The sequence below is a fragment of the Gymnoscopelus braueri genome (assembly GCF_963280865.1).
Source record: "Gymnoscopelus braueri genome assembly, chromosome: 20".
NCBI classification, from domain to species: Eukaryota; Metazoa; Chordata; class Actinopteri; order Myctophiformes; family Myctophidae; genus Gymnoscopelus; species Gymnoscopelus braueri.
The window spans coordinates 43854956-43927044 of NC_137622.1; the positions used below are offsets into that span (position 1 = coordinate 43854956).

Sequence of the window (72089 nt, forward strand, 5' to 3'; positions counted from 1 at the left end):
TCAGCCACCGCCTCCTGCACCTGCCTCACTGGATGGATGGACCCACGCGCGCGCGCGCACGCACACGCACGCACGCACACACACACACACACACACACACACACACACACACACACACACACACACACACACACACACACACACACACACACACACACACACACACACACACACACACACACACACACACACACACACACATGTTATGTGAATATACTTTTATTGCTCCTAGTATTGATGATTTCTTGCATATTATTGTATGTCTTTATTATGTCTTGATGAATTGAATACACAGGACCACAATGGAAACAAACTCCCAGGGCTTTTTATGTTATCCTTTTAGCATTATTGTAGAACTGTAACTGTAGTAACTTTTTGCAAACTGTTAATAAAGTGTTCAATCAATCAAGACATTGTTAGTGCGATATCATGATGGCAATATCGTTTGATCATATTGATTGATTGATTGATTGATTGATCTCCACTTACCTTTGAGAGGAATCAGTAGATCATTCCTTTTTATCTTCTTCAGAACATTAGCCACGATTTGAATCGCAATACTGGGATAGGTCTGTGTGATCAGCTCTGTGGTTGTAATCCTGTCAGCGTTCTGTAGACAACTCTTTGAGAGCGCCTTGAGACCTTCAAGGTTAGCAGGCTGCCGCAGTTGATACTGGAAGGTTTTCAACTCTTGGTCTTCAAGCTCTTGCAGAATTTCAAAGATGCTATTATCAAGTGTCTCCATGTTTGATTCCTGGTATCATTTGGGATGGTGTTAGTCACAAATCATAGTTCAGGTGGTGTAGTTCTACAATGAGTCCACTAGATGGTGCACAGTAACTACATTAAAAGAATAAGAAAGCTATAAATAGGGTTTTGATATAAATTGGTGTTTGTTTTGTTCATTCAACCCATTAAGACCTGAGGCTGATTCTACAAATGTTGCTATATCAGTGGTTCTCAAACGTTTTCATCTCATGACTCATCCAAGATGTCAGACAGATGTGACACATCAAGCATGACTCACCAATGGAAGGTTTAGTAACAATCAGTTGTTTGCTTCTGTTTCTATCAGGACATCACTGAAAACAAAGAAATATAAATGTTAGACATGACCTCACAATTCATTTAATGAACGTATAATCTGCTAGTACGATCCTAAGACATCAAATCTAAATATTGTGTGTATGTTACAGTACATGCAGGACATCAGTCAGATGCGAGTCGACGCTGCTGATGCATTTGTACACTCTCAGAGTTATGCCGGTCCTTAAATGATAAAATGATAGAACCACTGATATTGTAATTGTATAGCAGACGTGAAGAATATACAAGCTCTGACAGTGTGATAAAACAGTTCCGGAAACGGTTCCAAAATGTGATGGAACCGATTCTGGTTCCTCAATGTTGGATCGGGTTCCTCCGGTTCTGGATCCAACGCTAACAGCAGGTACCATCCATGAGATTGGTGAAAAAAATAATGTAATAAGGTAAAAGTCCACATTGTCCACAAGGAAAATAAAATTCAAAGAAAAGCTCATGGACCCCATGAGCTTTGGGCCCCTGGGTCTGGGCCCAGTGGGCCTGGGTCTGGGCGTAAGGTACTTTGTTTGCTATTCTAAATGTGAATATTTAGGTTACTATCATGTGTTTTCTTTATATGTTGATTGATGTATTGATTTTGTTCCAGTAGTGCGTTGCTGTTTGTCGGCCATGGATTCATTCTCGTTCCCTTTGGTTTATGTGCAGCCAGCGAGGTGTGTTATTGTTCCTTTTATGCCTTCATTACCTTCATGTTGTAGAATGTTTATGCTTGATGTTATTATTTATGTGCGTGTAAATTTATGTCCGTAGCTAACTATAATATTTAAATATAAAATAATAATAATGAATATGTAACCGTTTATAAGTTGTATCTATCTCATAAGGAGAAAAACACAGCAACAACAAAGAAGAAAACATAAATACAACTTTGTTGCTTTCCAGGCCTCTCCCTATACACAAAAATAGATACAAATATTGTGACTAAATAATAGCCGTACTACATTGAACCTATTTCTTTGTTCCGCTTTTTTCCATCTCCTGAAAAGTATTGGTACAGACTGAAGATTATGTAACGTAGTTTAAGTTGACGTTACCTGTCACCAGTGTTGCATTGGTGATTTTATCTTTGGTGGTATGCTATTTTAATGACGTTACGTGTACGTCGCTTAATAACTTCACTACACATTAAGTTAATTCACGCTGACACCCGGCATTTTTGTAAAGTTTGTTGAGGTGTGAACTTAAGGGCTGTTTTTTAATCTGTGCATGTGCGTGCACGTGCTCCTGAAAAATCTTTGGCCGGACGCTATGTAACCGCTAGTCCACATCAACATAATATGTTATGTAGACATAAATACACATCCATGATTTTACACAACAAACAGTGATAATGAGACAGAATGAACCACCATCTTGTCTTGTCCTGCTCCTCCGTGCAGAGTTTACTTTAAACATTGCTGTTTTGCTGAAAGTTGAAGTTTACTTTCCATTTCATCCTTGGATTTATATATTACTTCTGTTACAACCTCACAAACCAGGCTTTCCACACAGCGGAGGTTTTCATTACAAACTGACCAGTGTGATCCGGTCTAGAGCTCGCCTTCCGTTTGCACACACACCCACACACCCACACACACCCACACATACACGCACCGTTTCCATATCCACTCTAGAGACCCAGACCAGATCAGCAACATGTAAAATGAACTGATCCCAGTCTAATCAGGTAGCCTAGTAATGCATTTTTAAATGTAAGTTATGTTTTTGACAAACAGAGATTGAAGGGAATGTGATGTTTTTGAAAAGGTTGTGTCAAAGAAAAGTTATAGACTATTCTGATAGTGATCATTTCTATAGACATTTCCAATTTTAGTGTTCCAGCTCCAATTCTGTCTGATCATTTTAATGTTGGCCTATAAATAGTTTTTTGTTTGTTTAATCACTTTCTATTTCAATTATTTATCATGTATCTTGTATGAGTTCTCTCTCCTGATTGAATCAAATCTGTATTACAACCTGAACATGCATTTAATGTTTACTAAAGAGCTGGAGAGACAAGGAGACTCCTGTTACTGAATTAAACACTATATAACAAAGACAGAATGTAGAGTTATTTACCACATATTTAACAAATAAATATCACTTAACCGAACTCTAAATGATCACAGTAATGGAATGTTTAATGTAAAACAATGTAGAAGATAGTTTTATATTCTTACTTAGTGGAAAATACTGCATGGCTCTGCACCTCCTCAGACGCAACATCCTGAGAGAGAGGGAGAGAGAGAGAGAGAGAGAGAGAGAGAGAGAGAGAGAGAGAGATGCAATATGAAAACATTAGCGAACCTTGAGAAACATGAAAACATTACATAGCATTAACCACATGAACCCCAGCATGCCTATTCTGGGGGGAACATTGCCTAACCTATTAATCCTGATGAAATATTGTATATTTTAGCCACACTGTACTGTCTATTTGAGTTCTGTCTCACCAGAGACAATGCAGAAGAAGCACGGTTTATACCTTGTCGCACAACGGTGTCGCGGGGCTAACATAGGCGTTATAAAAGACCACAACGCGGCATGGATGCAACACGTTGTGAGCTTGTAGATCGGCTGTTAGCTGCACTACACCGTGGTAGGACGAAGCATTATAACGCAACAGTTGATCCATGGCGTTAGCTTAGCTTCTTCTTTTAAGAACAGTAGAGCACCGTCATGCATGAGTGTAAACCAGGCTGCGTTCTGGATCAGGATGCCACGCACAATAACATGAAACCATGTCTTGAAATAGATATGTACACTTGTAGAGTTGCAGATCAATCATGGATAATGTTGAAATGTTTTGGATAATATTGGTAAGTGACACCTAGTCTGACTGCATCACAATATTTGTCTGTATCAAGGGGCATCCTTATATCTCTATGGGAGCATCACGTCAAGTGTATCAGTAGTTTATAGGTTAAATTAAGTTTGCACCACGTAGCTGTAGCCTATTAAACTTGGATCGGTCAGCATGCCATTAGCAAATACTCTCGAATTACTTTGTTTGGGAGTAAGGAAAACTAACTGAACAACTTACTTGAACAAACTCACGTGAGGGAACGAAGGATTGACAAGCCGAGCATAGACACAAGAGTCAGTGGCTGTAGTTATATGGACATATTTATTAACTCATTCCGAACAGAGATTCATACCCAACTGTTTACATGGAACCTGAATAAAAGTATTCCTCGTTTGCATGACCCAAACTAAAGCATTCATTCAGAATATAACTTTTGACATGCACAAAGTGGTTCCCGCCTACGCCCGGGCATGGACCAGGGGCCGCCCCGCTCCACTACCCGGGCGGAGCTTCCCCTGGTGGGCATGGGGAGGAGGCAATAGCCCCCTTGTGCCTCCGCAGCGGAGGTTTTCCGGTCGTAGGCAGGCCGGGAAGCAACGCACCGACTCCTGCCAGGCAGCGTTGTATGCGGTGCGAGCCCGCGTTCCTTTGTTATCGCCGTTTTAATGCGAAAGTAGCAGATCTACAAGTTCAGACCAGTTGATTTTTTTGTATTGTACCAGACACGGTCAAACTTAGGCTAGCCTACTACTTGTCACATTTCTCATGTAAGCTACCTTAATTTTATTTAAAAAACGTTTCATCTGACTGAATAGATTCTTTTGATTATATTAAGTTCCCGTTTCATGTCAAGGACAGGTAAAGATTGTTCCTCCATCACAGGCTCAGATCCTCGGAGCGTCCGTTCTCCTGGATAAGTCTGGGCTTAACCATTACATTATATAAGCTTATTATTAAATTACGCTATTAATCAAACATTTTATCCCGCAGGAGCGAGTGCTTCTCAGCACCAACCGTGGCCGACACATACAGAGACTTAAATAGACTTATGCAGTCTTTGAATTAAAGTTAAAAAGAATTTAAAAAAAAGAGATTTGATAGGTCATTTTCAGCCAATTCTGACAGCACTACTAAGCGCGGACATGTGCAAAAGAATGCATGTATTCCAAACAGAGGGAAGCGTTCGGAATAAAGTGTTTATATGGTAAATTCCGATTGGTATATTGTCGTATATATTGTCGTATATACCGATTCAAACGGTATATACCACCTCTCCTAACCCGGATGAAAATTAATTCGGGTCGGACTGGAATGGAATATTCTATTCCAATTGAGGTTTACATGAGAATTTTTATTCTGAATGAATTCATTCGTTCATTCATTCCGAATAGAAGTGGAATATACCTGTCCATGTAACCGCACTGTGTGACAGCTCATCTGTGGCTATATGGAATAATATATATAAAAATATATACAAATACAGTAGAAAGGTAGCCAGGTACGGAGTAATTATTATTATTATTATCAAGACGGCCTTCAGTGTTATTTTTACAATCATAACACAATTAACACAATGTTTCAGTGCATTTATAGACCATCAATCTTATGATTATAATCATATTAACTCTCTCCATCATAGAACGCATGATGAGCACAATAGGTTAAATGACCAAACACAAACGCACATTACAAAAAATAACCCAGGCTCAATATGAACCGTGTGTGTGTGTGTGTGTGTGTGTGTGTGTGTGTGTGTGTGTGTGTGTGTGTGTGTGTGTGTGTGTGTGTGTGTGTGTGTGTGTGTGTGTGTGTGTGTGTGTGTGTGTGTGTGTGAGTGAGTGAGTGAGTGAGAGAATACATTATAAATGGTTCAATGACAGATTCAGATGATCAGAGTATCTTCTATAAAAAATATAAAACAGAGTTGCATGGATTGTATTCAGAACTCACTAAATCAAAATGTAAATTCCACGTCAATGGGCAGCAAACCTCATCAAATGAGACAACCTTTAAAAGAGAGAGGGGAGAGAAAGTGATCATGATAACAGAGTTAAAGTTAGGGTAAGTAATAATTTTTGGTTAAAACAAAGTTTTATATTGTTTTATATTGTGATAGTAATCATTACTATAGAGCAGGGGTGGGCAACTTTGTAGATGGTGAGGACCACTAAATTTCCACACTCCGCATTGTTTATCGGCACTCTCGCCAGTAGTACCCCATTACTCAAAAAGCCCATAATAGTCACATATGTGATAAATAAGGGATATTAACAATTATTATTCGTTGTAACTTTGTTTTTATTCAACTTACCAAAGCTGTACTGCTAAACAAAACTTCACATTCCTGAGTATGCCTTTCAGAGTATTGCTGTAACCACAAAAATGAACACTAGAATTATAATTAATAAGGCTTCTATTAAAATAAACGAGAGCGCGCTGTTGTAATTAAAATGATTCATGGAAAGTTGCATGTTTGGAACAGCTGAAGGCAATAGTTCACCATTTCAGATATGTTTAGATTACTTTGTTTTTCTTTGTGATATTTTTTTTTTTTTTTGGCCTGGGGCCACATTGAGTGACGGTGCGGCACCGATTACTATCACAATATAGAGCTATTTAACACTGTTACTGAACATATCTATAGTATAGAGTGTTTCAGTAACAGTGTTAAATAGCTCTATACTGTGATAGTAATCATTACTATAGAGTGTTTGTTCAGTAACAGTGTTAAATAGCTCTATATTGTGATAGTAATCATTACTATTGAGTGTTTGTTCAGTAACAGTGTTAAATAGCTCTATATTGTGATATTAATCATTAGTATAGAGTGTTTGTTCAGTAACAGTGTTAAATAGCTCTATATTGCGATAGTAATCATTACTATAGAGTGTTTGTTCAGTAAAAGTGTTAAATAGCTCTATATTGTGATAGTAATAATTACTATGGAGTGTTTGTTCAGTAACAGGAGTCTCCATGTCTATCCAGCTTTAATAAAGAGTGGATTGCCAATTTCAGCCAATCAGGACAGTATATACGAGTACCTACAGTATATATTCTAGCGTCTATTTTATAGTGTTCCAGTTTCAATTGTGTCTGCTCATTTCTTTGTGACATCACTTCCAATTTCACTTCTTTATCCTGTATGAGTTCTCTCTACTGATTGGATCAAATCTGTATCCCAACCAGAAAATTTATGTTATGTTTAGTAAAGAGCTAGAGAGACATGGAGACTCCTGTTACTGATTAATTAAACACTATATAACAATGATTAATGACAGAATGTAGAGCTATTTACCTATTATTTAACAAAAAAATATCACTTACCCTACCTGTAAATGATCACAGTAATGGAATGTTTAATGTAGAACAATGTGGAAGATTAGTGGAAAATACTGCATGGCTCTGAAACCCCTCAATAGCAACATCCTGAGAGAGAGAGAAAGAGGGAAAGAGAGAAAGAAAGAAAAGGAAAGAGAAAGAGAGAGAGAGAAAACATTAGCACACCTTGACAAACATGAAAACATCATTACATCATTATGAATAGCATTAACCACATGAACCCCAGCATGCCTATTCTGAGGGGAACATTCACCAAAAATAGCCGATCTACAAGCTCACATCGCGTCATTGTGCGTTTTGAACACAGAATGGCCCGAAAATGATTATTATTCTTAAAACAATATTTTGTACCATTTCTGTCATGGCTGTGCCTCTATTGTAGAGCTACATTATTATGGCAAAACATATCATTACTATGCAAGGGATAATAGACCCCTTATCAGACAATGTCACACTGATAAGAACCAGTATGCGCACGCAAGCCGGCCCCAAGTGAACCCCACCTCTCATAAGATGCAATGTTAAATTGGTCACTGCATCACGTGTAAACATGAATCCCATCAAACTTTCAGATAATGTTTTTCTCCCCGTATGGAGGAAGAATACTAAGGATCTTCACTGTGAGTTCTCGCTCTTGAAATATATAATCCTTGGTTTCTGTTAGCAATTCAAAATAGCAATTCAAAGCAGTTGTCCCCCAAACCCCCATGAGAACGGGGGTCGCACTCTATGATCACGATACCAGAGCCTGCTTGGCTCACGCAGCTGCCCAATCAAGCCCATCAAGCCTAATTTACTAATAGGTTAACCTACTAATGTTACACCCTCTGACATGTGGATTTTAGTTTGGTTAATTCAAGATGACAACAGCAATGCTTCCTTCCTTCCTACTTGTCTTGAGTTGAGATACGGTGCCGTAGTGTGTGTGTGTGTGTGTGGGGGGGGGGGGGGGATATCAGCTGGGCTCAACTGAGAGAGAAGCAGCTGATGTGTACTTCTCTATCCAACAGTGTTTTACCGATCGGAGTACCAAGAGGTGCAACAAGCATAGTCAAAGAGGGCATCCTTGTTGACAAAAGAGGAAACTCTGCCCATAAATCTGGTTCTCTGGTTAACTCTTTTGATCACCTTACATAACCTCAAGTTACAATGGGAAGGGGGCGTGTCTGAATATCAAAGATCTAAATACTGAATCAAGCAGCAAACTGTCTGAGGTGAAACACAAAAGCCTGAGTACACGTTAAAATTTCCCCAAACATATTTGAAAGTGAAATATCCCTTTAAGTGCATGTGAATTACATCAATAACTAGAAAAAGTGCTCCTCGGAGCACAGGTCTCCGCCAGGTCAGGTACGTTATTGTGGCCTCCTGGTGGCGCTATAATAGGCCAATGTGAAAAGGGTGCCATTTATTCTTAGGTCTTTCACGGCAATCAGACACTGCATTCATGATTTGAGGCATTTTGTTCCAAAAATGTGTTTTGCTAAATTAGACCTGCTGGTGGCGCTATAACAGGCCAATGTGAAAAGGGTGGCATTTCTTCCTCGGCCTAGTGGGAATGTGCGTGTGAAAATTCACGGAAATCGCAAGCTGCGTGCATAGTTTGAGGCTTTTTGTTCAAAACGGACCAATCCTGCAAACTTTGGAAGCCAACCATAGGCAATGAGGATGGAATATGGGAAATCGGACAGATTTGTGTTGATCAAATGACTATAGAGATACTGTGTACCGATTTGCATGACGTTTGGATAAAATCTGTAGGAGTAATGTAAAAAAAAAAGGGTTTTGCACAAATCGGCCTCCTGGTGGCGCTATAACAGGCCCATGTGAAAAAATTGGGGCAGAGGTTCTGAATTGGCATCCAGGGAGTGTGTGTGCACAGTTTCGGAGCGACCGGGCCAACGGTGCCGGAGATTAGCTGCTAACACACAGACAGGACGGACGGACGGACAGACAGGGGCGAAAACATACTCTCTCGCCATGCCTTTCGGCCTGGCGGAGACAATTATGAATGACAAATTAATATGGTAGAAGGGTGCAATTTGTGACAATACAGCACAGAGATATTTTGTTTTTTTGTAGCACTCGTTCAATTTCTACAGCACTAATCACGATTTTAACCTCTCTGTCAATTGGTCTATTACCAAAAATGATACATTTAGTGGGTCAACGCAGGACACATCCGTCCCATTGGTTGGTGCCGGTCACTGCCGGGTCACATGGTTCACCATGTTGAACCCGATGTGACCCGGCAGTGACCGGCACCAACCAATGGGACGGATGCGTCATGCATTGAGTCCAGTTTTCTATCAGCGATCCAGAACTCCAAATGCAGGGAAATGCAAGGCAGACCATTCAGAACGGGCAGAAACACATCAGTATAAGTAGTCATATTAATCTGGCCATGACAGGCTAAGACTAAAGAGACACACACTCCTATTTCATTTTCAATGAATGTAAACATCTTTATTTTAAAAGTTGATTGATGAATGGCCTGAATGCTTTACACATTTTACCCATATGAGGAGCTTGAGCGTCTAATAAAGAAAAGTAGCAATAAATAAAGTATCCCAAATAAATGGGAAGCAGTTTTTATCAGTCCTAGTTTCACATCCTATACCTATGTACTGATGTAATTCACATTTTAACCATGCACTTAAACCCTCTATTCAGACAAAAAAGACAATTTTTTCCATCAATACAAAATCTCTTTCTCAAAAATAGCCTATCTACAAGCTCACAACACGTCACGTTGCGACGCTTGTAGATCAGCTATGTTTGGCAAATGTTACAGAAGCGTAGCCAGCGCTGGACAACGCGGGCAGCTGTCCAGCTGAGCCCTTACACACCGCTGGAAGACAGACCCAAACATACTAATAATAATAAAATAATAATAACCAAACGTCTGTCTCTGCTTAATGATAGATGGACATCTATCTATCTATCAAACTTAATAATAACCCAACGTCTCTGCTTAACGATAGATGGACATCTATCTATCTATCAAACGTAATAATAACCCAACGTCTCTTCTTAACGATAGATGGACATCTATCTATCTATCAAACTTAATAATAACCCAACGTCTCTGCTTAACGATAGATGGACGGGCACTCAGGCAGCAAGTCACCTTCCCCCCAACAACTCCTCCAAACAAACCATTCAAATCCATTCATAAATAAATAAATAAATAAATAAATAAATAAATGAATGAATGAATGAATGAATGAATTAATTAATTAATTAATTAATTAATAGATAGATTTGCGCAACACAGAGCAAAATGATTGATAGTAAGAAACCAAATGTACCCTTACTGTTACATAGCCTACATATCTGTAACTCTGAGTGTACAAATGGAACCAAATGGAGCCATTGGGTCCTGTTTTATAAAAGGTAAATCTACCCAGCAACACATCATTAACATTTACCAGCTGTAACATTTAAGTAATGAACACAAGCAAGCGTGCGTGCGTGCGTGCGAGTGTCCGTGCGTGCAGTGCACTGTCTCACACTCATTCCTTAAGAACACTGCTATCAATGAGGACATCATCAAATTCACAATAAAAGACAGACTACAAGTCCTTCCCACCAGACTCACTCTCTCCATCTGGTTCCTCAGTACTCAGGTTCCTCATTGCTTACACCAAACCACAGAACAGATCAGATCACTGAAACACTGTCACACATCTTGAATGGCTGCTATGCATACAAAGGGATGAACATACTGTAGCACGCCATGACAGAATAGTGGAACTCATAGCAACGGACATAAAATATCATGCATCCTCAGTGAGAATGTACAAACATTCCTGTGTCATTCCATCCATGTTTCATCTCTGTGATAACCCAGACATCTTTACATAATGATGAATAATAATGAATTACATTTATATATATACAGCTACTACATTATGTTACGACCACAATGGAAACAAGTCACCAGGACTGTTTGTGTTATCCTTTGAGCCTAAATGTCTTACTGTAGGCTACCACCATGCTGTTTACATTTTGACTAATAAAGTGTTTTAACAAATCAATCAAAACATTTTATTGAGGTTGATGAGAAGTCCAGAGAAGTGTCTGTATTAGAGATAACCAGCACCTTTGACCCTAGCCTGGAGGAAGCCTTTATGACCAAGGTCATTAGGACATTATACCCACAGGCTAGTTGTTAGGGTTTCAACAACTTGGGATGCACAAAAAGGAGTAAAAAAGGCTGGCAAAGTAATTTGCTGTCTCTGCTATAATTGGCAGCTGCCATATGGCGGAGACGCTGTTAATTGAGTACTGAGTGACATGCTTATTAACCTTATCTATAGCTGTAATATTTGTGTCGTGGTATGCTCTCTATGTGGACATGAATACATTGTTCAAATGTGTTGAAATTGACTCTCCTCTGTTCCTCCTAACCCCTCTCTTCTGTTCCCCTTTCTTCTCCACCCCTCCCTGTGTGCGTGCGTGCGCGTGTGTGCCACCCCTCCCGCGTGAGCGTGTGTGTGTGTGTGTGTCACAGTATATCCACTAATGTGTTCTTTCTCCATGTAGTAGTAAGACTTTTTGAATATCTTCCAACAACAAAAGATCATTAGCAATAGCATCATTAGCAGCCCTCAACCACAGTCAGCTAGCATGCAACACAAAGCAATGTGACACATTCACTCACTCACTCATTAACATGCATGAATAATTACAATAGGCATGCATCACATATACACGTACTTGGATGGAGATGCTGTGGATAAGTCTGCAGTGTCTCAGTGCATGTATGAACGCAACTGAACAGTCAACTTGTCTTCAGCTCTGACAGGACGTGTCATATCCTTGTCACATGTATCATATACATGTCTATATAAGGAAACAGTCATTTGAGGATGCACTGCAGGCGATTGCGTACACATATCTTGGTTACTCGTTCTCATATTGTTGTTGTGTTGACCACAATGTTATACATGTAATGTAGATAACATGTTATTTAAACAGATGCTAGGTTCATTGTTTACCTGCTATCCTATGGTTTCTCTACCTGTTTACTGGTGATTTGAAAATCATTACAAATCACCGTTGTAATGATTTTACATTTAAATAAATAACTGTATCAAGGAGTTTAAAAGTTACCTTCGAGTGCCTGCCTGAATACTATAGTGTGTGTGCGTGTGCGTGTGCGTGTGCGTGCGTGCGTGCGTGCGTGCGTGTGCAGTGCAGGATTAACGGAAGACTTTTGGTGCTGCAGCACAGGGCACCAACCAGTTAGCGGGGGGGGGTGGGGGGGCACCAAACGGCGGGGAGAAAGTGAAAGAAGACAGAATGGCAGAAAAGCGCCGACATGTAGAAGCAGCGGCTGTTGAAGGAGCGCTAAAACTGTGTGTGTGAACTCTCCTCCACACACCCTGCGTTAGTACTGCCTGGTGGAAAGGAGACACTTCTCAAGTCACACAGAGAGAGAGATGAAGTGTGTGCATATAATCCTTTACAATATGTGGTATAAATGCATATGGTTATGTGTATGTATATTATTATGATTATGTGTATGTATGTACAGTATACTGTATGATATGGTTTTGGCAGGCACATTTTTGCAATTTGTTTTCTAAGTCTTCAGATCATCTTATTCTGGGCAGAACATAATCAATGGCTAATTTAATCACTGGAACTGGTAACATTTTATCTGGAGACAGACAGTTATACTACCTTTCAGTAAACAAGCTCTTTCATAGAATAGGAGCTCAAGGTCTCTTCTTTGATATGGAGAGAAAGTGTGAAACAGCTGCCTGTCTTTCACTCTCAACATAAAAGCATTCTTCAGGTGGGGGTAGATTTGGACAGTACTGTATATATGTCAGATATTGTAAATTAATAACACAATTTGCCGTGCTCAGATATTATTGCTGGTGGGCCAAAACCTGTTGCTTACCACTGCTGTATGATAATGATGGCGTCATGTGGTTTGTCTGTAAGGCTGGTGGAAGTTAATTGTGTTACACTGTAAGCCAAGGCATGTCATAATGTCAGGGATTCATGTTAATACTTAAAGTGTAAATATATTGACACTTTAATGTGACTTTGTAACAACGTGTCAAATAGCAGCATAGTTTTCAGTTGCTGTGAGAATGTAAAGCAGACAGGAAGCCTCAAGCACAGGCATGAGTTTGTGGTTAGAACATTGGGCCTCACCAACCGCTCTGAAGAGGACGGCCCCTTTAACCTTGGCTCAAACACCAGGGGACCACAACATGATATAGGACACAGTCAGGTTTCACACCAAGTTGAAGGTTTATTTTTCAATACAACGTACAGTACAACATCAAGTGTATACGTTTTTATACCCCATAAAATACTGAATAAGGTAAAACAAGAATAATAGTGAACCAAGATTGAAACCTAACTTAAGTCCTCAGAAAACAAAGAAGTGATGGGCTGGCCAAACTCAAAAGTGGGGAATCTGGTGAGCCAGGCACTATGTGCCCGTCGTCTCACCACACTCCCATGAACTGCCAAAACATACGATAAAACTAAACTAACCAGTAACGAAAAACATACCAAACAAAACTTACGACCAGCCCATCAGAAATGAATAAAGAACTACAAATTAACTACGGGATCAATAGTCTGGTGTTCTCTGCTGGGGTGAGGAGACACCTAAGAGCTGGCAACAGCTCCTCTGTTATAGCCCTAAGCCCTAATCACACATGAGGCACAGCTGAGAAGGGGAGGGACAGCCAGAGCACTCCAAGGTGAGTGACAGGTGGCTAACCAAGACCAGGGCAGCAGGACAGGATAGACAGTGCCGTTTGAGCAGGACATGTGGGTCCATTTGGTTACATTTGTACACTCAGGGTCCATTTGGTTACATTTGTACTCTCAGGGTCCATTTGGTTACATTTGTACACTCGGGGTCCATTTGGTTACCTTTGTACACTCGGGGTCCATTTGGTTACATTTGTACACTCGGGTCCATTTGGTTACATGTGTAAAGTTAACACTAATCATTTAACAGTGTAGAGACATAAACCATAAACAGGTGAAAGATGTCAGATACAGTTAGTGCTGACATCTTAACCTCAGCTTCTGTTTTTTCACTCCTCTTCTTCCTCTGTTTGTGCGTCTTTACCACAATAACTCCTCCTCTTCCTCTGTTAGTGCTGTCCTGTCTTTACCACAATAACTCCTCCTCTTCCTCTATTGGTGCTGTCCTGTCTTTACGGGACCGTACCTATGTTCCCCAGGTTCTATGTTCCCCAGGTTCTATGTTCCCCACAAAAAAGGGTCTATGTTCCCCACTTACCAAAAAAGGTTCTATGTTCCCTGGGTTCTATGTTCCCCTTTTACCTAAGAAAAGGTTCTATGTTCCCCGTTTACCCCAAAAAAGGTTCTATGTTCCCCATTAAAAAAAAAAAAAAAAAAGGGTTCTATGTTCCCCGCTCACCCAAAAATGCAGGAAAAATACATTTTTAATTTCCAATTATTAATAACATCTCTGAACACACACAACTGAACATAATGGGGAGAAATTACTATCAGAAACTTGCCCGCCCCTTTCCCCTGGCGGCCACCTTGGACAAAAATTGTACCCTATGATAAGCATTGGTGAGGACCAATTATATGAAGATATGTTGAAAATGGGTGAAAATGGCGAGAGAGTATGTTTTACCCCCTGTCCGTCCGTCCGTCCGTCCGTCCGTGTGTGTGTCCTGTCCGTGTGTTACCAGCTAATCTCCGGCACCATTGGCCCGCTCGCTGCGAAACTGTGCACATACACTCCCTCGATATTAATTCAGAACCTCTGCCCAAAATTTTTCACATGGGCCTGTTATAGCGCCACCAGGAGGCAGATTTGTGCAAAACCCATTTTTTTACATTACTCCTACAGATTTTATCCAAACGTCATGCAAATCGTTACACAGTATCTCTATAGTCATGTGATCAACCCGGATCTGTCCGATTTCCCATATTCCATCCTGATTGGCTAAGGTTGGCTTCCAAGTTTGCAGGATTGGTCCGTTTTGAACAAAATGCCTCGAATCATGAACGCAGCTTGCAATTTCCGTGAAATTTCACACGCACATTCCCACTAGGCCGGGGAAGAAATGCCACCTATTTCACATTGGCCTGTTATAGCGCCACCAGCAGGTCTAATTTAGCAAAACACATTTTTGGAACAAAATGCCACAAATCATAAATGCAGTGTCCGATTGCCGTGAAAGGCCTAGGAAGAAACGGAACCCTTTTCACATTGGCCTATTATACCGCCACCAGGAGGCCACAATAACGTACCTGACCTGGCGTAGACCTGTGCTCCGAGGAGCACTTTTTCTAGTTGTATTTATTTTTGTGTGTAAAAAACTTTAACTTTTTTTATATGCTTTATAAATTAAGCACTTTGAAACTGAAGATGATGGCCAATGTTGATGATAGTAAAAATGATAATAATATCGTATCGATATCGTGAGGCCAATATCGTGTATCGTATCATATGTACCGTGAAATTAATGTATCGTGACACCCCTAAATAGATTTTGAGTCATGTCAAAGAAGTTTTCAAAACATGATATTTTGACACTTTAAAAACTGAAAAATTACAAATAACTAATGGGTATAAATACATGTATTTAAACCTTTTTAAATGTCTCACCATTTCCTGCATTTTTGGGTGAGCGGGGAACATAGAACCTTTTTTTGGTTGAGTGGGGAACATAGAACCTTTTTTAGAACCTTTTTTGGTTGAGTGGGGAACATAGAACCTTTTTTTGGATGAGTGGGGAACATAGAAGCCTTTTTTGGATGAGTGGGGAACATAGAACCCGGGGAACATAGAACCTTTTTTTGGGGGGGAGGGGAACATAGAACCTGGGGAACATAGAACCTGGGGAACATAGGTACGGTCCCGTCTTTACCACAGTCACGCAATAAGTTACTTACACACAGTGGTGTAAAGTAACTAAGTACATTTACTCAAGTACTGTACTTTTTTTTTACTTTACTGGAGTATGTCCAATTTTCAGTACTTTTACTTCTACTCCATTACCTATCTCAGAGGCTGCACTACAATTATTTTTAAACTTTAGTTACTTTTGATTATTATTACAAAACATACATTACCCACTTCAGCCACATATATACATCTCAGCCATTTGAAAATAGCAGATCTACAAGCTCAGAATGCGTTGCATGGCGACGCATTGTGAGCTTAGATCTGCTATTTTCAAAAGATTTTTATACATTTGAAAACTTGAAATGGGACATTCTGCATAATGAGTACTTTCTACTTTAAGTACATTTTGATAACAATACTTTTGTACTTTTACCCAAGTAAATTTTGAATTCCGGACAGAGTATTTCTACATTGCAGTATTGATACTTTTACTTAAGTAAAACATTTGAGTACTTTTTCCACCACTGCTTAGACATAAACAGTATTTTAACAGTTTTTTTTTTAGAAGTCTGGTACTGAATGAGTTAAAAATAATCATTGTTTTATTTATCATTCAAGGCAGAGTAAAGTCACTATAATAAAGACTTCAAACTGGAGAAGGTCATGAAGTTAGAAATATATTTATTTATCAATTACAAAAAGAGCTTTTTAAAATGTACTACAACATTGTATCAAAGTGTATCAGAAAAGGTTACATTACATTACAGTCATTTATCAGACGCTTTTATCCTAAGTGACTTACAATAAGTGCAACATAGGTAGGGAACGAAACTACTTAAGTCCATTCTCTTCTAAAACAAGCAACTAAGAATATACCTAGCGCTAAGGTAAAAGTGCAATATATCAGCTACCTATTTTCTTAAACAGATGGGACAAATAGGAAAATCAAATGAGAAAGAGCTAAAACAAATAAGTGTATAAAATAAACAAGATCTAATAAAACAATAAAACAAGACACCAGTGACTCTGCTGTCCTGACACCAGTGACTCTGCTGTCCTGACATCAGTGTCTCTGCTGTCCTGACATCAGTGACTCTGCTGTCCTGACACCAGTGACTCTGCTGTCCTGACATCAGTGACTCTGCTGTCCTGACACCAGTGACTCTGCTGTCCTGACACCAGTGACTCTGCTGTCCTGACATCAGTGACTCTGCTGTCCTGACACCAGTGACTCTGCTGTCCTGACATCAGTGACTCTGCTGTCCTGACACCAGTGTCTCTGCTGTCCTGACATCAGTGACTCTGCTGTCCTGACACCAGTGACTCTGCTGTCCTGACATCAGTGACTCTGCTGTCCTGACACCAGTGACTCTGCTGTCCAGACATCAGTGACTCTGCTGTCCTGACATCAGTGACTCTGCTGTCCTGACACCAGTGACTCTGTTGTCTTGATATCAGTGACTCTGCTGCAGTGACTCTGCTGTCCTGACATCAGTGACTCTGCTGTCCTGACACCAGTGACTCTGCTGTCTTGACATCAGTGACTCTGCTGTCCTGACACCAGTGACTCTGCTGTCTTGATATCAGTGACTCTGCTGTCTTGATATCAGTGACTCTGCTGTCCTGACACCAGTGACTCTGCTGTCCTGACACCAGTGACTCTGCTGTCCTGACACCAGTGACTCTGCTGTCCTGACACCAGTGACTCTGCTGTCCTGACATCAGTGACTCTGCTGTCCTGACATCAGTGACTCTGCTGTCCTGACACCAGTGTCTCTGCTGTCCTGACACCAGTGACTCTGCTGTCCTGACATCAGTGTCTCTGCTGTCCTGACATCAGTGTCTCTGCTGTCCTGACATCAGTGACTCTGCTGTCCTGACATCAGTGTCTCTGCTGTCCTGACACCAGTGACTCTGCTGTCCTGACACCAGTGTCTCTGCTGTCCTGACATCAGTGTCTCTGCTGTCCTGACATCAGTGACTCTGCTGTCCTGACATCAGTGACTCTGCTGTCCTGACATCAGTGTCTCTGCTGTCCTGACATCAGTGACTCTGCTGTCCTGACATCAGTGTCTCTGCTGTCCTGACATCAGTGACTCTGCTGTCCTGACATCAGTGACTCTGCTGTCCTGACATCAGTGACTCTGCTGTCCTGACATCAGTGACTCTGCTGTCCTGACATCAGTGACTCTGCTGTCCTGACATCAGTGACTCTGCTGTCCTGACATCAGTGACTCTGCTGTCCTGACATCACTGTCTCTGCTGTCCTGACATCAGTGACTCTGCTGTCCTGACATCAGTGTCTCTGCTGTCCTGACATCAGTGTCTCTGCTGTCCTGACATCAGTGTCTCTGCTGTCCTGACATCAGTGACTCTGCTGTCCTGACATCAGTGTCTCTGCTGTCCTGACATCAGTGACTCTGCTGTCCTGACATCAGTGACTCTGCTGTCCTGACATCAGTGGGGAGTTCATTCCACCACTGTGGGGCCAGAACAGAAAAAAGTAGTGACCGTGTAGATCGGCCAGAAGGACTCTTGAGCGACGAGGCAACCAGTCGCCCGGTGGCGGCAGACCGAAGTGGTCGGGCAGGGGTGTAAGCGTTGACCATAGCCTGGAGGTAAGAAGGAGCTGTTCCTTTCACTGCCCTATAGGCTAGCACCAGGGTTTTAAACTGGATGCAAGCCGCTAAAAAAAGAGCAAAAATAGTAGCAAAAATAGCAGATCTACAAGCTCAAAACGCGTGTGTTTCGAGCTTGTAGCATTCAAAAAATATATATATATATATAGGGATTCCAATTAAAAAATAGCTGATCTACAAGCTCAAAACGCTTTGGATTTGAGCATTCATATCTCCACCTGGGAAATGCATTCTTGGATCTGATCTCAAAATCTAAATGAGTGGATTCTCCACTGAATATAATGCAAATCACTATATTTCATGTTTATCTAAGTTAATAGCAGTGATGGACACTAACTAACATTTAGGAGTTGTTGTTGTGTTGTAAGAACATGACTTTTCAAACATAAATTGTTCTTCATCTTCAGAGCCACTGACATGACATTTGTCCCATTAAATACAATGAACACATTAACTCATTACTAATTACAATACAATTATTTAATGGTTAAATGAACCATTCTGCACAAAGAGTACTTTTATATTCAATACTGTGAGTATGCTTTTGATGATAGTTCAGATATCTTCAGATGTCTAAAAAGTCTATCAATCTATGAAATGGTTTTCTGATGACACCTGCTGGTTATAATGAGCGACTGCAGCCTACAGGGAGTTTTATCATTTCTATTTCAAGGACCCATCAGTCCTCTGCAGAGATGGGAAAAGTACTGACATTCTGTACTCGAGTAGAAGTACAATTACTTGTGTAAAAAACGACTTTGGTAAAAGTGGAAGTACTCATTCAAATAATTACTCAAGTAAAAGTAAAAAAGTACAGGCTCTGAAATGTACTTTAAGAGTAAAGGTGAAAAGTATTTTTACCGGATGTGCAAAGCCAACTGTAACCTCAAAAACACTTAATGTGTAGTAATTAAACTATTGTGTCCTAAAGGAGATACAGTAAAGTGACGTATGGCTGTGCATTCTAGTCATAGAGAAACTTACTTCAAGCAGATAAAAGTGAACACTGCACAGTGAAGCTCAAACGTTCAGCTTAAGTACATGAACAAAAACATACTTCATTTGTAGTAAACTCCTCTCCTAAAAAGGAGATACAGTAAATAATAAAGTGACATATAGGGCTGTGCATTCTGTAGACAATAATAAAGTGCATTCTAGACGTTACTGCAAAAAGCTCTGCTTTGTATTTATTGCGTTTGTCATCGTTTGGGCCTGTTCAGACCTTCATCAGGACAGATACAGTGGAAAAGGGAACACGCATGTTTATATAGGGTACATCTACACACTGATAGGCTCACCCCAATAGGGTAAGTGAGGTCACAGTCAACTCAACAGGAGGTTGGCTTTGCATAAAGTAAACAATATATCTAGATATAAACAGTGTGCACCCATCCCACCATCCAAAATAGCAATATACAAATATACAAATATACATTTAAAGTATCCCAAGATGAATGCATTTAATTATAAATATAACAGGTACTGGAAAAAGGGGGAACACAGTGACATGCTACAGTATAGGACATGAAGTGTTTTTTGTTTGAACAGGGTCTAAATAATAGGGAGATCGCCACTAGAATCCCTCCACATAATAATGTCATAATAGTCTCTTGGAAAAAAGCAAAACAACGTCAGCTCTAAGAGCGTACTCTATTACAGGTGTCCTGAAGGTGTATGGAACACTAATAGTCAGAAAACCAGTCAAAATGCCAGACAATTGCCAAACAAAACAAGAGAATAAGTGATACAGGCCAGAGCTCAAGATAAACCTGACCTATAGAGCTCTGCATGGTCAGGCCCCAGAATACCTAACCGACCTGGTCCCACGTTATGTACCAGGGAGGGCCCTAAGGTCTGCTGAACAGGGTCTGGTAACAGTTCACACACTAATCTAAGAACTAAAGGAGACAGAGCCTTTCAGGCTGTAGCTCCCAGGCTTTAGAACGCTCTTCCACATGTCTGGAGAACTATAGCCTCTGTGGACATGTTTAAGAACGACCTTAAAACGCTGCTATTTCAACAAGCTTTTACACATGTTACATGATGTTATTTACACCTTTGTGTTATTTGCTGTCCTGATTGAGATGAATTGTAGAGCTTCTTCTGTTCTACCTGCTTTAATACCTTGTTTTGTTTTGAATCTCTCTGTATGTGTAGCACTTTGTGAGTCCTCTCTGTGAGAAGTGCTATATAAATAAAATGTACTTACTTACAGTATCACATAACACAATGAGGTTACTCTAGACGCCATGCTAGCTGCTCAATGAAATAGTATTTAGTCACTTTCTGAATGGAGGTAGAACTGTCCATAAGTTCCTCTGTGTGTCTTGTCCCTGAGGTCATTATCTCAGCCGGAATAAAACACATTAACCCATTGATACGGTTTTCTGAAAAACCTATGTTTCTATATCAGTGGTTTTAAAACTTTTTCATGTCAAGGAAAATGATATGAATTTGGCCAAGGACCCCCATCTCAAAATATGTTGTTCCAGGGACCCCCCAGAAGCAAAGATTTGAGTTAATGTTTGCTTTAAAAGAATATATATATATTAAAAGATTTGCACACATTTTCACGATTTTTCAAAAATAGCAGATCTACAAGCTCATAGCGCGGCACTCGGTGCCGCGCTATGAGCTTGTAGATCTGCTATTTTTGAATAGCCAGAGTGTAAAATAATGCTTTTCAGCTCAAATTAAAAAGTGACACAGATTCCAGGTCTTAATGGATTAATGATCAGATTCTGATCCACCACTGTCTCTCTCTCTCTCTCTCACACTCACACACACACACACACACACACACACACACACACACACACACACAGGACTACCAAAAGTTTTTGTTTATCTTTAGCAGAAGCTGGTTCTCACAGTTCTTTGACCTTTTCAGGCAGAAAATCAGTCCTGTGGTGTTAAGAAGCCTCTCACAGGCAGCTGAGGCAGGTAGTGGTGTTTTCACTATGAATTGAGTACATGGACCCCATTGGAAACAAGCCATTAGGCTTTCATGGGCTTTTCATTCCTATTTAGTTGACCTTGTATTTAAACCTTGTATTGAACGCTTTAAGACCTGGAACGCATCTGTGTCACTTTTTGATTTGAGATAAAAAGCATTATTTTACACTTTGGCTATTCAAAAATAGCAGATATACAAGCTCATATACAAGCTCATAGCGCGGCACCGAGCTTGTATATCTGCTATTTTTTTTAAATCATGAAAATGTGTGCAAATCATTGAATATATATTGTTTTAAAGCGAACATTCTGGGGGGTCCCTGGAACAACATATTGTGAGATGTGGGTCCGCGGCCAAATACATATAAGCTTGGGGGTCCTTGAAATGGAAAAGATTGAGAACCACTGATATAGAAACGTATGTTTTTTCTGAATACTGTTGGGATTTAGAAGACATTTGTAGAATCGACTTCAGGTCTTAAGGTCCTTACACACCGGGGCGATTTTTTCGTGCGAATAATACGCTTTTTTTAAAAACCTTATAAAGTCAATGCAAGCGTACATGGCGCGAAAAAGCGGAAAAGCGAAGCGAAAAAGCGTCTTTTAATTATTCGGAACGAGTCCGAATTTTGTGTATATTCGCACATTCGCCGGTGTGTAACCGCCTTACATGGGTTAAACTGTACTTTCATGTGCTTTTTTTTGTGTACATTTCTAAATAAAGTATTTATTCAATCAATCAATCAATCAATCAATCAATCAATCAATGAATCCAGTGTGTTGAGCTTGAGAGACAGGTGTCACACTGATGTAAAGACTAGAGGACGTTCATGGTATCATCTGGACCGGTCAGGTAGGACTGCAGCTGCTTGTGTTTTCATGTGCATTATTTACCCTGCTTGATGGTGGAGAAGAAGTCATCCTCATCTGAAGACTGGGACCTGAATGCACCGTGGGTTGATCCTTCAGATGGCTTTGGATGTAGTCGAGGCCTATGGAATAACAAAACCACAAAACCAAAGGATTTAAGCTTTTCCCCAATAAACACTGTTTTAATACCTAGATAAAAACAATACATCATGGAATTAGACATTTTAATGCTGAAATGTTTTGTTAAATGACTTTTCATACACATGAGGATTAGTAAAGGTTGTCATTTAGTTTTCACAAGTAAACATGACTTACATTGACAGAAACAATATCTCAGTACATTATGGACACTTCAAATGACAAAATGTCCTCATCATCAATAAAGTAAAGAGCATCAGCAGCATTTACCATGTTATAGGATGTCTTCATCACGTGTCCAGCAGGTCCTGAACCTCTGGATCACCAAGCATCCAAAACACCTTTCCAGTCCTGCCTGAAGAGCATCTACCAAAGACCCACAGTATGCAGAGCTGCTGGAGCTCAGCCTTGATTGATTGATTGAATAATTTATTAGACATAAATACAAACATCACAGTACAGTCAAACACTTAGTCTAAAAGGAGAACACAACTTGTTTCCATTGAGGTCCTATATATTGAGAGAGAGATGAAGCAGGGACCCCCTCGCTGAGAGAGAGATGAAGCAGGGACCCCCTCGCTGAGAGAGAGATGAAGCAGGGACCCCCTCGCTGAGAGAGAGATGAAGCAGGGACCCCCACCACTACATTGCATACAATTGTGTTGCAGAGTAAAAATGTTCATAGATTTCATACAATCATCAGTGTGTAAATTCAGTTTTTTTCTTCATTTCAGCCCCCCCCCCCCCCCCCCCCCCACACACACACACACACACACACACACACACACACACACACACACACACACACACACACACCAAACCTCTTTGCCAAAAACAGCCGTTGTGAGCTTGTAGATCTGCTATTTGGGTTAATGTTCCCTTCAGAATAGGGATGCTAGGGTTCAAGTGGTTAATGCAAATAAAACTAAATCCTATCACACAAAGATTTGGCGGACCCCCTGTAGTAGCTCTGAGGACCCACTAGGGGTCCCAGACCCCCTGTTGACGACCCTTGAGCTACAGCATGGCAAACAGACTGGTACACTGATACAGCATGGAATACTAAGCTAACGTAACCTTAATGATGTGTGGATGATCCTCTGATTCATCCTGCATAGCGTTTTTCATTGAACTTTAGTTACTAGTTACTTGAATTATTACAACACATATACATTAACCACTTCAGTATTTAAACTTTGCTATTTGAAAATAGCAGATCTACAAGCTTCACGATGCCACGCGTTGTGAGCTTGTAGATCTGCTATTTTCAAGAGATTTTATACATTTTAGAGACATGATAACTTGTGAAACTGCATAATAAGAGTACTTTTACTTTTGGTACTTTAAGTATATTTTGATGCCGATACTTTTGTACTTTTACTCAAGTACATTTTGATTACAGACTTTTACTTGTAACAGAGTATTTCTACATTGCAGTATTGATACTTTTACTTAAGTAAAACATTTCAGTACTTTTTCCACCACTATGGCTAATAGGAATAAAAAAAAACAAGAAAGCCATTGGCTTGTCATCATAGAGTACAGAAGTCCTGACGTCACTGGCTCATCCTCTGGGTCGTGGAAGTCATTTCTCTATAGAGAATAACATCGGGTCTTCAAATCGTCTCATATATGAATTATGATCCATAAATAAACAAAGTGTCTCGGCGCTGTTGTCGATGAGGCTTTGTATTGTTTATGATAGTCAGTCACTCATATTTCATACAGTCTGTTTATGGAGAAAATTTAACAAATTTTGTCTAAAGTAACATTAATGTTTTCTCACCGTCAGTTGATGCTTCATATCCATAAGAGTCAAACCTCCGGGTTATTAGTTTATTTATGGAACACACTTCTTGTTATTACATTATAACACGTCTATGGGGATTCAGAACGGAGAACCGCGACCCAGTAGGATGCGTCACATAGGTTTAGGGAAATAAAGACCCACCATCTCCACTTTACTTCCTGTTTCTGTGTGAAGTGGGCGGGACGGAAGACCGGAAGCATGTTGGAGTCTATTCATTCTAAAGCTAATGGGAGAGTGAACGTGAACACAGCTTCTGAACCATTCTTTATTATTATTATTATTATTATTATTATTATTATTATTATTATTATTATTATTATTATTATTATTATTACCCCAATTATTATTATTATTATTATTATTATTATTATTATTACAGCTTCTGAACCATTCTTTATTATTATTATTATTATTATTATTATTATTATTATTATTATTATAGCTTCTGAACCATTCTTTATTATTATTATTATTATTATTATTATTATTATTACAGCTTCTAAACCATTCTTTATTATTATTATTATTATTGTTATTATTACAGCTTCTAAACCATTCTTTATTATTATTATTATTATTATTATTATTATTATTATTATTATTATTACAGCTTCTGAACCATTCTTTATTATTATTATTATTATTATTATTATTACCCCAATTATTATTATTATTATTATTATTATTATTATTATTATTATTATTACAGCTTCTGAACCATTCTTTATTATTATTATTATTATTATTATTATTATTATTATTACCCCAATTATTATTATTATTATTATTATTATTACCCCAATTATTATTATTATTATTATTATTATTATTATTATTATTATTATTATTACAGCTTCTGAACCATTCTTTATTATTATTATTATTATTATTATTATTATTATTATTATTATTATTATTATTATTATTAGTACAGTTTCTAAACCATTCTATAGCTCCATGGTCACTGAACTAAATATTGGACCAGATCGTCACAAGACACATAATATGTACAACATTTTTCACACTAAAATGTATTTTTTCAGAGAGACTGAATCAGGAGAAAATCTACCTTATTATCGACATGTCTCTGTCCCAGCAACACACTCTCGCGGGATCTAGCGCCAGTAAACAGAGAAACATTGGACGTTCGCAAGATTTGCCGTCAGACGCCGGCGCCCACTAGGAGACCATGTGTAGGGTTTATGTACCATGTCGCCTCTAGTGGCTCCAGTCGGGATGGTGGATCTTCATAAATTAACAATCTTTGGTGGTGGTCTGTGTTTCCGGGTTTACAGCCAATGACATTTCACAACATTGACAGAGAGCCAATCACAAGCTGGGATGTAGGCTTGGTTTGTGTGGAACGTAAACAGGAAGTGACGTGCTGGTGGGTTGTCATATAGAGACCGGGTAGGAACACTTTTTTAAAGAACCTAGTGGTACCTAGTGGCTACAGTACTAAAGCGCCACCATTATTGCCACACACACACACACACACACACACACACACACACACACACACACACACACACACACACACACACACACACACACACACACACACAATGATATCTATAAACACTCTTAAGTACTGTTGCAATCATAACACATTATAAAGCCTTTTATAGCGACTAATAAGGTTAAGTATCATTACTTGAGAAAAAAAAATTAAATAAAAAAGTTTTAATTTTTTTTAATTTAATTGTTTTATTTTGTATTTTAATTGTCTTTATTATTAAAATGTTATTAAATGTTATTACATGTTATATATTTTTTTTAGAATAGATTATTTTACATGCTGGTGGAACCTAGAGCAGCAACAGCATCAAATAGTTACAAGGAAAACACTAAATATGTCAAAATGGGCTGATTTCTTTTAGCCCAAATCAGCTTCCATTGGCTTTCATTGAGTTGAGTGATTGACAGCTGACATGACACGCCTGCTTGATTTACTCACCATTGGGGCTAACTTTTCTTAGCCCCCAAGCTCCGCCCTCACTGGCTTTTGACCAATGAAGGTGTACCTGCGTTTTCTGTGCTTTGTTCTGGGAACAACACAGTTGGGTGCGTTCGGATATTGCACACCGGAGCGCACTCGCCTATTAGTTTGTATTGGCCAGTGCGCTCAGTGCTGTATTTCCGAACGCACCCAGTGTGTGTGTGTGTGTGTGTGTGTGTGTGTGTGTGTGTGAGAGAGAGAGAGAAAGAGAGAGAGAGAGAAAGAGAATTCAACTGCCCCTAGCGATCTAACGGTAAGGCTGGCGGACATGACAGTGGATGTGTTGGATGCAGCTCAAAGTGAACTTTACTCAGGTATCTAGTTTGTTGCCGTACGACCTTCCTAGACCGAGTTATTAAAGAAAAACGGGCGACAATGGCCAAAACTCAATCGAAAATCGGCAACCGGAAACCGGTGAAAGCGGCCGTTTTCAAGATGTTTTGGCCATTATCTCTGGAACGGAAGGTCCAATCTGCTCAGTTCAAAGCTTGTTTAATGCGTGACTTTGAGGACATTAAGCTCCTAGCGACACCTTTACGGGGTTTTTGGGCCTAAAAGTATGGTAATTGTTCGGACCGGCCCAGTAGGGCCCAGTTAGGGCCAAGCCTTAATTTTCAGGCCCGTGGAGAACTTTAGAGAGACAGACAGACAGACAGACAGACAGACACTGTCTGTCTGTCTGTCTGTCTGTCTGTCTGTCTGTCTGACTCACTGACTGACTGACTGACTGACTGACTTACTTCCACAGTATGATTTTATTTTTTTGATATCATTGATATCAATGTTGAAATGCATGATATCATGCTGAAATGCATGATATCATGCTCAAATGCTCTCAGGCAGGATGCCATATGTGCCATCACTAGTTGATGTGTGACTGACTGATTTGTATACTTTTGTCTATACTTTTGTCAACTAAAAGTATATTTTCCTAAATCTGGATGTGTAAACTATACAGATTATTACTGTGCACATGTACTATTTAAGATAGCATGTTTGAGCATAAATATGCATTTTGAGAACCCAAAAAAATTCTGAAGCGCGCACGCTTAGCCCTCCCACCCAAAGTTCCCACCAGCCGCCACTGAACGGTTTAGTTTATGGACACAGTAGTATCTCTGCTGTTTGGTTACATTACATCATCCCATCATGTGTCTGTTACAACATGAGGAATGTCACATGTTTCCTTCAATGTTTGTGTTTGACATTGATGTCAACGTGTGTGTGTGTGTGTGTGTGTGTGTGTGTGTGTGTGTACGTACACATAGTATCACTGCTGCTTGGTTACATGTTGTTGTATCAGTGAGATCATGTGTCTGTTACACCATGGATGTCACATGATTAATGTCATGTTTGTGTTTGACATTGATGTCAACATGAAATTTAGCTGTGTGTGGGGGGGGGGGTTGTGTGTGTGTGTGTGTGTGTGTGTGTGTGTGTGTGTGGAGGGGGGGGGTGTGTGTGGGTGTGGGTGTGTAGTAGTTAAAATGCAGTTTCATGTGTCTGTTACACCATTAATGTCACATGTTTCCTCCAATGTTTGTTTGATGTCAACATGAGAGAGAGAGTGTGCGGTGTGTGTGTGTGTGTGTGTGTGTGTGTGTGTGTGTGTGTGTGTGTGTGTGGTTTACATGCAGTTTATCAGTGAGATCATGTGTCTGTTACACCATGGATGTCACATGTTTAATGTCATGTTTGTGTTTGACATTGATGTCAACATGAAATGTGTGTGTGTGTGTGTGTGTGTGTGTGTGTGTGTGTGTGTGTGTGTGTGTGTGTGTGTGTGTGTGTGTGTGTGTGTGTGTGTGTGTGTGTGTGTGTGGACACATTAATATCTCTGCTGTTTGGCTCAGTTTTTCACTGAGATCTAGTGTCTGTTACACCATGGTTGTTTGCTTTAATGTTTGTTTTTGACATTGACGTGTGTGTTTAGTTTATATGCAGTTTCAGTGTGAGATGAGGTCATCATATCATAGATGTCACATGTTTAATGTCATGTTTGTGTTTGACATTGATGTCAACATGAGTCTTTAATGTATGACTGGTTGTGGAAATGCATGGTTATCAGTGGTGGAAAAAGTACTCAAATGTTTTGCTTAAGTAACAGTATCAATACCTCAAAGTAGAAATACTCTGTTACAAGTAAGAGTGAGACATTCAGAATTTACTTGAGTAAAAGTACAAAAGCATTGGTATCAAAATGTACTTAAAGTACCAAAGTAAGAAGTACTGATTGTGCAGAATGAAGTTTTCAAATGTTTAAAATGTATAAAAATTATTTTGAAAATAGCAGATCTACGCATTGTGAGCTTGTAGATCTGCTATTTTCAAAATATTTTTGAGATGTAGTGGAGTACATTATACAATAGATAAGATTATAAGAAAGATAGATAAGATTGTTAAAAGGATAAAACACAGAAAGCCCTGCGTCAGGGCTTGTTTCCATTGTGGTCCTCCTATGCATGTATTCAATTCATCAAGACATTTAAAGACATGATACGATAAAATACAAGACATCAATCAACACTAGTAGCAAAAAAACGTATATGTGCAGTAAACATGTCTATTGTTAAGCTTAGAAGACTGTTCTAGGATCAGTTCTACAGGACAGACAGGGATCCTCTCATGGAGGTTTAGAAGAAGACTGTTCTAGGATCAGATCTACAGTACAGACAGGGATCCTCTCATGGAGGTTTAGAAGTAGGAAAGAGGGAGTCACACTGTTTGATGTCTGTAATGTAGGTTATATACATAATAGTGTGTGTGTGGATGCATGTTGTGTGAATTAGTATGGGTTCATATGCTGTGTGTATGGTTGCATAGTGTGTTTGTATTGGTTACATATCGTGTGTGTGTGTGTGTGTGTGTGTGTGTGTGTGTGTGTGTGTGTTTGGTTACATATTATTGTGTACATGGTTATATTCTGAACAATGTTACACAGTTACTTTAGTTACATAAAAGAAAAACAAAACAGACAAGAAATTGTCCAAGCAGAATGAGTCAGATTTAACGACACATGCATGGTTACCATATGGTGTGTGTACACTTTGTGTGTACAGTACAGTATATGGCTGTATGTTTGCATGCTGTGTGTGCACGTAAGGTTACATTGTGTATTACATTTGTGTGTATGGTATATTGTGTTTATGGTTTTATATATATTGTGTTATTTACTTGTGTATGGTTACATACGTGTGTGTGTGTGTGTGTGTGTGTGTGTGTGTGTGTGTGGGGTACATTGTGTGCACTGGGTTAGTATGTTAAACATGTCAGGGTTGTTCTCTAAAAGTAGGTCATCATGACATTCTGCCAGGGTCACTGAGTACACACTACATGCACAGACAGACAGACAGCATGGAAAATGTTGCTTTTGTATAAGCATGGGGCAGGTGACGGTCATGTGTTCTGAGGCATTCTGGGTATTGAAGTACATCTGATGTAGCCTACAAAGCCAAAGTGCAGTAACTACGAAAAAAAACAAAATCACTGAAAAATGGCTTTTAAAGTGTTTCAACTGGTCAGTCAAATGAGATATCTAATTATAAGTGATATTACACTAATTGTACATCTGTTCTGGAGGTAATTGTTTATCCCCCAGTTAGTAGTTACTGCACGTTGGCTTTGTAGTGTTACTGTGTTGTGACTTCATGGAGAAAATAGAATGTTCTTGATGCATGTTGTCTTTCTATGAGTGAGAGCTGTTTGTTTTGCAAGAACTATAGGCTGGTTTGATAGAATCCAGTGAACAGTCAGCCAGTTGAAACTATTAATGTACTATAGCTGTCTGGGCCGCTATGTTGTTTAGTTCATGGTTTTCAACCTTTTTCATATCAAGGTCCATTATTTATTCGCCATTGGAGCCACGGAACCACCGTTTGATGAGCTTTAGACTCTGAGACCCAAAACGTAGAATATTTTGTTGTCGTTGGAAACGATTGTCCACAATTCCATCCATGCTGTATAGATGTTGGTACCAATAGGAGAGATAACAGGCAAACGTTGATCAAAATAACAATTCTTCTACATTCTCTAATTGTGTTAGACTTCTTGGAAATGAAATAATGCAGTCAGATGTTTAACAATAATTTAACTCTTAAGAGCGTAAAATGAAACCAAATGGACCCGTAAGGGTCCATTTGGTTTCATTTTACGCTCTTAAGAGTTAAAGATGTATAAGGGTCCATTTGGTTACCAACTCTCCATCATTTAGCTGGGGACCACCTGGAACCCCCTCATGGACCACTGGTGGTCCCCGGACCACTGGTTGAGAACCACTGGTTTAGCTGTGTCTGACATCAGTTCATGTTGTTGAATGGTTGCTGTTGTGTCTGACTTCAGTTCATATTGAATTCAATTCAATTACATTTTATTAAAGTGTCAAATCACAACAAGTTGTCTCAAGACACTTTACATGTAGAGAAGAGACCTGACAATGAATGGTTGCTGTTGTGTCTGACTAAAGGACATACAGAACCATTACATAATAAATGGTAACAGCAGAGATCAATGCTGTCTGCTGTTACCCTGTATTATGTAATGGTTCTGTATGTAGAACACAAGGACATTCAGTAACATTACATGACAAATTGTTGCTGTCGGGGAGAAACCTCTAATCTTCTTCATATTTTAACTTATGTTTTTTCCCCCCTAAATGAATCCTACTTCCTCACTACAGTGTCACATAAAAGTAGCAAAAATAGCCGATCTACAAGCTCAACATGTGACACAGTTTGAGCTTGTAGATCGGCTTTTTTTTGTTGCCATTTTTAAATCAGAATCCTGAGAAGTAACAGTTTTGACAGTAACAGCCATGTGAGGTAGAGAGAGGAAATGTAACAGCAGAGAGCAGAGCAAGAGGACATACTTTACATTACATTACATTACATTACATTACAGAACAATGTTATGAAAGCAGAAATGTCTTTCTCACTGACACTGTACTTATGTGTGTTGTTAACAATCACACTGTCTGTGTGTCTGTGTTCCACACAACCTTTATGACGTACAAGCCTACCGATGGCACAGAATCCTAAATCATGTTTTGGGCGGCGAGAGTTTGCCCCGACTGCCACTCAAAGTGGCTACTGGCCAATCACAGCGCGTCTTTTCCGGGACTTCTAGTCAGAATGTAGTTGTGTAAAACTATCAGGAGACCTGTTAGGTTCAGATGTGTGTCAGTCATTCTGCATGTCAGCCTTAGATTAAAGGTGATCATAAAGTTATGGAGCAGCCTTCCTTCCCCCTGCATGTCTGAACATCTGATGCTTATTTCATAACATTTTACTGGACGCTTCATGCTTTTATTTCCTCGTCTTTTCCTCTCTGTGAAGGTCATGTGGTTTTGAATTGTTTTACCTTTATTATTTGATGTATTATCTGTGTGAAGACCTTGGTTCAAAAAGGTGCTCTATAAATAATTATTTTCAGGCAGGGGTCTTTTTTTCAGCCCAGGGACCCCAGCTGACTCTGAGAGAGAGATGAAGAAGGGACCCCCACTACATATTATTGTATAAAATGGTGTTGTAGATTAAACGTTTTCATACATTTCATAGATAGTTTCATAGACTTGTTTGACAGCACTGTCATCAGTTTTGTGTTGGATTCATGTGTATTTTCAGACAGTTAACCACCTACACCCTCAATAGGCAACGTAGAACACCGCATTGCCAAAAATAGCTGATCTACAAGCTCACCACGGCGTTGTAGCTTGTAGATCGGCTGTTTTCGGTTCCTGTTCCCCTCAGAATAGGGATGCCAGGGTTCAAGTGGTTAATGTAAATAAAAGGTTCCTGAAGATTTGGCGGCCCCCCTAGTAGTAGTAACTCTGAGGACCCCCTGTTGAATTAATAATTTAATGAGGTGTGTGTGTGTGTGTGTGTGTGTGTGTGTTAAATAAGCTTAAAAATAAATTACGGTATTTAAATGTAAAATAAAAAACAATTCAAAACCACCGATGACAGTTTAATATGTTGAGTCACGAAAAACTAGTGTAATGGGTCTGTTTACATGTTTTCACATTGTTGATATTAAGCATTGATCCTGTGGCTTGTTTCTTCAGTTTTGGTCCACGGCACCTCATGCTGTTGTCTTGTTGTGTGTTATTATTTAGATGCCAGCTGCTGGTCCATGGGTGTGAGTCGGCTGGATTTGATCTACAGACGGCTGCTCCTCACTAAGCTCTTCATCCAGGGATGGGGGAAGCCGGAGGACCTCAAGAGGTCAGAGGAACACAACAACACAAACTTAACATGACATGCTGTACCAAATGTACTGTAATACATGGTTCATTTATATAAACTAACATGACATACTGTACCAAATGTACTGTAATACATGGTGCATTTATATAAACTAACATGACATGCTGTACCAAATGTACTGTAATACATGGTTCATTTATATAAACTAACATGACATGCTGTACCAAATGTACTGTAATACATGGTGCATTTATATAAACTAACATGACATACTGTACCAAATGTACTGTAATACATGGTGCATTTATATAAACTAACATGACATACTGTACCAAATGTACTGTAATACATGGTGCATTTATATAAACTAACATGACATGCTGTACCAAATGTACTGTAATACATGGTTCATTTATATAAACTAACATGACATGCTGTACCAAATGTACTGTAATACATGGTGCATTTATATAAACTAACATGACATACTGTACCAAATGTACTGTAATACATGGTGCATTTATATAAACTAACATGACATACTGTACCAAATGTACTGTAATACATGGTGCATTTATATAAACTAACATGACATACTGTACCAAATGTACTGTAATACATGGTGCAGTTATATAAACTAACATGACATACTGTACCAAATATACTGTAATACATGGTGCATTTATATAAACTAACATGACATGCTGTACCAAATGTACTGTAATACATGGTGCAGTTATATAAACTAACATGACATGCTGTACCAAATGTACTGTAATACATGGTGCAGTTATATAAACTAACATGACATACTGTACCAAATATACTGTAATACATGGTGCAGTTATATAAACTAACATGACATGCTGTACCAAATATACTGTAATACATGGTGCAGTTATATAAACTAACATGACATACTGTACCAAATGTACTGTAATACATGGTGCATTTATATAAACTAACATGACATACTGTATACGTAGTGCATGTTATATAGCACCTTTATCCTAAGAACTTTACAGTGTGCATTACACTCTCACATTCACACGCACACATACATTGTGTTTTTCCATCAAGCCGTTTCGAAAATATGAAGCAAACTTTTGCCCGTTTCCATCCACTGATAAAATGTGATTCTTGGGAGGTAGTTCATGCCCCAAAATCCAGCCCCTTCAAGAGCAAAAGTGTTTTTTTTGTGAAATATGAAGTTTTTTGTTTGGATTTTCAAGTGATTCCATTGTGTGATTCCATTCAGTGGTTTATGCGCAGAATTTTGTTGACGGAAACGCAGTTATTGTCTCACCGACAGCAGAGGAAACCATACAAGGCACCAACCTGCTCATTGGCAGCAATTAGGGGTTCAGTGTCTTATCTACCAACCTGTGGTCCGGGGCCCGTTGGCGGGCCGTGAGGATATAACATGTGGGCTCCCAGATAATTGGCAAAACCCTTAACTCATTGACTGCCCACAGGAAATACATGAATGAGTAAAGAAATCAGCCCTTGCCAGTGTTTTGGAGCATTTTTTACTAACCTTTTAAGAGCCACAGAATATTTCGCTCCATGACGATCGACACACAGAGTGTCGCAAAAGACGGAGGAGTGTCTCTGCTTCCATCGGGGGGAAAAAACGTGTCACCGCGACCCTCCGTTCTTTAGTTATTGGCTGTTGAATATAGCTTGTTCTCGCCAAAAACACTGAAAAAAACAACCAAGCAGAGAAAGATGTATCTCGCCTCCTGTGTTTTAATATGTATTTTTGACGAGACGTGCTATTTTCAACGGCCTAGAAAGAACGGCCTAATGAAATGTTCTTTCTTTTCGCGGAAGCACAGTGAACCCCCCGTGATTAGCAACCATCAGGGGATTGTTAATAGTGGAGATAAATATTCTGTGACTACTTCATTAATGAGCTGCTTACTGTTTGTTTGTTTGTTTGTTTGTTTGTTTGTGTAATTCTGCAGAATCTTTGAGTTCCGTAAGATCATTGGTGACAGAGAGAGGTGTAAGGACCTGGTCCCCAAAGACTATCCTGTCTACATAAACAAGGTATGTGTCTGTCTGTCTGTCTGTCTGTCTGTCTGTCTGTCTGTCTCCGCATAATTGTCCCCGTCAGGTGGAAACATGTCCAAAACCGTTACTTTTCTGGAAATGGAAAAAAGAAAAAGTAACCTGAACTCCAATGGATCCAGTGTAAAGTAGTTATTATTTAGTCATAAGATCTAGTTAATACTTGTCATAGGTTGCATATTCATAAAACCCACAGACACACTTAAAATTAACCACTTTTACTTTCACTTGTAAGGAAGAAAGAAAGATGGCAGATCTGCAATTTTTTTGCAACTTTTTGTGACACTATATTATGACGAAGTAGGACATACATTTACAAAAACAAAACAACAACAAAAAGTTGAAATATGGAGAAACTTAAGATTTCTGCCCGACAGCAGCGATATAATCCTCTGTGTTCATTTAGCTGTGAGAGTTAGAGTTCTCAACGGGCCTGAACAATTACCATTCTTTTAGGCCCTAAAACACGAAAAGGTGTAATGTCCTCAACGTCACGCATCCAACAAGCTTCGAACTGAGCAGATTGGACCTTCCGTTTCAGAGATAATGGGCAAAACATCTTGAAAAAGGCCACTTTCGACAATTTTCGATTGAGTTTTGGCCATTGTCACCCGTCTCTCTTTAATAACACGGGCTAGGAAGGTCAGACGGCGACAAACTATATACCTGAGTAAAGTTCACTTTGAGCTGCATCCAACACATCTACTGCCATTTCCGTCGGCCTTTGAAAATAGTGAAAATAGCTGATCTACAAGCTCACAATGCCTCACATCGTTTGAGCAGCGTTGTGAGCTTGCAGATCTGCTATTTTCACTACTTTGTGCGACACTCTTGTATGATGAAGTAGGGATTTAAAGTTAGGGTAAGTGATATTTTTTGGTAATTACTTTTTTTGGGTTAAAGTACTATATGCTGATATAGTAATCATTGCTACAGAGCGTTTGTTCGGTCACAGGGGTCTCTCCAGCTCTTTAGTAAACAGAATAGTAGACATAATAATAGTACATTTTCAGGTAGGTGACACAATTTAAGCCAATCAGGAGAGAGCACTGAAAACGCATTTTCTGTTTAATAAAGAGCTGGAGCTAAAGAGACATGGAGACTCCTTTTACTGAACACACACTCTATAGCAGTGAGTACTATCACAATATAGAGATATTTAACCCTTATTTTAACAAAAGTAAATCACTTACCCTACCTTTTTAATTGATGAAAAAACATGGAACTTCGAAACTCAGAGACAAAAAAGGTTTCTGCCCAACAGCGACAATATGGGAAAGATTATCACATCAAATGCTGCTAATCTTTCATCTGATTGCTTGTCTTGTCCTCGTATGTATTGCCACTGATTTTAAAAGTCTTTCTGGTAGAGCCACTGGATCAAAGCTACCGTAACATAAACCGACTAACTAACATAATGACTGTTCTTGTAGCTGCTACTGTTCAAGGTTCCCCAACAGACCGCAGAGCAGCAGACATTAAAGACAGGTGAAGGTAACAACGTTAACATTGTAATAATAATCATTGTTGTTGATGTTCCCAGACAGAGGAGCAGTCAGACTGTCTCATCCATGAGGGCTACTTCATCTCTCCTCTGGAAGATCTGGTCCCTGGGATCCTTCCACCAGAGTCTGTTAAAGCCAGGTATCAACCCCACCACACCACAGTGACCACACTACCACTGAGTACCATATCAACCACACCACACCACACTACCACTGAGTACCATATCAACCCCACCACACCACACCACACTACCACTGAGTACCATATCGTTGCTCTATCATCTCCATATTTTAAGTTTTGGTGTTTTTTTCCGTAAATTGAACGCCCTGCGTGATCATGCTTACAGCGTCACACAAAAGCATCATAAGGAGCAGATCTACAAGCTCGTTTTGAGCTTGTAGATCTGCTACATATGATGCTTTTGAATTTGAATGAGCGTCTCACGTGGTTTGAACAGAAAACAAAGTGAACTGACCTTCTGAGGAATTAGTTTGGTCAAAGTTCAGATAAATGTTTTTGCAGTTGTTTCAAGTTCAGCCTTTCATTCAACCCTGTCATCACAGATAAAAACCTAAGACTGTTAAACTTTGGTGTGTGTGTGTGTGTGTGTGTGTGTGTGTGTGTGTGTGTGTGTGTGTGTGTGTGTGTGTGTGTGTGTGTGTGTGTGTGTGTGTGTGTGTGTGTGTGTGTGTGTGTGTGTGTGTGTGTGTGTGTGTGTGTGTGTGTGTGTGTGTGTGTGTGTGTGTCATGACCACAGACAGTTTCACAGGACCAGTGTTCGCCCTGCTTTTTATTGACCTTTTTCACCATAAAATGAGAGAATGAGTCACTACCTCTGGTTCCTCAATCATAGAATCAATGAATAATAGTTGGACTTAATATATCATGGCCAGGTATTTATATACAACCCAAGGTTCAACATGGCGTATAGTATAGTATACCCTTTCTTCTTATCAGCCTGACTGTTATGGTGTTAGAAGGTACACAATGGAGCCTTTTCACGGTGGCAGGCATTTTGACAGGTAAACACAGCTGCTGATAACATGGAATGTTTTTCATTCAGGTGTTTCTGTGTGTCAGCATGAGTTTAACTTTACAACCGCTGTCCATGCTGACGCCTTAACCCAGTAAGACCGGGAACACATCTGTGTCTTTTTAAGATGTCTTTGCCCATTCAAAAATAGCAGATCTAGAAACTCATAGCACGGCACTGTGCCGTGCTATGAGTTTGTAGATCTGCTAATTTCTGAAAAATCGTGAAAGAAATTGCAATTTTGCGGATTCCAAATCTGAAACAGATTTTAAAAAAAACTTCTGTTGCTATATTATCAGTAGAAACATTGTCATGTCAAGGACCCCCAAAAATTATATGTATTTGGCCACGGACCCCCATCTCAAAATATTCCAGAGACCCTTAGAAGCAAAGATTTTACAAATGTTCGCTTTAAAAATATATATATGTTACAGTATGATTGGAGAACCAGTACGATTGAAGAAAGCGCGCTCGTTTTTACCACCCACCCAGCACTAGAGGGAGCCACAAGCCAGGCTTGTGCACAAACATATATGGCCACACACACACACACACAGTCTCACACACACACACACACACACACACACACACACACACACACACACACGCACACACGCGCACGCGCTCATGCTTTTTTTGGTTTATTGAAAGCAGGACTGTTTAGATACTTTTATTGTGTTCTGGCTTTTGTTTTACTTTCTCCCTGACACACACACACACACACACACACACACACACACACACACACACACACACACACAGTGATCCATGAAAATAACTATTCTGTCCCTATCGGTTTACAAATCAAACGGCGCTGAGTCGACTAGTGGAGCGTCGGCCGGTCAGCGCGGGCACTCGCGCCTCGAGGCGCGAGGGCGCGCTTCCTCGGCCTCAAGCTCCACTAAATCGGCGCGCCTCCGTCATGGACAAGCGTGTGCGTGTGAACTCGTGTTCAGCGTTCCCCTCATAGATATTATGGTTCCCCTGGCGTAGCTTCCTGGTTGCTATGTGGGGGGGAACAACAAAAGACAGGTCCGCTCGGCGCATCAAAGCCCCGCCTCTCCGCGTTCTCCTTCTCCTCCTCCTCGGAGGAGGAGAAGGAGAGAAGGAGAGGACGGGACGGTTTATTACGCGAGGAGGAGGAGGAGGAGGCTCCTCTTCCTCGCGAGCCTCGCGTAATAAACCCACGCCTCGCAGCGCCGCATCCTCCTTCTCCTCCTCGCGAGCCTCGCTAATAAACCCTGTCTCGAAAAGCCCCGCCTCCCCCCGAAGGAGCCCCGTGCCTAAAAACGAGCGCTCTGTCTTCAATCGTACTGGTTCTCCAAACGTACTGTGACATATACATTCAAAGATTTGCACAAATATTTACGATTTTTCAAAAATAGCAGATCTATGAGCTACTATGAGCTTGTAGATCTGCTATTTTTGAATAGCCAATGTATAAAATAATGGTTTAAGTGGTTACACAGATGCGTTCCCGGTTTTAATGAAACATGCAACGATGTATGTTATTACCTTCAGATAGACACAGAATCACAAGCAGGATCAGAATCAATGTTATTGTCACATCAGAGCTTTACAGGTGTGAAGAAGTGGGTGAAATTAGTTTGTGTGCAAAGCTCCATTATTTGTTATTTGTTGTTGTGTGGAGCGTCACTGTGACGCAAAACGCGTCACAGAAGTGACGCGTTTGGAGCCCCAAATAGGCCTCGCCCACCAAATTTCCAACCCGGAAGAAGGGTTCAAACAGGCCCATGCGCTGGGTGAGCAACTCAATGCAAGTGGATGGGAGGAGAATTCGGGTGCCCTCTCTATTATTTTTAACTCTATGGGTGTACTCCAAGGGATCCCCAGCTATTACATGAGTGATAGTTAGGAATCAAATGTGTGATGACTGTGTTGCAGGTTCCAGTTCATAGTTCCTAAGAAGTGGAAGAAGAACAGACCGGTATGCATCCACCTGGCCGGGACTGGAGACCATGTAAGATCTGTACCCTTCATCGTAATACAAACACACCGTGAACATATCTCACACCCATGTTAGCTGATCTCCACTGCTTGGCCTGTGAGATCAAGGATCTATCTTTTCATGCTGGTCCCTTTATAAGCAGTGTTGATTTCGTCGACTAAAACTATGACGAAAAATGTTGGTCGACTACCTTTTTCCACTGACGAAAACTACATAAAAACTACATAAAAACTAAGCTATGATGACTAAAACTAAGACTAAATATATTGACAATTTTGTCAACAAATAAAAACTAGACTAAAATGTTAGGGAGGGATCTAGTGGAGAAGAGACCCAGTAGAACTAAAAGACGTGTAATTTTATTATTTTTGTGGGGGCTTTTATGCCTTTATTTGACATGACCGTAGACTGACAGGAAATGGGGAGAGAGAAGGGGACAGACTGGAGACATGCAGCAAAGTCCGTCGGGATCGGGAGTCGAACTCGCAACGCGCTGTCAGGCTACATTGAGCCAGGCCAAAGACAAGTCATTTTATGTTTGGTTGCGCTCGGGTGTTGTGCTCTGAAAATAGCAGATCTACAATCTCACAATGTATCGCACTGTGACGCGTTGTGAGCTTGTAGATCGGCTATGTTGTTATATGTGTGTACAGTATTTATATGAGTGTAATATTATGCTATATATGTGTACAGTATTTATATGAGTGTAATAATATTATGCTATATAATGTGTGCAGTATTTCTGGCGCAGACGGACCCTGATGGCCAGACCCATGATCAAAGAGACGGCCATGGCTTCACTGCTGCTGGAGAACCCTTATTATATCCTTTATACTGTAACACCCTTATTGTATCCTTTACTGTCAAATCCTGAGTGTTAATTCAATCACTTTCGGCTATTTCCTCACGATGCGACGCTGTCGTACGCTGAAGTATAAATTGGGCTTCAGTGGTTAACTAAAGCTAGATTTATTCTGAAAATAGCAGATCTACAAGCTCACAAATGTGACAGGTTATGAGGTTATAGACTGGTTATGAGGTTATATATAACTGACCTACCTGACCTACTTGTTGTTAACTAGTTGTACGAACGCTTGTTCTCTATTGCTGTATTGTTTATTGGATTATTGGATTGTTTATTGGATCTTGTTTAGTCGATACACTTATTTGTTTTAGCTCATGCTCATTTGATTTAGCTATTTTGTCTCATCTGTTTAAGGAAATAGGTAGCTGATATATTGCACTTTTACCTTAGCGCTAGGTATACTCTTGGTTGCTTGTTTTTGCAGAAAATGCACTAAAGACTTCTGGTGATTAATAGTTTTCGTTCCCTACCTATGTTGAATACACTTATTGTAAGTCGCTTTGGATAAAAGCGTCTGCTAAATGACTGTAATGTAATGTAATGTAATGTTATGAGGTTACCTCCAACCAGCGCAGTTGTTATTTATGTTGTATTCACACACAGATTGTTTTGATTGAAAGCTTTTAGTCACTAAGCATCATAGCATTATAAATAAGTTGTACACTAGTTTATATCCATTGTCACTGTCTTGTGTCCATTCCTTGACTTAACCTTCACATGGCTATCGGAAACCCAGAGACCAAATGTAAGTCAACTTATATTTATATTATTATTAAAATGACACATAGTTCTGTGTGTGTCGGAGCATTTTGGGGTTTCATGTTTGATGTATTTTTTTTTTTTTACAAATGCATATGCATGAACATACATGTGTACAAATCTGTGAAAAGGAAAAGCTGGAAAGCTTATTTTCATTGTGGACCTTTTGTAATTGCAGTTAATGATATCACAGAGATGGTATATTATAGATATTATCATTGGTCGCAACCTTTTTCGCCTGTTCATGTGTCTGGCCCCAGCTGTAGTAAGCTGCAGTACCAGAATTGGCCACCATGACTTAAGTTTTCTCTCTGTTCTTGGGGCTTGAGTACTGCAGTTAATTGTAGGCTGTCATGTTGTTGGGAATTGTGGGTATTGTAGTACTGCAGTTAATTGTAGGCTGTCGTGTTTTTGGGAATTGTGGGTATTGTAGTACTGCAGTTAATTGTAGGCTGTTATGTTGAACGTGGGAATGCTGGGTATTGTAGGCGCTCCAGTTTGAAGAACGTGTCGGACCTCTTTGTGATGGGCGGGGCTTTGATCCTGGAGTCGGCGGCACTTCTCCATTGGCTAGAGAGAGAGGGCTACGGGCCACTAGGAATAACCGGGATCTCCATGGGAGGATACGTAAGTAGATGTTCTAGTGAAATAAAACTTTCATAAAATCTGTGTTCGAAAGAAAATTGAAAGTGTGTGTGTGTGTGTGTGTGTGTAGATGGCGTCCCTGGCAGTGACCAACTGGCCTAAGCCCATCCCTCTGATCCCCTGCCTCTCCTGGTCTACTGCATCCAGTGTGTTCACCACAGTAAGATAACACTATATAACCTTTATTCACTGCATTCAGTGTGTTCACCACAGTTGTGTGTGTGTGTGTGTGTGTGTGTGTGTGTGTGTGTGTGTGTGTGTGTGTGTGTGTGTGTGTGTGTGTGTGTGTGTGTGTGTGTGTGTGTGTACACACATGTGTGCTGAGAGGTTGAACACACAGTATAAATAAAACAAGAATTGAACATCACTGTACATGACATACATACCACATGTTCACTTGCTGGAGCTGTAGCCCTGAACAGTGTGTGTGTGTGTGTGTGTGTGTGTGTGTGTGTGTGTGTGTGTGTGTGTGTGTGTGTTTACATGTATGTGTGTATGTGTGTGTTTACATGTATGTGTGTGTGTAGGGGGTGCTGAGTAAAGCGGTGAGCTGGAGACAGCTGGAGAAGCAGTATGCCATCAATTCAGTCTATGAGGAGGAGATCGTCCACCTGTTGGAGTACTGTGGGGTAGGTCTCCTTTTTATTGTTTTATTTCTTTATTTATCCAGGATACTAGCTGAGCACAAGAGCTCATTTCCAGCAACGCCCTGCACATAGACACAGACAGACATGTCTATTAGGACCATGGGAGCTGACCAGTACAACCACAGTCTGATACTGTTGTACTGGGAGCTGACCACAGTCTGATACTGTTGTACTGGGAGCTGACCACAGTCTGATACTGTTGTACTGGGAGCTGACCACAGTCTGATACTGTTGTACTGGGAGCTGACCAGTACAACCTCAGTCTGATACTGTTGGCCCTTAGGAGCTCCACTGGAGCAGTTGGGGGTTCAGTGCCTTGCACAAGGGCACTTCAGCGGTGTTGGGGGAGGGGTCCATTTGGTTCCATTTGTACACTCTCTGAGTTAGATTAACATTGATGATTCAGTGTAGATTTCGGGTTCCAGAGATTAAAAAAATTAAATGGTGGTCAATGGCCTAATAATGCATATCAAATTGGGTTCCTTGAAATTAAAATGGTTGAGAATCACTGCTATGTAACCTTAAAAAAGTCTCTTTTGGGGGGCCCTGGCATACCTTTTCAAATGGGGGTCTTATATGTATCAATTTGTGGCTCCTTGACGTGAAAAAGTGTGTGTGTGTGTCAGAGGGTGCTGTGTTGTTGTTGTGAGCTTGTAGATCTGCTCTCATGATGATTGTGTCTCAGAGGGTTCTGTGTTGTTGTTGTGAGCTTGTAGATCTGCACTCTGTAGTACCATGATGATTGTGTCTCAGAGGGTGCTAATTGTACATTAGGATACAAACATTTTCAGTCGTGAGATTTTATTTTGCTTTAACCCATTAAGACCGTGAACGCATCTGTGTCATTTTTAGATTTCTTCGGCTATTAAAAAATAGCAGATCTACAAGCTCATAGTGCCTCGCTATGAGCCTGTAGATCTGCTATTTTTTTAAATGGTGAAAATGTTTGCAAATCTTTGAATTTATACTTTTTAAACATGAACATTTGTAACATTTGTAACTTAAATCTTTGCTTCTGGGGGGGGGGGGGGGGGCTGGAACAACATAATGAGTGTTCAAATGATTTGAGTTACAAATGTTCGCTTTAAAAATATATATTCAAAGATTTGCACAAATGTTCAAGATTTTTCAAAAATAGCAGATCTACAAGCTCATAGCGCGGCACCAGAGCTTGTAGATCTGCTATTTTTGAATAGCCCAAATAAATGTTAACATGACACAGATGCGTTCGGTCTTATAATGGATGAATCCATGAGATCAGCCAGGTATAAATCAGGTGTTATGTCTCTGTCTCTCTGTTCAGGCTGATTCCTTTAAGATGGGTCTGGACCTGCTGAAGAACTCCCCGGACGGTCTGGGCTCGCTGGCTCACCTCCTGGGCCTGACCCGAGACAAGGAGCCCAGGGGCCCAGGGGCCCAGTCTGCTCACAGGTCAGGGGTCGTGGGTGGACCGTCTGACGGGGGCCGCGGTGCTGCTGGAGTGGACACGCTGCTGTCATCTGGAACAACACCACGGTAATGAGAGGTTCAGTGTTGTTTGTCTTTGGCTGTAGGAGGTAGAGTTCTCAGATACTGCCCGAACCCGACCCTACACGACCAGACGTTTTGGGGCCGGCCTCAACATCTATGCTAATTAGTCGGGCCGGGCCGAGCCTCGGGTTCAGTGAAGAAAAAAATATATTAACCCCAAAAAGTACATTTCAACTGCCCCTAGCGGCCTAACGGTACAACTGCCCCTAGTGGCCTAACGGTACAACTGCCCCTAGTGGCCTAACGGTACAACTGCCCCTAGTGGCCTAATGGCCCCCAGGTCAAAATGAGTTTTATGATTTATTAGAGGAGCACATGGCAATCATTGGAAATTCGGAATTGATTTTGATTGGCGACTACAATACGGATGTACTCCGGAAAGACGCCGCCATATTTAAATCTTTCAAAAAATTCTGTGACATGCATAGCCTCACCCAAATGATAAAAAATATCACAAGGGTAGGCCCCACTTCTCAGACCATCATTGACCTCATTTTGACATCAGACCAGTCGAGGATTCCTTTAAGTGGAGTCATTGAGTGCAGTCTAAGCGACCATAACATCATTTTCTGCACGCGTAAGCTTCACAGATCTGTAGTTGATTGTCATAGCACGATCAGCTGCAGAGCTGTGAAAACTTACTCATCAGAAGCTCTCACAACAGCTCTTGAGAAAGTGGATTGGTCAAATGTACTCGGTGGCTCCTCGGCTGAGGAGTCTTGGATTGGTTTCAAAACTGCTTTTGTGTCTGTTATTGATAGCCTAGCGCCCAAGAAGGTGGTGAGAGTCAGAGCCCGTACACAACCCTGGATGAATGGAGACATCCTAAATGCAATCAAACTCAGAAACAAAATGTACTCTGAGTTCAGGAAATGCAAAGATGTGCAACTACTTGAAAGATGCAGAAATCAACGAAATGTAGTAAACAAATTGGTCAAAACTGCCAAAAAGAATTTCTTAAATGAAAGTATTGAGGCAAACAAAAGCCACCCACAAAAGCTGTGGGAAGCGCTACAGAAATTGGGCTGCAACAACAAAATTCAAACCAAAGCTACAAACATCTGCATTATTTCAAGTGGCGTGCTCATTACCGACAAGCAAGCGGTAGCAAACTGTTTTAACAGCTTTTTTACCACCATTGCAACCCAGTTGGTAAGCAAACTTCCTCAGCATTCAGGTTTGTACGGCTCTGACCACATCCATGCTCACTATGTTAAACTAGGGGCTAAAAAAGACTCCTTTTCATTCAAACCAGTAAATGCTGATGATGTGCAGAAAAAACTACTCGCCCTCCAGCCAAACAAGGCCACCGGCCTTGACAATATCCCCACCAGATTCCTCAGAGACGCAGCTACTGCTATTGCCCCCATAGTAGCCCAAATCACAAACCTATCCATCAGCCAGTGTCACGTCCCACAGGATTTCAAGTTGGCAAGAGTAATCCCTCTGCATAAAAAAGGAAGCAAATTAGAACCTGGCAACTATAGGCCTGTTTCCATCCTTTGTTCCATCTCAAAGGTTGTAGAGCGATTAATTCAAGAACAAATCAACAGCTACCTCAGCGAGCATAAGCTGTTGTTTGAATTCCAATCGGGCTTCAGAACCTCCCATTCCACTGACACATGCCTACTGTATCTGACCGACTACATCAAACGTGAGGTAGACGCGGGCAAATACTGCGGCATGGTCATGTTGGACCTCCAAAAAGCGTTCGACACTGTAAACCACTCAATTTTACTTGATAAGCTGAGGGCGATTGGTTTTGACTGCACATCACTAAACTGGATGAGATCTTACCTGGAGGGAAGAGAACAAGTGGTTGACATCAACGGAACCATGTCCTCATCCCTCCCGGTGAGCTGTGGGGTTCCTCAGGGCAGCATTCTAGGGCCGTTACTGTTTCTTCTATACATTAACGACATGAGTGCTGCCTGTAACTGCAAATTGTTCCTGTTTGCTGATGACTCGGCACTCCTGATCTCGGGAGAGGACAAGTTGCAAGTTGAGGAGGCGCTCAGCTCCGAACTCTCAAAAATCCGTACTTGGCTTACCGATAACAAACTGTCACTACACCTTGGGAAAACTGAATCCATTCTCTTTGGGACCAAACATTCCCTCAGACAGATGGATGTAAATGATTTCAAGGTCAAAGTCGATGACACAATTATCTCTAGCAAAGAAGAGATTACCTATTTGGGTTGTGTACTTGACAAATACCTGACAGGTGATAGCATGGCTACAAAGGTGGTCAAAAGAGTAAACCAGAGAACCAAATTTATGGGCAGAGTTTCCTCTTTTGTCAACCCTCAGGCCCTCAGGACCCTCTCTGGGGCCCTGATTCAACCACTTTTTGACTATGCTTGCACCTCCTGGTACTCCAACACCTCAGTGTCACTGAAGACTAAGCTTCAAACCTCCCAAAACAAACTGATTCGGCTACTCCTCGGATTGGGGCCCATGACCCACCTTTCTCCCACCCATTTTGCCAGCCTAGGCTGGCTCAGGGTGGAAGACAGGGTTAAACAACTAAAAATGGGACTGGCCTTCAAAATTGTAAATGCAAATTTGCCCGATATGCCCCCAATTCCCGCATATCTGAGTAAATACCTCCAAAAGGTTAGCGACACCCACAGTCACAATACCAGAGGGAGCGTTAACAACAATTTGGTACCACCCACCCATAAATCAAACATGGGCAAATTCTCCTTCTACAGCACTGCCACCCAGGATTGGAATAGTCTAACTCCATCCCTCAAAAAATGCAGTTCGCTGGGCTCATTTAAAAGAGCCTTAAAAAATCACCTTTCAGGAGGCCAAAGGTGGAGGTAGTACCATTTTCCCGTTAGACAGCAGACCCCCCCCCCCCCTGTTCTTGTACATATTTTTTTCCCCTCTTTTTTATTTTTTTTGTTGTACATAGTGTTATATATTGTTTTTGGCTGTTTATTTTGTAATGATATTTGAACTGTGGTGCCACTATATATGCCTATGAATTAAATACCAAGGCCCTCATTGGAAACAAGTCCGCAAGGACTTTTATGAACGGACCTGTTAGACAAAGTATTTTAAATGTAACTGTGCTGTTTTACATTTTTTGCCTAATAAAATATTCAATCAATCAATCAATGGTACAACTGCCCCTAGTGGCCTAACGGTACAACTGCCCCTAGTGGCCTAACGGTACAACTGCCCCTAGTGGCCTAACGGTACAACTGCCCCTAGTGGCCTAATGGTACAACTGCCCCTAGTGGCCTAACGGTACAACTGCCCCTAGTGGCCTAATGGTACAACTGCCCCTAGTGGCCTAATGGTACAACTGCCCCTACTGGCCTAATGGTACAACTGCCCCTAGTGGCCTAACGGTACAACTGCCCCTAGTGGCCTAATGGTACAACTGCCCCTAGTGGCCTAACGGTACAACTGCCCCTACTGGCCTAATGGTACAACTGCCCCTAGTGGCCTAATGGTACAACTGCCCCTACTGGCCTAACGGTACAACTGCCCCTAGTGGCCTAATGGTACAACTGCCCCTAGCGGCCTAACGGTACAACTGCCCCTAGTGGCCTAATGGTAAGGGTGACAGAAATGGCAGTGGATGTGTTGGATGCAGCTGAAAGTGAAACTTTACTCAGGTATATAGTTTGTCGTCATCCGAACGTCTTAGCCGGTGTTATTTAAGAAAAACGGGTGACAATGGCCAAAACTAAAACAAACACAAATCAGCGAACCTCGGGCCGGCCCAGATAGGGCCCGGGCCTTACTTTTCAGGCCTGTTGAGAACTCTAGTAGTAGAGCAGTGTTCATTTCGTCGGCTACCATTTTTTTTCACTGATAAAAACTTGACACTGTAGGACTGTCAAATAAATAATCGAACCTCAAATGATCGTCAACTTTGGTAGTCTAGGTCAGATTTCATAATTTTTTTTACCCTGTTGCCAAATCGTGCTAATTTATGTTTTCTGTGTGCCCAGCTCAAACATGTCTATTAATGCCTCAGAATGGACCATTTAAAGGGTAAGACCACTTTAGTAGAGGTTTGGGTTGTGTAGTTACCTTGCCATGATGTAACTCCAAAGGTGGGCAAGAAATCAAAAATAATTGCTCGATTGATTAGAAATTGATAATGCAAAAGATGCTCCTCATTGACTTACATTGTACGGTAAAACAACTCTTAAAGTCACTCTTTTAGCACATAAATGAACCCAAACATAGCTGATTCAGACAATATAGAGCATCACCAAACCCAGTACTGTTTGTTTTTTTAATAAAAATGTCAACTTCTTTTTTTTTTACTTAAAATGCCGAGCTCATGCCTCCTTCAATGCATGAGAGCCAACTGACCTTCTTGTCACCTGACAGGGGGGAGTTTCCCTGGTTGGACGTAGCGCGTGGAAGGAACACGTTATTCCAACCAGTTCCCTTCCCCTCCATCAAAAAAAATATATGTCAACTTCCTGTTGATTTTACTATTTGAAGATCTGGATCCGGATCCGCCGATCCAGTCCGGGTTTTCTACTTATTAAAAATGGCAAAATCAACAGGAAGTTGACATTTTTATTTAAAAAAAAAAAGTTTTGGTGATGTTCTATATTGTCTGAATCAACTTTGTTTGCGTTCGTTTTTGTGCTAAAAGAGTGACTTTGAGAGCAGTTTTACCGTACAATGTAAGTCAATGAGGAGCATATTTAGAATTATCAATTTCTAATCAATGGAGCAATTATTTTTTTATTTCCTGCCCACCTTTGGAGTTACATCATGGCAAGGTAACTACACAACCGAAACCTCTACCAAAGTGGTCTTGCCCTTTAAAGATAGTGGCCACCACCATACTGAAATGTATAAAAACATATCCTTTTGACTAAACAAGGTAGAAACTTGATTGAATTTTTTTTACAGGCAGTCCTTACAGAGAGAGTCCCTGTGCTTCATGAAGGGAGTGATGGATGAATGCACTCACATGGCCAATTTCTCTGGTTAGTAGCACCACACGCATGCACATCTATCTATCTGTCTGTCTGTCTGTCTGTCTGTCTGTAGCATCACACGCATGCACATCTATCTGTCTGTCTGTCTATCTGTCTGTCTGTCTGTCTGTCTGTCTGGGCTGCTCGGAGACAGACCTGATAGATAGATGGACCTTTCGTATTATGTTATTAGAATGCCTTATTCTTCATGCAAACTCAATTACAATATTGCCAAACCTCAAATAAAATATTGCTGCGCCCAACATCTGTCATCACACATAAAAGACAAGAAAGACATGTGTATTTTAAACAATCTATTGTTTGGATGTATATTATATAGACGTGATACAAATTCCAACCGATCTTTATTTACATATCAGTTGTATTTAGAGCTAAATTATTAGCCTCAGCGTGTCTGCCAGTGTCGGCCACAGTTTCACGTAATGATGAAAATAGACAATCATGCCTTAATGTCGCAGGAGGCAACAGACCGAGCCTCCAATGCGCCACGAAGCAATATAAGCGATAATGTGCATAACGGGACTCCGTGATTTCAGTCCAAATCCGACTCAAAGTACGGCGTGAGAAATGTTTAACTGGACGGTACATCTGAATGGAGCACCGATAACATTTGTTAATACCACTATCGCAGTTGGAGACTATGTGTACGCCTTTAACGGGCTCTGTGTCGACGACATGGCTCGGACGGACGTGCACGTCTTCAACTCGGTGTCTTTGCGCTGGAGGAAGTTGCCCCCGGTGACACCTGCAAGAGGAGAACGTCACCTTGAGCTTAAATCCGAGAGCCATCTCCACAGGACTGTGCTGATAGGAGATATCATCTACCTCTTTACAGGGTCCAGTTCCTTCATTGTGCTTTATGCATTTGATGTGGACACCCATGGTCCAAACCCGAGGTTTTTCCCTTGGCCCACTCTGGGAGTGTGCGTGCAAAGTTTCACAGAGACACGGACACACAGACGAACAGACGGGAGCATTAAACATAGTCTACGGCCCACCGCTGACCCGCATTCAGCCAGACAATAAAATAAAATAAAATGACTCACTGGCACAGATTAATAAAGCACAGATCACAGTAGAGTTCTTCACGGGTCCAATAAAACGGACCGAACCGAAATGGACCCCTGAATTGTGGTCCCATTCTGAACCGTTCCAAGATTTTCTTTTCTTCAAATAACGGCACCGAGCCAAGTGGACCCGTGACAATTTGGTCCGATTCCGATTGGTTCCGAGATTTTACAGACCCGACACAGACACCCCTTCAAAAAAGCGCACATGAAACGAATACAAAAATAAATAAATAAATAAATAAATAATGCGCAGATCGGTAGGCTATTAATTTAATACGTTTTCTTTGTCTATAAATGTGGACTTTATGAAATAATAGCAGACCTATTGACCAATGACAATTTTTTTATTAAAAATTTGCTTTCACCTGGTTGAGGACAACAGTGTCGGAGGAATCCATGATTGCACATCTGAGTTTTCAAATCAGCCTGGCAGCTGCAGCTGACTTGCCTTGCAGTATGGTGCGCAAACTGCACATTCATTGCGTAGCTCAACTTTTTTTGTTTTTTTCGCTGCTGTAATCGGATCGCAGACCAGCATAATCATCACAAAAGTTAAAGTTTCTCTCCTGATCAGGGTCTTTTGCGGATCCACTCGGGTATTACACATAATGATAGACAGACCCGAGTTCCGAGGTAATAGAACCGATACGACCCGACCCAGAGTGATTTTGATAAAATATGGATCCGACCCGTACTCACCTGCCCGTGAGGAGCCTCCACCGAGAGGACGCAGTAGAGCCTTTGTCCTATACTCCTCCCACCCAACACTAAGGGACCTGAATATCGGGTGGGGGGGGGGCGATAAGGGACCTGGATATTGGCAGGGGGGTGGGGCTACAATCTAATCTAAAATCTAAAATGTCCCTTGTTCCTTGCAGTTCCCGTGGACCCCAGCCTCATCATCGTGGTCCAGGCTAAGGAGGACGCCTACATCCCTCGTACGGGAGTCCTCAGCCTGCAGGACATCTGGCCTGGATGTGAGGTCCGGTACCTGAACGGAGGACACATCAGTGCCTACCTGTTCAAACAGAACCTGTTCAGGTAACCTCAACATTCTACCTGTTCAAACAGAACCTGTTCAGGTAACCTCAACGTTCTACCTGTTCAAACAGAACCTGTTCAGGTAACCTCAACGTTCTACCTGTTCAAACAGAACCTGTTCAGGTAACCTCAACGTTCTACCTGTTCAAACAGAACCTGTTCAGGTAACCTCAACGTTCTACCTGTTCAAACAGAACCTGTTCAGGTAACCTCAACGCTCTACCTGTTCAAACAGAACCTGTTCAGGTAACCTCAACGTTCTACCTGTTCAAACAGAACCTGTTCAGGTGACCTCAACGTTCTACCTGTTCAAACAGAACCTGTTCAGGTGACCTCAACGTTCTACCTGTTCAAACAGAACCTGTTCAGGTAACCGTAACATTTAAACTGTTTAAACAGAACCTGTTCAGGTAACCTGTAGATGGATAGATGTAGTGATCGACCGATATTGAGAGTATAGGGAAGTCCGATGGACGATCAAGAACCGATTACCTTTTTTTGTTTGTTTTTTTCGGCATCAGTAATAATGTGAAAATAAAAACAAGCAGTTCTGCTTGTTTTTATTTTCACATTATTACTGATGCCGAAAATAAATGCCAATAAAAACAAGCAGAACTGCCCTGGCTGCTAGTTTTCTACCACAAACTAACAAATCTACAAGTTATGAACCTGTGCTTTGATACCAGTGCACTTGCTCATGGACATAGAAAGCTGTAATTGGTGTTCTATCTACAGATAGGCCAAAAAAAATACTAATAATAATCGGCTGAAATTGGACTGATATCCATAAATCATTAGATTCGAGACAAATCGGGCAAAAAAAAATTGAATAACGGCTGATTATATATAGATATTTTAACTCTTTAACTGCCATGGACGCGTTTTCGAGTCAATGGTACTTGGTCCACATGGCCATTGACAATTGAAAATATTAGGGAAATATTCTGTATCTCGGCTCCTGTGTTTTACTATGTATTTTTGGCAAAACATGCTATGTTCAACTTGCCGCAACTATGGAACGGATTACTACGTTCAGCAATTTTTTTCCCCCAAATGTGCGTGTAATGAGGGGATCACCGTGTAGACAGCGTTCACAGAAAATAAAGGTAGGTCAAAACATTAGCTTTCGCTGGCACTGGGGTGACGATTACAATTTTACTCTGGCAGTTAAAGAGTTAAAGACAAATATTGGCGCCGATTAATCGGCCGGTAACTTAATTAATCGGCCGGCCCCCCTTCAGCAACTCTGAGGACCCCCTAGGGGTCCCCGGACCCCCTGTTGAAGACCCCTGGTCTAAACCCAGTGTGATTGTGTCATCTCCAGGCAGGCCATCTACGACGCTTTTGACAGATATCTTCACAAGTATTCCAACACACCGCCGTAGCCACGGCGACCTCCGAGAAGACCCCTCCCTCACAGGAAGTGACCCCAGGGCTACGGTCCAATCGGCAGAGACCATGTGACTTGTCATCCCTGTCCCGGATTGGCTGGAGAAAAAGAACATCTCACTTGAAGGATTTAGCATTAGAAATGCTGGGTGCTAATTTGACCTATTTTGTATTAGCATCAGTTCCAGCCAGTAAATGTACATGTTTAAAATGCTGGCCTCTTCTAATGAGATTATGAGTATTTTTATAAGGAAAACATATTAATAGATTATATGACCTCTAGTTATGAATAGATTATGATATTTATGGCATCTTTAAACTCATGCACAGAAAAACAAACTGCCTTTCATTTGACCTATATGGAGATTTGGGTTTTGTTAACGGCCTTAAACTAATTGCAGTATTTAGGCGTTTTCCATTGAGTTTGAGCCCTTGTGGAGTGTGTGTGTGTGTGTGTGTGTGCGTGTTCCAGTCTGCATACAATGCCAAATATAATAAATGAATTAATGCCATGCATTTCTACATGTCCCCATCCTAGAAAGTAAACACAAAAAACGTACCATTAACATAATTGAACTCTGAGTTAAAGGCACAGTATGTAACTTTCCCCTGTGTTTACGTAACACAACAATACTTTTTTCAATACAATACATTTCCTGCTATATCAGCAGTTATCAGCCACTACAGTAGCGTGGTGCATGTTTACCTGCAGAAACACACTGTCCTCTCGCTGTAGTTTGGTGTTTTCACTGTAAGTTTTAGTAGACGGCCCAAAAACATCCCTGTCTACCAAAACAAACCCAACCAAAATACAGTGAGAGGACCGTGTTTCTGTAGGTAAACACCACCACACTACTGTAGTGACTGATAACTGCTGCTATAGAGGGAAAGTATGGGTCAAAAGAATATGCATTGTTTTATGAAAAAACACAGGGAAAAGCTACATACTATGCCTTTTAATATTAATATGTAAACTTTAACGATTGCTAAAGTGAACACCTAGCAAGCCCGTGTCACTGTACTGACGTAGCTACTAGACTTGAAGTGACTGAAGCAGCATAATAGGCTTTTTGCGAAGCAGCCATATTGGAAATTGGGCTTCTTCCTTAATTCCTTCACAGGCAATGATAAGAATGAAGGCTCTGTTCCATTTAGTGCAGCACAGCGGTCCTCAAACTGTTTAATTTCAAGGACCCTCATAACTCGGAGAGTGTAGAGATGAAACCAAATGGACCCTCTCAGAGTTACACACCCGTCAGGGGCCATTTTGAACCCCCTCAAGGACCCATGAGGGTCCCTGGACCACACTTTGAGACCCACTGGTGTAGCAGAGTGTTTCCAGTGAGTCAACACCCTGACTCTGTTTGACCAGAATGGAACAGAGCCTTCATTAGTATCATTGGTAACAACCTGTGAAGGAAAGTAAGGAAGAGGCCCAGTTTCTTTCCAATATGTCTGCTGTGCATAGAGCCTATTTGTGGATGCATGCACATGACTGTACCATACCTCAACTGTTTTATTGTATAACCTAGCATGCTCGACCCGGTCAAATGGTTTGTGATTGGCTGGATGGCCTTTCAATCAATCCGTCTAGACCAATAGGTTTTCATGCGTGGGGGAAAGCTCGGTTTCATTAAATCAATGACTACCTCAGGAACAGGGGGAGGGGCGGAGTGGAATCATGTTTGACTGAAAGTGAACACCTTTAACACCCAAAGCTGTGATGCCGGTGCTTTTAAGATTTGTTCCATTCTGTTTATATACTTCCTTTTGATCACTGTCTCAGTTACCTGCTCAAAAGTAGGGATACACACCCATATATATGGTATGAGACGAAATGGGCTTTAATCAATCACAGTGGGCATCGGTCCTCTTGTATTTTGGGATGTCATAATAAACCTATTAGCTTAAATATTAAACCTATTAATTTAAACATTCACACAGTCAGTGATTTGTGCCAGCTGGCCTTCCTGCATTTGGCAGCTGCAGCAGTGTTGCTTTTAAGCCTTATCAGTTTGAGTTGTTCTCAGTTGTCTGATATCACAGTTTGCTTTTTACCTGCATGTGAAATATGCCACTCTGCTGCCACAAACACCCCGCCCCCTTTCATGTGAGCACGCTCAGAGCTAGATTGGGAAATCCTGGGTTGACTTAACGAGTTGGCTAACCACCAACCGTCATGTGACCACAGCGTGTGACTGTGATTCTTAGAGAAGACGGATAAAGAGACTATATCCTGGGTGTGTAGGATTTGCTTTGTAGCACGAGCCTCCGGAGGCGCCTCTTGTTTTACTCCTGAGGTGTTTCTGAGACTCCTCTAAAAACTAAATGTTCCTACTTTAATATCTCAAGACGGGCATGAGTGAAAAGCTAACTAATGTTATATACAGATGCATAACTGTCTGTAAACTAAATGTCTGTCCATCTATCTGTCTCTCATTCATACCCATGTACGTCATTAATGCGACGTCAGCAGTTTTTGACGGCATCAGGGATGCCCATATCTCAATTTTTGGTCGATCGTTCGTATGATAGTGGGTAAGTGTTCCGCACTGGGTACTCTGGGTACAATGGACATTGCACAAACTGGTGGTGGGATTCCCAACTTGCATCGTTCCCGAGTAGGCGGTGCTCTTTTATAACTAATAACGCATTGATTGTAATAACTATTAGTACTGTGATAACCGCTAATAACACTGGGTACTCTTAACAACAGGTACAGCGAGTAGGTACAACAGGTATTGCATAACCAGGTGGGGCATGCGTTCCCGACTAGCATGCGTCCCCGACTTGCGTACATCGTTCCCGATTTGCGTACATCGTTCCCGACTTGCATACATCGTTCCCGACTTGCGTACATCCCGACTTGCGTACATCGTTCCCGACTTGCGTACATCGTTCCCGACTTGCTTACATCGTTCGCGACTTGCGTGGTCCCCGAGTGGTCCGGTATCCCAGTAATCTTTAATCTTCTGCTTTACGGCACCTGTTCTCTGAATGTGGGGACCTTGAGGAGTTAGGCATCTGTAGCTCAGATAGGGTACAAATGGAACCAAATGGACCCTTAACGGGTGAACAGTACTATGGCCGAATAGTACTGTTCACAGGTGAAGCGGTTCCATTTTCAGACCGTTACACTTTAAGGCCGATCCAGCTGGAATCAGAAGGGTTCCGTCAAGTCTGAACAGCAAAAAACTACAACAGATTTTGAAAAAATTGCTAATAAGATTTTAGGTGGTTTGAATTGCTCATTTCTAATGAAGCTCACAATTGACTATGGGCTGTCAACAATCAGTCCTAAACAATGTATTTGCAAAACAAATCAGACTTGGCTGCAGTACTGTGAGCAAAGCCTAAAAATAAATGCTATCTGCTGCAGTATTGTCAGTGTTGGTTTTATCAGGGTTTTGCTGTGGTCTTTTGTTTCTGGATATGAGTTTATGAATTCCTCCATGTCGGTGCTCAAAATCCTCATGGTGCTCGAAATCATCATGGTGCTCACTGAGGGACAGTCAAAGCCCTCTGTCTAAATCAGTGGTTCTCAGACTTGTAAATTGCAAGGACCCCCAGTTATAGCATCATTAGGCCACGGACCCCCAGTTATAGCATCATTAGGCCACGGACCCCCAGTTATATCATCATTAGGCCTAATGGACCCCCAGTTATAGCATCATTAGGCCACGGACCCCCAGTTATAGCATCATTAGGCCACGGACCCCCAGTTATAGCATCATTAGGCCACGGACCCCCAGTTATAGCATCATTAGGCCACGGACCCCCAGTTATAGCATCATTAGGCCACGGACCCCCAGTTATAGCATCATTAGGCCACGGACCCCCAGTTATAGCATCATTCAAACAAAATGATCTCTGGGACACCAATCTACACTACAAAAGCCTAACTGTGGGAGTGGACAAATGGAACCAAATGGACCCTTAAGGGTCCATTTGGTTCCATCCGTCCATTCCCACAGTTACAGACCCCCGTAAATCCTCCAGGACCCCTGGGGGGGTCCCCGGACCCCACTCTGAGAACCCCTGATCTAAATGACTCGTGCCATTAAAAAACACAAATGGCCCGAATAACTTCAACAACTTAAAGCTCCACTACGTAACTTTTGGTGTGTGTGTGTGTGTGTGTGTGTGTGTGTGTGTGTGTGTGTGTGTGTGTGTGTGTGTGTGTGTGTGTGTGTGTGTGTGTGTGTGTGTGTGTGTGTGTGTGTGTGTGTGTGTGTGTGTGTGTGTGTGTGTGTGTGTGTGTGTGTGTGTGTGTGTGTGTGTATATTTATTTATTTTGACCCATCTATATAGTAGAGTATGTTAATATGATATAACACTGTTGCAGTGTTTTGATTTGGTCTCCCTGGTCTTCTACTGAGAAACATTTAGATCCTGTGGGTAGGGTGACCTCCACTGGTTGACAAGTGGTACTACGGCCTGAAGGTCAAAATGCAGTTTCTCCACTGAGTTAAAGCAGCTGTGCTCTCTTAGCTCAATGATGTGTGTGTGTAGGGGGGGGGGGGTCAAATCTTGGCTAACAACATGAATGTTATAGAGTGCAGCTGTAAAATATCTTCACTGAAAGTGAACTGAGCTACAGGCTCGCAACATGACACGTTGTGGGCTTATAGATCTACTATTTTCACTGATTGTTCACCCCCCCCACCCCCTAAATAAGGCTGCTAACGTGTTTAATTCCTGGAAACGGTCAGTTGCAGTAAGTCATGGTCAACAATGAGGCTTTTATCTAACCTTGCTGGTAAACTTGGATTCCAAGGTCAATACTGTCCATGAGATAAGAAATGATGTTGACCAGTCACAGAGTTATGGAAATGAACTGCCATGGGCTTGGGCAGAAAACATTTTTAGATGTGTATTTGGCCGCGGACCCCCATCTCAATTTGTTTTGTTCCAGGGACCCCCAGAAGCAAAGATTTGAGTTACAAATGTTTGCTTTTATATATATATATATATATATATATATATATATATATATATATATATATATATATATATATATATATATATATATATATATACATACATACAAAGCTTTTCAAAAAGATTCGCGATTTTTCAAAAATAGCAGATCTACAAGCTCATAGAGTGGCACTCGGTGCTGCGCTATGAGCTTGTATATCTGCTATTTTTTGAATAGCCAAATAAATCTTAAAATGACACGGATGGATGCGTTACTGGATTGAATGACTGACAAACTGCAGCATTATTTTCAAGAAGTATATTTTTGATATATTCTAGACCCAGAGCCGTGGAAACTTTAAGATGGAATGTTTGACATATAATATGATCTCCACAACAAACAGGGTTAATGGAAAAAAAAAGCCTTAATTACTGATTGATGCCATTTCAAAAGAATGATAGATTACCAGAGGATAGACTTGTTTTTAAAAGGTGCCAAAACTGCCAAGCCATACAGGACCTGTCAACACTGAAATAAATGATAGTAGTATATGATTATCTGTCCTTCACTCATCTGGAGAAGCGTTCATGTCACATGACGACACACGAAGTGCGGTGGTGTTGAGCGGGAACACGTGTTGATTTAGTCGACTAAAACTGACGAAAAATGGTCGTTCACTACCTTTTTTCACTGACGAAAAACCAAGCTATGATGACTAAGACTAAATATGTTAACAATTTCGTCAACAAATAAAAATTAGACTGAAATGTTAGTGAGGGATCTAGTGGAGAAGAGATCCAGTAGAACTAAAAGACAAGTCATTTTATGTTTGGGTGCCACTCGGGTGTTGCGCTCTGAAAATAGCAGATCTACAAGTAGATCGGCTATTTTCAGCATGCAACCAAGTGTAAAATCAGCCATTACGACGCCATCAAGGCACCGCCAAAATACATTGTATTCGACTAAATCAACTGTAGATTTAGTAGACCATAATCTTATGATATTTAGTCGACTAAAACTAGACAAAAACTAAAACATTTCAGATGACTAAAATATGACTAAAAACTAAAAGGAGTTTATTTCAAAAGACTATGACTAAAACTAAATCAACATTTGCTGTCAAAATCAACACTGGCGGGAAGTCAATCAAAAGAGTGTTTCTCCACAAAGCTGTATAAGCCAGTGGTTCTCAAATCTTTTTCATGTCAAGGACCCCCAAAATGTCATGTATTTGGCCTCGGACCCCGATGTATAGAATGAAAAATTGTTACTGATGCTGTTAAAAACTAGTTTTCCTGGGGACCCCCTGGAACCCCTCCTCAAGGACCCCTTGGGGTCCCCGGACCCCCGCTTTGAGAACCACTGCAGTAAGCAGCACTTGCAGGGGCCCCGCTTTGACCCCCCTCTCCCCGAATTGGCCCCACCGCTCCTATTGTAGAGAATGTAAAATATCAAGTGATTTCACGTGACGAGGTGGCATTTATGTTTTAATCCCCCCTTTTCATAGATACATATTTTGGCAGTGTTATTAGCCCATAAATGTTATCATTATGTCACAGGAATGTTTGCTCCTGGGTTTTGTCTACACCGTGTGGCTCCCATTCAGATAGAATTACTTTTCCACCACCATTGGCATGTATGTACAGCATGTATATGGTCTCTGTCAGGGCAAAACCTTCTATGTCCAAAACCATTCCTTTTTATTGTCGAGAAAAGAAAAGCTGACCTACAGAACACAAGCACAATCACAACGCCTTGTTGTGTGAGCCTGTAGATCGGTTATTATCACAACTTTTGTGCGTCGCTCTTGATATCATAAAGTAGGGCGAATTTAAAAAATAAAACATAAAAAGATGAAATATGGAGATACCAGGTTTCTGCCCGACGGCAACGTTTATGCAGGTTTTTTTTTCATGTGGGAAACCCTGCTATAAGAAACCAGTGATGGACTGGTTTCCCACACTGCCAGTATAGTATATATATATATATATACACACAGTACATGAGTATTGCCTTTTTGAAGACATATTTTAATAAGATACGTATATGTGTGAACATCTTTGAAGTGGTCCATGAATTAATAAATAAAGGAGATATTTCTACTTGAACCGACTTTGTTCCTCTATTCCTGAATGAATGGAACTACAGAACCTGCTGCATGTCAGTAGATCTACATTTGTATTTGATCTTGTTCTATTTTTGTCAAGTTGTAAACCATGTTTGCCAATTCTTTTGTTGGTGAAAAAAGGTGGTCGATTGTAGACCACCTTTTTTCACCAACAAAAACACAAAATTAAAAACGGAATAACAACTAAGCTATGGAGACAAAAACTATGATTAAATACACTGGCAATTTTGTCAACCAATAAAAACTAGCCTAATGTCAGGGAGGGACTAGAGGAGAAGAGATCCAGAGTAAAACGAACACTAGCCATTTTATGCTCGGTTGTCGCGCTCCGAAAATAGCTGATCTACAAGCTCACAACGAGCTTGTAGATCTGCTATTTTCAGCACACAGCTAAAGTATAAATCAGGCATTACGACGCCATCACGGCCAAAACACATTATAGTCGACTAAATCAACTGTAGATTTAGTCGACTAAAATCTCATGATATTTAGTCGACTAAAACTAAACTAAAACATTCCAGATGACTAAAATATGACTGAAAGGAAATGGAATTGTATTCAAAAGACTGTGATTAAAACAAATACAATATTTGTGAACTGAGACAGTACTTAACAAACGTTTTAATTTCAAGGACCCCCAGTGTTGTAATGCATTCAGTGTGTAGCTTCATGGGGACCCCCTGGAAGGACCCCCCCCCCGTCACATCCATGGAGGTAGCCTACTGCATGTGGTCCCTGACCATTGTTTTAATTTTGTATTCTATTATAGACTACTTTATTTTGGAGAGACTTGAGTTGGTATTTTGTGCCATTATTATTATTAGTATTGATTGATTGAATACTTTATTAGTCAGAAATGTAAACAGCACGTGGTACAGTCTGCGGTGGTGTAAAGTAACTAAGTACATTTACTCAAGTACTGTACTTACGTACAATTTTGAGGCATTTTTACTTTACTGGAGCATTTCCAATTTTACGTCCTGTGGACTTGTTTCCATTGTAATATCATTAAACACAGTGGAATTGAAGACTATCATCATTATTATTACCAGTGGTCATTTGACAAAGCTTAGTTGTGCTTAAATTCCAAAAGTAGGCTACTTTACAAAAATATATGAGTTAAAAATCCAACTACTAAGGCGGCTGTAGTGGTAGTGCTGTGTATTATGTATTTCTTGACATCTGGCTCCCTCTAGTGTCCGTTGTGTGTCATTGTCCAGTTCAGAATGCATAGTCAATCTACAATGGCTTTTACTATTTGACCTACAGTACAATCTATAGGGTTTATTTTTTGTTAAAATAAGTGTTAAATAGCTCTATATTGTGATAGTAATCATTGCTAGAGTGTTTGTTCGTTTGTAAACATGTATACTTATCTTTATTTACTGTTAATTTCTCCTACACATTTTCTCCGATTGGTTCTGGACAACCGTGTGTGTGTGTGTGTGTGTGTGTGTGTGTTTACTATTAACCATAATGTTGCTGCTTCGTGTCCTCGCTCTGGTCGATAGCGCTCAATTTCCTCTTCCCACGGTGCCGTTCTGTTCAGCTTGGTTCTGAACAACTGTTCTGATGCAGCTGTGGTCCATATAATTCATATATGGGCAACTGGCGGCCCGGGGGCCACATGCAGCCCCCACCTTCACTTAATGCGGCCCACAGGTTAATATCAGAATACTGATATATTATTGTTACAATTCCAAACCTGCAAAAATGACCTGCTTTTATTACTTCAGTCTATATTGGTAGCTTAATGACTAGTATTAAAAAATGATGGTCTTTTTTATGCCCAATGTATTTGTATTTAAGTTCATAAAGTTAACATAAGTATAACTAAATGAATTTGAAATTAAATACAAAATTTTCTTTTCAGGATTCCAATAAAAAAATGACAAAAACAAAATTCTGGATTCCAATTCAAAAATAGCAAAAATAGCAGATCTACAAGCTCAAAACGCGTCGCACTGTTTTGAGCTTGTAGATGGGCTTTTTTTGCTACTTTTGTGTAACTTAGCATGGCGAAAAGTGTGGAAATCCCCACCCATTCACTTCTATGGAGTTGCTCGCCCAGTGCATACTCCATTTTTACCCGTTCTTCTGTGTCTGTTGACGGTAAAGTCCCAACCACATCCACGTCGCAATTATACTAATTATGGGGTCCATTTGGTTTCATTTGTACACTCTCAGAGTTACACACCGTAAGGAGCCATTTGAAACCCCCTCAAAGTTTTTTGTCTTGTCGTTTTCTAAACATAACGTTGGTAATGGCCTGGGGCACTTCATTGGATTTGTCAGGGAAAAGGGGTACCACTGACTTACTCTGTGTGTGTGTGTGTGGGCCTAGCCTACAGGGTGTTGTGATGCGTCTAGTGCAGTAGCTAGAGGGAAGGTTGCATGCATACTTCCTGCTTGCTAACCTCTCGCTTTCAGACACTGCCGCTGGCTAGCCCCCTTGTGGTGAACGGAGAAGCAGCCTCTGGTGTATGTCTTCTCCTGCCAGTACACAGCCTCTCCTTCACCAAGACTCCTGCCAGGCCTCCACGTGGCCACGCACGGTAACTGGGGCCCCGCGGCCCCAGGCCAACGTGGCAGGGGATCTCGGAGCTGCAGTGGTCCCCAGAGGTGTGATGTGCAGGCCCACGGTGTGGACACCGCCCTGGCATCAGCCAACCACTGCCCCCGCTGCCTTGTGGGTTAGTCTGGGAGGACAAAAGGCTAGAGGAGCACACTCTGAGAGAAGAGCAAAAGACTAGGGGAGCACACCGTGAGAGAAGAGCAAAAGGCTAAAGGAGCACACCCTGAGAGAAGAGCAACGTGCTGGCAGGAGCACCATAGGCAGTCCTCCGACAGTTGAGTATGTCTTGTATAAATGGAAGTGTATGTCTTGTAAAAATAGTTGTATATGTCTTGTAAAAATAGTTGTATATGTACGGGGGCACGGTGGCACAGTCGGTAGTGCTGTCGCCTCACAGCTAGAAGGTCCTGGGTTCGATTCCCGCAGGGGACGCTGTGGGCGCTGGGGGCGTGTTCTCTCCTCCGCGTCATCAGTGCCCATACCCTAGGTGGGGTTGGCGAAAGGGCCTTTCTGTGTGGAGTTTGCATGTTCTCCCCGTGTCTCCTAGGGTAGATACCCTCACAAAAACATGCAGTAATCCTGGTCACTATACTGCCTCCCCCTGGCCAGCCGGGGCGCCTGATGGAGGGGAAGGGAACTGGTTGGAATAACGTGTTCCTTCCACGCGCTACGTCCAACCAGGGAAACTCTCCCCTGTCAGGTGACAAGAAGGTCAGTTGGCTCTCATGCATTGAAGGAGGCATGAGCTCGGCCCTGGCCTCCCTAGGTTGGCAGAGGGAAGGTAGTGCCCAGGATTACATAGACAATTGGCACTGGGTGTAAAAAATAGGGTTACAAAATCGTGGGATAAAAATTTAAAGTAAAAAAAAAAAATAGTTGTATATGTCTTGTAAAAAATAGTTGTATATGTTTTGTAAAAATAGTTGTACATATTTTGTAAAAATAGTTGTACATATTTTGTAAAAATAGTTGTATATGTTTTGTAAAAATAGTTGTATATGTTTTGTAAAAATAGTTGTATATGTTTTGTAAAAATAGTTGTATATGTTTTGTAAAAATAGTTGTATATGTTTTGTAAAAATAGTTCTATATGTTTTGTAAAAATAGTTGTGTCTTGTAAAAATAGTTGTATATGTTTTGTTAAAATAGTTGTATATGTCTTGTAAAAATAGTTGTATATGACAAGAAGGAGCTGAGGAACAGCTCCTTCTTGCCTCCGGGCTATGGTCGATGCTTACACCCCTGTGGTGGAATGAACTTCCCACTGATGTCAGGACAGCAGAGTAACTGTGTACTGTAACAGAGTAAGGTATACTCTTAGTTGCTTGTTTTAGAAGAGAATGCACTTAATGCTTCTGGTGATTAGTAGTTTCGTTCCCTACCTATGTTGAATGCACTTATTGTAAGTCGCTTTGGATAAAAGCGTCTGCTAAATGACTGTAATGTAATGTAATTTGTCTTCAGGGACGTGCAGAAGGAATTCTAGGGGCAGGGGCTTAAACTTCCAAAGGGCACCTCTAGCCGTCGCCCGAAGGGCGACGGTTTCCGAATTTTTTTTTGGGGGGGCCCAAAACCATTTGGGGGGTTTTCGGGGCCCCCAAACCCCCCAAATGCGTAGGAAAATATGCATAGGAAAATATGCATTTTGGCACAGTTAGACCTATAATAAAATGTGTTGCCTTTTGTCTGACCTCTACCCTGAAACCTGCCTGGCTTGGTTGAACCTGCCAGGGGTATGACCCCTGCCAGTATAGACCCCAGGGTTTTTTTTTTTTACCCCAATTTTGATTGGGTGGGCAGGATGCACGTTTGGGTGGGCACTGCCCACCCCTGCCCCCCCCTAGAACCGGCCCTGGCGATTTTTTTTTACATTTCTAAACCGATTTTGAGGAATATCTCATCTTAAATTAACATTAGGAATCTAATAATCTAGGATTATATTGAGAAAATAACTCCACAAACAGTAATAATATTCATACAAAAGTTACACTTGTTATAATAACACTGGTCTGATATTTGCTTATTTTTTCTCTCACTTTCATCTCACCACATGCTCTACCTGTTTTACACTCCAACAGACAGATAGCATAGCAACACAGGCAGAAACACTAAGCTAATGTAATAATAATAATGACCATCATTATTATCATTCATTATTATTATTAACTGCATGGCTGCCTCTTATAAAACCTCTATTAATAATCTCTTCATCTCTTCATCTCTCCATACAAGGTATGATAATTGCTTACTTAATTACAGTAACAATGAGCAATAAGAAGATGCAGATACCATTACTATGTGCGAGTGCCAACAAATTAGTTAAATATAATTCACATTCACGTAATACTGATAATATAATTATATAAAGCAACACAGAAGCTTTAGATAAGGTGTATGAGAAAATGTTTATTTTTTTGCTGTTAAGTTTTTTGCAGCAACAAATCTATTGCTAAAGAGGATTGAAAGCAACAGTAACACGTGTAGATCAAACCTCATAACATCAATCCACTTGGTACAATGAAACAGGCTAGTGTCTTTAGGCTGGCTTGAGCTTATTTGGACTTGGCAAAGCCCACCCTGTTGTTATCACGATCACAACAGTGTTCACAAAAGAGTGCAGTGTCAGTCCCCCTGACACTGCAGCACATTTTTCTTGATTTAACTTAGAAATGCAAGGGAAAAAAGAGCTAGAATGAAAATGAAATGCGCATTTGTTAATATAACTTATATTATTCCCTTCCTGTGTTAGTAGCTTGTTACTTTGTTTACAGCCTTTATCCTTTAGATTAGGAGTTATTATTTTCCAGTCCAACCTGTATTGTCTATGACCTCATTGTGGTCTGTGTACAGGAATGTCTTTCTCAATATTAAAACATTCTCAATAGTAAAACATTCTCAATAGTAAAACATAGAAATAGTAAAACATAAAACATTCTCAATAGTAAAACATAGAAAAGACAATGGGGAATAAAGTGCTTTAACTTGAAATAATAAAGAAAATACTACTTTGGCCTTGTTACTAGCTTGTTATAGCTTCCTTTTTCTCCCTCCTTCCTATGTTACAGCAGCAACCTCCTGGGGGCCATATCCTTGTAGATGTTGATCACCTCATTGTGTTTTATAGGGATGTCTTTCTCAATGGCGAGGAGGAGGAGATCAGAAAGCCTCTCTTCCTTGCATAGGCTTCTGAGTGAGGTTTTCACCAGATTGAGCTTAGAGAAGGACCTCTCCACCGTTGCAGTTGACACTGGAATTGTTGCATATGTTCTTATCATGTCCATCAGTGTTGGAAAGATATCCGGTCCCTCATTGTCTCCTAGTGTGTTTCACATCCCTTTCACTGTGGATGTGCCTGGGAAAGAAGCATGAAAAACCCTGAGCTCTGTTTTCAACTTATCCTCCACTCCTCCATAGAAATCACACAGTGGCCTCAACGGAGTCAGCACCCATGGCATCTTTGCCTATCCAGTTCTTGGCTTTGGTCAAACTGTGGAGTGCATTGAGTACCTTGCCAGACTGTGTCTCCCCATCTCCCCTAAATCTCCTGTGCAGTTCCTGAGACAGAACATCAATGAAGGGGTAGTACATCTTCACTCTGTAGTAGTCTTCTACTGATTGGAAAGAGTGGCTCTCTGCGGTTGCAGTCGTACTCTGTAGATACTTTGCAGGCACCTTCTTCTGCCTTTTCTGTCCCAGGGGGACTGTGGGGATGCTGATCCCAGAGGCTTTTGCCTTTTCAGTGGCATTCTTAAACAGTGTTCCAAACTGTTTTTCTGTCCTCAGGTCAGACAATGTGTGTATCACTCCACTGACAACAGTGTATGCAGTGGACAGGTCAATATCCTGTCCTTGTAGAGCATCAGAGGCAAGTGCGGTGACCTCAAAAACTGGAGTGGCTATCTCAAGCTCTGTAGCAATTCAAGAACTGTCTTCTCCATCTCCTCACCTGTTGTTCTTGACACATTACAGACCTGGAGGAAGCGCTCCTTGATATCCATTCCCAACACATAACGCACAGCAAAGGAGACCTGCTCAGTATGAGATACATCAGTGGTTTCATCTACGAGTATGGAATATATTTTGGCCTCTATTTCTTTCCTTATCTCTCTTTTTGTGTAGATGGCCAGGGCTTTTAAGATATCGTTTTGTGTTCTGTTTGATAAGAGTGAAACCTGACACCTCTTCTTATTTCTTTTCTTTTCTGTGACTTCATCTAAATGTAGTTTTAGTACACTTTCGTACTGGCTAAACATTTTTACAAGCTCCAGGAAGTTGCCCTGGTTTGAGCTTGTGTCAGACTCATCGTCGCCCCCGAAAGCCTTCCCCTGCCGTGCCAGATAAAAACTGATGTCAATTAATCGGGTCAAAATTTCTCTGTTTCTTTGTTTCTCTTGCTCTCTTTCCGCCATGCCTTGTTTATCTGAGACATCAAAAGCTGCTTGTAGAGCTTTCTTTTTATATGTGTTCCATCTCACCATGCTGGTTAAGTGGGACTCTGAGTTGGCATGCTCTTGTATTTTATCAAGCCCTTTTTTCCAAGTATTTACACCAGCTACTCTCCAAGCATTCGTGTTGTACTTTCTTTCATTAAGAAAAAGCCGGCAGCTGAAGCAGTACATGGCATCACTTTCTGGGGAATACTCCAACCATGGCTTATTGTCATACCACTGCCTCTGAAATGATCGGCCATGTTGGTTTTTTGGACATCTCAGAACAGGTCGACAGGGCCCTCTATCAACACACATTTTGACGTAGCTGGCATTACACTTCAGCTCAAAGGCTTGAATGTGGGCAGGATCTGTAGGATTCTTTAATGATGCAAGTTTTGATAGGGCCTCTTCAACAGGTGTTTCCTCAACCTCAGCCTCCTCCTCTCTCTCCGTCAATACCTCTAAATCATCCTCCTCTCTCTCTGGTGTTAGTTGTAGAGCCTCCTCTCTCTCTGTCGTTATATCTAATGCTCCCTCCTCTCTCTCTGGTGGTGTTAGTTGTACAACCTCCTCTCTCTCTGGTGGTGTTAGTTGTACAACCTCCTCTCTCTCTGGTGGTGTTAGTTGTACAACCTCATCTCTCTCTGGTGGTGTTAGTTGTACAACCTCATCTCTCTCTGGTGGTGTTAGTTGTACGGCCTCCTCCTCTCTCTCTTGTGCAACACTTTCTGAATCTGAGTCATCTGTTCTCTCAGGTACGCTGCTACTGGTACTTGGTTGCTTTAACCATGCATTAAGAGATTTGCTACTCTTGGCTGCATCCTGGAGCTGCTTGTCCTTCCTTTTCTTAAGTCTTTCCTTCCTTGGCATTGTGCTACAGTAGGCATGATTAAAATGTATCATGTGTTAATTGTAATGTTTCAGATATCAACATGCATGTTGATAGAAGTTGAATTGACTTACTATATTATTGTATGTGCTGTTTTACTAGCATATTGTCATTCATCATCTTATGCTAGCTGTAAATAAGCATTGCACACACACACACACACACACACACACACACACACACACACACACACACACACACACACACACACACAGCTATGTAGTTAAATAAACTATAGAAAATGCAATGTTGTGACAAGGACTTAGAGAGGTACACAGTTAATTTCTGATAATGTACTGTATGCAACTACCTGCTTTTGTCTAGCCTAGCCTGTCAGGCTGTCTGGGGCCAGGGGTGGGGGTCTGCTGCTTGGCTGGCTGCTGTCACACTGATGATCTGTATAAGCAATTCAGCATGTATTAGTCTACAACAGTGGGACACAGCTTTGTTGCCCTGATCATGAGGTACATTGACAAAAAACAATCTAGAGCCACAAGTTGCACAACAACCCCCCAGCTGTCATATATTGTGATTACTGTGATTACCATTATTGACACCAGCCTGCCCTAACAATCCAGTAGCCTAGAATTACTGATAACAAAGTTAAATTAGCAGTTGCTGTTATGAAGTATTAAGCATTTGCTTGATTACCTAGAAGACAGTGTCAGTCAGAAATGTTGTGATCGATAAAAAAAATCAAATTGTGAAATTACACTGACTGCTGACCAGTGGTGTAAAGTAACTTGAGTAAATTTACTCTACTGTACATAATTTGAGGTACTTTTATTTTACAGGAGTACTTCAAATTGTAAGTAGTTTTACTTCTACTCAACTACATATCAGAGGCAAATATTGTACTTTTACTCCACTACAATTATTTGAAGACTTTAGTTACTAGTTACTTAGTTTGTAGATTTAGATAATTATTACAAAACATACATAAACCACTTCAGCCCTATACATTTCGGCCATTTGAAAATAGCAGATCTACAAGCTCACAATATGTTGCATGGCGAGGCATTGTGAGCTTCTATTTTCAAAATAGTTTTATACATTTGAAAACTTGAAATGGGACATTCTGTATAGTGAGTACTTTTACTTAAGTAAAGAAATTGAGTACTTTTCCCACCACTGCTGCTGACACAGAGAGTGAGAGGGAGAGAGAGAGAGATATAGGCTCCTGTCCTGCTTGACAAGTACTTTGAAATTAACAGTTATATATATTATTTTTTTGTCCATACATACCTAATCTGTCTCCAAAAAGTTGTCCGTGTTGTGCGATGCGACGTGTGTTCACTGCGTTGTTGTGCCCAGCTGCCCTCGGTTAGGTTTTGATTGTGTATAATATACTTCGTTTGCCGGGCGGTATCGCGCATCAAAAAATAGCCGATCTACAAGCTCACACTGCCTCGCGTTGCGACGCATTGTGAGCTTGTAAATCGGCTACAATTCTGCGCGAGCACTGCACGGCACGGGGCTTCATTAAGTAAGCTTTACTGCAGGTGCGGGGCCAACGGGCGCGCGCAGGGATTTCTACAGTTTACACACACAGAGAGGAGAGTCTTTCTTACAACATTTAAATATTGAAACTAGTTCAGGAGAGTTAGACAGGGGCAATTCTCCAGTACAGCAAGGAGAAAGGGCATTTGTTTTTTTTTTCATCATTATAAATGTTGCTGCATCCATGGTTTGGGGAGGGCACTTTTTGACAGACATAAAAAGGGCAGGGGCTCAAGCCCCCTTTGATGTCTATGTGTGCACGTGCATGTTTGTCTTGTAAAAATAGTTGTATATGTCTTGTATAAATGGCAGTGTATGTCTTGACAGTTGTATATGTGGCTCCCCGTAGCGGCTCGCATCCAATTTAAAACCCTGGTGCTAGCCTATAGGACAGTGAAAGGGGCAGCTCCTTCTTGCCTCCGGGCTATGGTCGATGCTTACACCCCTGCCCGACCACTTCGGTCTGCCGCCACAGGGCGACTGGTTGCCTCGTCGCTCAGTGGTCCTTCTGGCCGATCTACACGGTCACAGCTTTTTTCTGTTCTGGCCCCACAGTGGTGGAATTAACTGCCCACTGATGTCAGGACAGCAGAGACACTGATGTCAGGACAGCAGAGACACTGATGTCAGGACAGCAGAGTCACTGATGTCAGGACAGCAGAGTCACTGATGTCAGGACAGCAGAGTCACTGATGTCAGGACAGCAGAGTCACTGATGTCAGGACAGCAGAGTCACTGATGTCAGGACAGCAGAGTCACTGATGTCAGGACAGCAGAGTCACTGATGTCAGGACAGCAGAGTCACTGATGTCAGGACAGCAGAGTCACTGATGTCAGGACAGCAGAGTCACTGATGTCAGGACAGTAGAGTCACTGATGTCAGGACAGCAGAGTCACTGATGTCAGGACAGCAGAGTCACTGATGTCAGGACAGCAGAGTCACTGATGTCAGGACAGCAGAGTCACTGCCCATCTGTCGCCGCAGGCTGAAAACCCACCTCTTCAGGAAACACTACCCTTCCTCTTCGCCTTGCCTACTTGTTGTTAACTAGTTGTACAAGCTCTTGTTTTATTGTTTTACTGGATCTTGTTTATTCTATAGACTTATTTGTTTTAGCTCTTGCTCATTTGATTTTCCTATTTGTCTCATCTGTTTAAGAAAGTAGGTAGCTGATATATTGCACTTTTACCTTAGCGCTAGGTATACTCTTAGTTGCTTGTTTTAGAAGAGAATGCACTTAATGCTTCTGGTGATTAGTAGTTTCGTTCCCTACCTATGTTGAATGCACTTATTGTAAGTCGCTTTGGATAAAAGCGTCTGCTAAATGACTGTAATGTAATTTGTCTTGTAAAAATAGTTGTATACTGTATGTCTTGTATAAATGGCAGTGTATGTGTTGTAAAAATAGTTTTGACTTGTATAAATGGCAGTGTATGTCTTGTAAAAATAGTTGTATATGACTTGTATAAATGGCAGTGTATGTCTTGTAAAAATAGTTGTATATGACTTGTATAAATGGCAGTGTATGTCTTGTAAAAATAGTTGTGACTTGTATAAATGGCAGTGTATGTCTTGTAAAAAAAAATTGTATATGACTTGTATAAATAGTTGTATATGTTTTGTGTAAATACTTGCGTATGGCTTGTATAAATAGTTGTGTATGTGTCACCTGTGGACATGAACTTGACAATGAATGGATGTAAACAGAGACAATATACAGAATGGACTGAGTTATGATGGATGGAATGGTGTTATACTGGCAAGTGCCTGTGTTGGTTCTATGTTTCCCCTTTCCCGCTGCAGGTAATGAGAGGGTTGGTGAAACAGGCGGAGGTGATACCTGACGCCCCGTTATTGGATGGCAGCGGTATAAAGGAGGCATTATTCGGCAGCGCGAGTCAGAGGGACACGCCGCTGACTACACCAGACGCCCGACGCTACGCTGCACGCCACCACGACCACGCTGCTCGCCCGACAACTCTGAGCCCCTGCTGATATGCCAGTTAACCCTGCTTAAAAAGGTACGTTACCCACGAGATCCAGCTTTGTGTGAGTGTGGTGTTATAATGCAAATCTGACCGTTACTTACGAGCCTTATCCTCCTTCCCAGTTTCTGCTCCTGGATGCCGCAGAACAGCGTTGATCGCACCCGACGTCCCGCTGAGGATCGCCGCGACCACGCAGATTGATTACCGCTACATGCCAGCCAACCCGGCCTAAAAGCGACGGTCCTTCCGAGCTCTATCATAATTGTGTGAGTGTGACGCTACGTTGATTTCTGCCACCATCGCTTACAGAGCCTCCGTTTCCTTCTCAGTTTCTACCTACGGCCGTGGCCCACGTTCGTCATCACGCTTGGTGCCTTGGTCCTGGATCGCCACGGCCCAACGGACTTCAACACGGCTCTGAATAGCCGCGGGACACACGCTGCTTACCGGGACTTGATGCCAGGCAACCGACGCCACATACGGGGCTTCTCCTCGTCCGGAGCCCCGATTGGACAAGGGACAGTGACGTCACTCTGCCTGGCTGGGCCTCGATTGGAAGAGGAATGAGATTGAGCACCTGGGCTCTGGAGCCGTGAGTTTGTGATTTAGGTTTAGTTGTGTATGAACACATTCACCGCCAAAGTCTTTTCAAATCCAACCGTTAACCGCCAAAGACGGACAAGTCTGTCTTTTGGTCTTTTTATTGATTTACCGTAAATTGCACTGTTGCGCAGCTTGTCCGTTAATACGGTAGCTCTAGGTGAAGAAAAAACAAAAAAATCACGTGATCAGTCATGTGATCACCCAAAGGTGTTAAAAAGCTGACGGTGGAAGGAGGAGTTCTGTGTGCCCATTGCCCAAACAATTACAGAGAGAGACAGTAAGACAAATAGAGATCGGAGTAAGAAGTGACAGATTGAGAAAGGTAAGAGAGCATGTTGAGTGTGAGTGAGTGAGACAGGTGAGTCAGACAGGTTGAGACAGGTTGAGTGTGTGAGATAGTGTTTGAAAGTGCATGAAAGTGTGTGAGAGGAGCGTAGCAGAGCATAGCGGAGGGGAAGGGGAAGGGAAGGGGAGAGGAGAGGCGATTGCTTGGTGAGAGGAGAGGAGATAGAGGAGATCGCGTGTTGTGAGAGAGGAGAGGAGAAGAGAGGCAAACGGATTCAGATTTATTGTCACTTAGATGCACTGTTTAGGTACATCCATGTGAAACACTTACGCTCGAAAACTCCAATACAATAAAAGCATGATAAAACAACTTAAAAACACTCAATAAAAGTAAACACAGGGAAAGAATATCAGTCAAGAAAGTGCATAGTGCAGAGTACACTGTTAGCTGCCCTATCCCCCCGTCAAAAAAAAAGAATAAAAATAGCAGATCTACAAGCTTGTAGATCTGCTATTTTTATGGCATCACACAAATGAGTTGCAAAT

The 72089-nt window shown here is 41.1% G+C and overlaps 1 protein-coding gene across 1 annotated transcript; it reads left to right on the top strand.

Annotated features, from left to right (window-relative positions):
* Positions 1–26725: 26725 nt before the first annotated feature.
* On the top strand, positions 26726–52703 carry LOC308076301 (protein ABHD18-like). The gene is made up of 13 exons (XM_080416539.1): positions 26726–26764; positions 32621–32729; positions 34679–34763; positions 36328–36428; positions 39229–39304; positions 40030–40142; positions 41405–41543; positions 41632–41721; positions 42089–42190; positions 43512–43723; positions 48635–48711; positions 50672–50834; positions 52159–52703. Exons 2-13 carry the CDS (start codon positions 32638–32640, stop codon positions 52217–52219), a joined length of 1311 nt encoding a protein of 436 aa, XP_080272665.1. The 5' UTR covers positions 26726–26764; positions 32621–32637; the 3' UTR covers positions 52220–52703.
* Positions 52704–72089: the final 19386 nt, after the last annotated feature.

Coding starts and splice junctions, on each gene's coding strand:
- LOC308076301 (XM_080416539.1), top strand. CDS start 32,638: ATGGGTGTGAGTCGGCTGGATTTGATCTACAGACGGCTGCTCCTCACT. Junction 43,724..48,634: donor TCATCTGGAACAACACCACG/GTAATGAGAGGT, acceptor TTTTTTTTACAG/GCAGTCCTTACAGAGAGAGT. Junction 50,835..52,158: donor TTCAAACAGAACCTGTTCAG/GTAACCTCAACA, acceptor TGTCATCTCCAG/GCAGGCCATCTACGACGCTT.